This window comes from Trachurus trachurus (assembly GCF_905171665.1).
Source record: "Trachurus trachurus genome assembly, chromosome: 10".
Lineage (NCBI taxonomy): Eukaryota > Metazoa > Chordata > Actinopteri > Carangiformes > Carangidae > Trachurus > Trachurus trachurus.
Genome location: NC_139894.1, coordinates 23,595,196 through 23,667,284, shown reverse-complemented (window position 1 = coordinate 23,667,284; position 72,089 = coordinate 23,595,196). Strand labels below are relative to the sequence as shown.

Below are 72,089 nucleotides of genomic sequence, written 5' to 3'. Positions count from 1 at the left end.
CAAAGCCAAGCTCCAGAAATCTGTGATAACAACTACATATCCCACAATGCAACTAACAGCATTTCTTTTTAATATGCTCCGGATTGTGAAATTCCACAGCATTGAAACTCCACATCTCCAATTTGCAGTATAGACTATGTAATGAAATGCATGCCCAAGCAAGGATAACCCCTTGATAATATCACTATGAAACAATCAGGGTTATTCTTTCAAACTTGATAAAACTGACAAGTCCTTCAAAGGACACAGATAGTTTGTGCCTTCCAAAACTGTCACTGCTGAAATCACATCTGCTTTATAATCTGACGGCTATCTGGTTTAGATTTGGTTAGGTTTTGGCACTAAAACATAATTGGCTGTTAATAAGAAATAGGAAAGAAACAGCAGCTTGTCATGCCAAAGTCTTGGCAAATTTTGTAAACGCACCTGTTCGCTCTGATGTCCTCCCTCAGCCGAGTTCACGGCTCTTTAGCTCTTACACTACTTCATACTTTGCCATTACAATCTGCCACAGCTATCAGTGGGCTTTGCCACATGAACATGAACAAATCTAGTTTGGCGAACTTTCTGAAATTGCTTTTTCATTCAAATTCTAGTTCAAAACACTTTAGCTTCAGCTTGTGCAGAAGCAGCAATCCCACAGCAAGTTGCAGTGTCTAGATTTTCTTGGACTCCCCTTTCCACAGGTCGAGTGGGAGTCACTGTTAGTAAACTGATCTTTATCTGCAAAATTGGCCGACTTCCCCTTTGATATTCCAACTCACATCATGCATACACAATAAAGTTGAGTGTAATCAAATTATCACAAACTAACACGAGGACGGTTTATTTTTGCCCTGGGGCCTGACAGAGGGTTAATCTAGCCCAGACTTTGATGTAGTCTTTCTCAGTGTTTGGTGTTGTTGAGTAGACGCCTTTTTTTTTTTTTTTTTTTTTTTGATGTTTTGATTGTTACTGTTATCAACGAGTCAATGAAAACCTTTAAAGCTTATGCAGTTGTTGATGTTGTCTGTGGTGTATAGCTTAGTTCCTTAACTTATAATTAGCCAATTAATGAGTTTTATCTAAACTGTAAAGATTGAGACTGATGTTGTGCAGTGCAATTGTAAATTTTCAATCGTGTCCCAGTCAATGTCAGTGGAGCAATTGCAGCCTTTATTTTGATGGTCATGAATTTAACATGTCACACAAACTGTTGTCCAGGATCTATTCTCATTTGTGTTGAATTCATTCCTGCTTTTAATTCTTTTATTAACGACTGTAATGAATACAGATAAGATCCAGGCTTTAAAATCAGTCACTGGTGCAGAAGTATATTTGATTGCCTTCACCCACATCAAAACAAAAACACCTGTCTTTGCTATTTATGGTGTTTCTCACAACCTCTTAAGTTATTTATGAGTGCGGCAGGCTGCTCAGGGATGCCAAGTGAACCAGTAGAACGTTCTGAATGAAAATAATAAGTACTGTCATTTATGGCGTGGAAGTGTATTTCCTGCATGTTTGCCTGATGCGGTTTCGGGGATGATAGCAGAGACTCAATGTCTGTGAAGATTCTCAGTCATCCAGCTCATGGTTATTCAGGAAAAGATTAATCGAAGGCAACTTGACTTGGTTTTGTAGATACATGAAGATGTTTCACCTCAAATCCACGACCTGAACTGAACTACTGTAAGGAAGTCTCTTGGGTGAGCAGTGACACATCTTCAGGTATCTACATCAAAGTCCAGTTGTGTGGGATTCAACTTTTCCTAGAGTTTCACAGTCACAAACAATCTACCTTGGATCAGACATCAACCTCAACCTTGGTTTTTGTTTAATTCTTCTGTTAACAACTGCAGATTTAAGCTGCAGAGGAATTTGGAAGCTGAATTAAAGACCCTCTGAAATATCAGCATGTTGTCACAGCGGTTTTATGAATGACACTTTTTCTCACTGACATGAAGCCAGCATTCTTTATGATCCTTGGTGTAATTTGATTTAAAAGTTGTGGATACAGTTGAACAAAATTATCATGGCGGCAGAGGATGTAGCTTTACATTTGTTTTTCCTATTTAAGGACATTTCCATGAGTAAACCTTTGACAGAGCGGATGAGACTGACACAGTCAGTATGTGACTCGAATGTGCTGTCTTCCCTTTGAACATATAAATATAGAGCATTCCTGGAATACACAGAAAGAGTGTACTGAGATGTGTGAGTCACATTTCTGTTTTGACTCCCATGAACTGTAAAAATGCATAGCATACATACATATACATACACACAAGTTTAAAGAGGTGTAACTTAAAGCAGAAGTAAGTGATATATTTGTGTTAATATAAGTCTTAAATAGTTATATCTTCCGACAGCAATCACTTACATAGAGTGTTTGGACTGAAACACGGGTCTCTCAGTCCCTCTGCTCTGCTCTGAGCCGAAGAGAAAACATTTATCGTATCCTACAGTTTTTATCCAATGAGGAGAGAGAACGGCATGCAGGGCTGTGTGTGCAGCCAAGGGACGCCGTGAATGTGGCGACGTAGGGACGAGGACTGTTATGGTGCGTTCAAGGAAACTCGTTTTTTTCCGACCTGTGACGTCGTACCAGTTCGATCTGGTACATAGACTGTACAAAAAGACGTACTGGTACGATTTCACGGGTCGGAAGTTACGAGTGGCCGTTATAGTGACTTTCACCGGTAAAACAGGTTGGAAAAACACGAGTGGGTTGCCTGGAACGCTACAAAGTCGTAAGTTGTGACTTGAAGCTGTAATTTATGATTTCAAAAGCCTGCCTGGAACGCAGCATTAGCGAAAACGACCGGATCACTCACTTCTGCTTTAAAGGAGAAGTGCTGTTTTTTTTTGTTTTTTTTTACAACCTGGACCTTATTTCTGGCATAAAATACAGTCGTTTACTCACCCATACAACTTGGTGTCATTAGAAGTCCTTTAGATGATATTTAGATCCATTTGAGAGCTGCATATATCCATATAATGGGAGTGATCGGTGCACCAAAATGCAGTCTCTAAATAACACATTATCTGCCGCGGAAATCATTCATTTTTCACCAATATGTTGTTATGATTCACTAGTGCTGTTCCACAAAAACACCACCAGTTACCATCTATTCGCAGACGTGCAGCAGTTTGTTGTTCTCTGGCCAGCTGTTCCTCTCTTTGCCTCCACATCCTCCTTTCAAAGAGCTCCTCATCCGTATACTCTGGCTCAAAACGGTAAGGACGTCCACCAAGTCGTCGTTTACAACCTTTAACAAATATTCAGCCGTTGCACAAAACTGTCAGTAGCAGATTCCGGGTAAACAAGCCAACCGTTGAAAAAAGAAAAAAGGTGTTTTTTAAAAATTGCTTTATTAACAATACAGAACAATACTGTTTAGCCAGGGGTATTATAGTTATAAAAATGATATACACAAAGAGGCAGAGTGAATGAGCCGTGCTGCAGCTGTATGCGGCCCTCAGAGATGACATCATCCAGTTCAGAGATTAGTAGGTCAATCAGACCCCGGATGTTGATAACAGGCAACTCTGGACCCAAAGGGGAAAAGCACTAGCGAATCATAACAAAATATTGGTGAAATGAACAAATTTCTCTGCAGAAAATGCATTATTTAGAGGCTGCATTTTGGTGCCCCGATCACTCCCACTATATGGATATTGTTACGGTCACTTCCGTAGGTGATAAGGGGGGCTGCCATATTGTGTAATGTTTTGATTGGTTGCCTGGTTACCTGGCCGCTTAAGTCTGACGTGAGCGGAGGGAGCAGGGAATGCTGGGAAAACGCCAAAGTGAGAGCCGCGTGGAGACAAGGCTGCAGCCCCGCTGAGTAGTCAAGAGAAGTTGACGATGAGAAAGGACACGTTTCACCTCAAGATTGAATTATTGTTTTAGTTATTGTCTCGTCTAAACACAAATGAACTGACAAAGCCACAACCGCGTGACGTCGGACGGAAGTCGATACACGCAGGACGCTGGAGCTGGTGACCGGCACGGTGCCACTGGAGCTGGACGCCGGTCCGCCAGGAGAGCCGGGCGGACCCAGCTACAGGTGATGAACGGAAGCAACCGGTGAGTCGAACATTGTACCATATGGCAGCGAATCCCACCAGGCTCCAGGTTTTCAACAATAGAAATATGTGCGCCTGTGTCATCCCTGAAGCCTAGACTGGTTAGAGCCTTAACTGTAAAACTTAACTTGCCAGGGTGGCGCGTGGTCGCGACAATATACACCGCTCTCGAATAGATCTAAATATCATCCGAAGGGCTCCTAATGACACCAAATTTATATGGGTGATAAACGACCGTATTTCAAATCTTACATAAGTAAAGTTAAACTTAATGGTTAAATAAGAAAATTAATTACTGATTAAACTTCCTCTATATATCTAAAAGAAGCAGTAACTAAGAGAGGCCACAGAGGAGAAAGCCCATTTGATAAATGTATAGCTTCTTTTTTAATGGAAATTACTGTTATTCCTCAATAAAAGTGAAAAACAAGTCTTGTTCTTATTCAGTCTTCTTTTCAACATGGGACTTCCCCTCTGTCAACCTTTTAAAATGTGATTTTCGGCTCTCTGTTCAGAGTGAGATCTTGCAGCGTGTCTTGACAGTTCATTTTTAAAGGTAAAAGACTCGAATGTCATTTTACCCTTTTATTCGCATTCACTGATACAAGCAGCACCTGCTCTGCATCAAAGATACATTCCAGTCCTGATTCAATAAATGGTTGGACAGTAGTTCCTTTATGATCTGGGCAAAGACATAAATCACATGATTTTCTCCTCACTTCTCCTCTGCACTGACTTCTCTCTCCCATCTCAGTGAAGCAGATCCCTCTGAGTCCCAGCGGAGACAACATAAATCAAATTATGGATTCTTTACACTCATGTCTCAAGCCAGGAAAAAAGACGCTAAGCTTTTTTCCGCTATGTTCCAGGAAGACCCATCATCATGAGCTCATAAAAGATGCACACCTAACAAACTGTCCTCTCCTACTGAAACTTTAAAGAAAGATTGCTGCATGTAGAGTCAGCAGGGAGTTTCATAGACCTTCTCAGGTGCCAGAGTGGAGAGTTATGGCTGGTGAACCAAAACTAAGTGTAAAACTAAAATTCTGCAGTGACACACTCTGCAGAATTCAAATGTTTTAAATATATGAATATTACATGTTAATATTACACTTGATAATGTTTCCCAGGAGAAGTGAAAGTAGGGTGGCCTCCTCTAAAGTTTGAAGAGTTACACTGTATTGACTGCATTTCAGATCATTATTACAATAGAACTGGGACAAACTGCTCAAACACAACATTTTTATATTGCACACATACAGTGGTGTATTTTTCTTTTAGATTCTCTTTCTATTCTTATTTTATTTATTATTCCACTTTTCCTCTTTCGCTGATCATCTTTTGTGCTTCCGGTGTCAAATTTGAATTTCCTATAAAGGTAAATCTTATTTTATCCATCTTATCCCACATCCACAATCACCCAAATACCATCCACTGCAGCACTCGCTATTTCTGTGTTGCCAAAGATGATGTGCTTTGTTAGGTTGCGATGAGTTTTGTTAGTCCCACATGAACCAACAGAAGTGGATTAATCCACAGCTGAAATTAGTTCTGCAAAAATGCACATTTGATCTCCTGTTTGAGCAATATTGTGCTGAAAAACCAGAGTGCCCTGCTGTGTGTTTTTCTTGGGCAATTTCTGAGTGAAACTATATATTTGTAACCCATTTTAAAGATTTACTGCTTCAGTAGGAACAAATGGGCTATGGGCTGATTTCCACAGACAGGGCAAAGAAATCAGAAAGTGCTGAGAGAAAGAGCAACACAAAGTCAGTTTTAGTCTTTTCATGGGATTTTTTGAGAAACAGAGAAAGAAGCAACAGCCTCATCCTTTAGGCAAAGCCACACTGTTAATGTGATCACTTATCATCTACCTTGACTGAAGCAATGCTCTTTCCCTTCTCCTCCCACCCTGGCTGCTCACGGAGAAAGTCAGAAAGCATAAGAGTGAAGTCCACAGGGGACGACTCCATTCACCAGAAGAATGAACACCAAAAACACATCTGCCACTTTTACATTTCAGTCAGACAAGTCAAGTAGAAGGGTGGATTTGAGCTCAAGATAAGGACACAACAACCCCTCAAAAACAAATAAGACTTTTCTTCTGTCTTCTGCTGTCAATCGAATGGTTTATAAAAATATTATCGGTATTTTCATTCAAATAGAAACTATTTACAGTAACTGATCAAAGACGAAAGAAAACTTGCCATGATTTCACATCTAAACTCCACCTTGATCAGCAAAATGCTGCTCCTCATTGGTATTAACAATCTATAAAGATGAAGCTGATGACATTAAGTAGCAAGTTTCCATTTTTAAATCAATGTGGCGACTGGTTAGCTATGTGGTGAAGAAGACATAATATCATGTGACAGTAGTTGGCAAGGATAAAATGAATCAATAGATGATGTGTGCTGCAGTTCAGGCAAAAGCGGAAAGGATGTCCCCTGAAATACTCTGGACTGACTCTTGCTTCGTCAGTATCTGGCAGCAAGTGTGATATTACATCTTGGACACGAAGCTTCTCATCAATTATCCAATCACATCGCTCCGAACAGAGTAAATGAGTTCACTCAGATATTAGTAGTGTAATACTGGTTATTAGTCTCAGCGTTTACTATAGATAAAACAACTCCTTCTGTCTAACTTGATCCACTTTAATGTCAGCTTCCACAGTAGGGCAGCTAGACACTGACAATCATCATATGCCACACTGCAGTCTTACATCATATGACTTTATTGATATTGACCATTACATATATAGGAGACATGAGTAATGCAGTTTTAAATCTAAAAAAAGTAACATTACATGTGTACTGTCTCTGTTCTGTATTTAGAGAACCTTAATTATTTCAATTATCTCTCAATTGTCCCTGAGGAAATGTACAAAAGAAATCAAGCTTAGAGTATGGACAGTTTCTCTACTCCCATTGATGGGGACATGTCCCTATCCATATTCAAACCAACACCCTTGAGTAGAGTAGATTGTTATGTGAATGTAGAATATATTATATACATGACATGATAATACAGCTCTAGCTTTTTCCTTCAGGGCAAGACAGACAGCCTGCAAGTGGATCCTGGGTTTTTGAAGTGCTCTATGAACAGCAGCAAGTGTCAGCTTTCAGGTGAACAGCACAGCAGCAAAAGAGTGAGGAGCAAATACAGCACCATGATTAAAGGCGTAGTTATCTAAGGTGCAGCGAGACAAGTGTGCCATGAAAGTGTCAGCAGACTTCAACCTGGCACCTGAACAAACATACAGGGCTGTGATTTCTGTTGCTGCAGACACCAGGTAAAAATAAAGAAGACATGCAAGAGGCATCACAGGGCATTAGCGGATCAACAATTCATGTATGAAAACCATAACGCCTGTGGAGCATGAACTTATGACACTCACAGAGCACATACTGAAAAATGTAATAAACCAATACAGTATACTAACACGTGGAAGCAAGCTTGTGCTAGGATGCTGGAAAGGATTAAAAAAAAAACATTGCTGGTGTTGTGTACACAAGAAACCATGTTAAATGAGATTTAACAACATGGATAACACATTCAGATGTACTCTCAGAATCTACTAATTAATGTCATGAAACACCAATCTAGCTGAAAATGTTCCGTACATCCAGATGTTTGACGTTGCTATTTATAAAGGAGCTCCGTTTTTACACACAGGGATATTAAGTGTTTGCTGCTTCCTTCATTTTCAATGGGAAAACAACAAAATTGTCCATTATAGCTGGTGAGGAGTGTTGTCAAATCAATAGACAATTTTGACAATCATGTCCACATTAAATGTGCAACCAGTTACCTCCTGTTTACATTGATTACTTATTTCTAGTTGGCTGCTGCTTTATGGTTTTGTTGTTGCAAAACTGCATGACTGAAAGACATTCGAGGGTTTATATCACTCCCTTACCACGGCTAACAGCAACACATAGTGTGCTCGGTCAAATGACTGCTTTATACTCCATGTGGTTATATACCAACACAAAGACATAATATGTCAGCACGTCCACTGTTTGCACGGCTATAGGGGGATAAAATGGAATCGGCAGAAAGGGCTTTTAACCTCCTCACGTTGCCACAGACAAACACATCCACCATGTCTGTGAAGGTCATCTGCATCCTCCTCGCCTTCACGACAATGAGACAGTGTCTTGTTTGAGTCATCCACTGCGATGCGTGCCTCTAAGAAGTTTTCAAGTGGCTGAAGTAGCGGTTTGTGTCGATAAGGAGAAAATATGAAGAGAAATCTCCATCTGTGTGGACATAGGCTTAAACCCTTGATTACATACGGTTGGCCACTAATTGGATTTCTCCTCTACACCAATGTCGATAAAAATAACTCTGATATCTGAGATGTTTGTCTTTATCAGAGCTTCACGCACAAATATGTTTTCTCGTAACTCCCCAGAATCTGAAAAGCCACATTCCAGCTATCTTTTAGAGCATCCCAGAGACTGTCTTGTGATGCTGCTTGAATTTTTCCTTCACAAATGCTCCCAAAGATGTTCAGTGGGGGTGAGGTCTTGTGACTAGCTGATGGAAGGCCATGCAAGTGAACACTTGTTGCTATTTCTTGGACTTTAAATAGGACCGGAAGAGCGCTGATGCATGTTTACGGTGAATGTTTTGCCTGAAACAAGTTCCCGGCGATGCTTTTTTTTTTTTTTAAGTCGGGGGATTTTACTGCATGCCTCTGCAGGACAGAGAGAGGCACACACGCTTTGATCATGTGGAGATGATCCTTCGCGAGTCACTGATTCAATACAAACAGTATTTGACTGTAGCCGATAAACACTGTTGCACTGACATGATATGTGGATGTTTCCTCATACAACAATAACACTTCAGTTCAAATCTTGTTTCACGTGTAAACAAAGACATTCTTCCCAGGAGTTAAATTTTGGTCTGTTTGATCTGTTTGGTTTTGTTTTCATTGCGTCATCACTGATTTGGAAAGTACTGCATGAAATATGGCACTAAGAGGACAACAGTGTTTTTTCATTGGCTGGCTTTGCTTCTTTTTATACTTTGGATGTGGATGTTGCTCCAGCTTATGAAGACGTCACAATGACTTTATTCTTAAGTTATTAGCTCTTCGTGTCTGTCTTTGGGTATAAACAGGCTTGATAAGTTAAAAAGCATGGCCATAAAAAAAAAAAAATTCCAATGCTTTTTTTAGCGCCCCAGAGAACAACTTCAACTCCAACTTATTCAATTCTCTTGACAGTGTTACAACAAACAGTATAGTTGCAATGGAAATCCCCAATTCAATTAAAGTACCATGAGTTGTAACAATAAAGTGGATCAAGTGAATTAGATTAGAGAACTTTATTCATTCTCACAGTCAAAACTACTTTTGTCACTTGTAGACAGTGATGAGCAGCAAAACACGGCAGACATATCCCAGCAGACAATACGGAAAAACACACAGCTGCTACAGTCGAACTACAGTAACACATTTTCCAGGAAGATTGAGGTACTTAAACTACATGCCTAGATTTGGATTAGGGTCACTTCAGGGTTAAAAATAAGTGGCTACTTCCTCGACATTCAATGAGCTTTGTTGTCATGGTTACATTAATAATGATGTTAACTTGGTTTAAGATTCCTGGATGAGACAAACAACTTAAGTGCTTGTTTCTAGGGAATTGTATCCCACTCTGTGTTAAAGTCCTCTGTTTTATTAACCCATCCATGCTCCCACCTCCTCTATATTTGGGTTTTGGAGCTTCTCCACACTTCTCCCTCTGGTTCTGGCGTAATTACTATGTCTGCTAGTTGTTGCTTGACAATAAAATGTAACTTTGGGTTGTAATAAACTGCTGCACAAATGGCCCATGGGCTCATTTTTACGGGTCTCTAAAAACTAGACCAACAAGTCAAAATCTAGTTTATGCCTGAACAGCATGTGGTCAGTGTGAGAAAGTGAAGAAACAGTTGGAAACTGTTGTGGAACCAATGTAAACAAGATAGGTCATCCTATCCTATCATCTCCCTCTGTGTGTGCTCACATACAATCAATCTTCATAATGAAAATGTAAACTTTATCACATTTTTCTATTTCTGTCAGACCATGGAACAAGTATCAAAATAGTGACTGAAACGAGACCTGTGAAGACTACGCTTCTTGTTTTAAGCCATAAAATGCTGCTCTCTTGCTAATTCCTGATTTTACAAGTGATACATCATCTCCCCAAATCACCAAACACACAAGTTAAAGGTACAAAAAGAACAACCTCATATTTCTGATATGAGAAAACCTATAGCTATTGGAAATTGACAGACATATAAGTTAAAGGAGAACTATGCACGTCTGGTTGCTTTTTCGCCGTTTTGCTAGCCTTCCCCCCGTCCATTTGCATTTGTTTTCAATGAAGCCGAAAGCAATCCACGGAGCAGTAGATTACGTTTTTTACCATATACATGTTAGGATATGTGAATTTGTGTGGTCTTATCTGTCGTAAACAAGAGATTACGGGTTAGGGGGCGTGTTTGTGTCGTGGTGATACCTTGAAGAGAGCTGGGACACTGGGTCGGAGGCACCGATCTTGCAAGGTTGGTTCTCGGCCAAGAGACACTAGGTGGAAGGCAGAGTGCCTTGATTCTCCCTCATAACAAGTTACCAGTCATTTATTAGGGTCCGGGCAGCGCAGCTGACAGGACACTATTGTATTCCTAGGAATTCTTCTTCTTCTTCTTCTTCTTCTTCTTCTTTCTTTCTTTCTTCTTCCAAGGAAGTCATACTTCCCATGGGCGAAAACTCACCAAACTTTGCACAAAGGTTCAGTCCCATGCCAGATTCACTCAACTCCAAGGACATGTGCCCCCCCCTCCTAGGGGGGGCACAATAAGCGTTTAAATTTAAAAACCTTAAAAATTCCTACCAAACCAACGGTAGATGCTACAGTGTTGAAACTTCACCACAATGTAGCCTCAATACTGCTGAAACTTTTGTCCACTTAAACTTATTACAAATTATGAAGTCCATCACTCTGTTTTTTTCAATAACTGTAAAACTTTTAAAATGTATCTCCTCCCACAATTTTTGCTCAATTGACACCAAACTTGCTACAGAGCATCTCCAGACCGTCCTCCACAAAACTTGTTTCTCGGATTTTTGATTAAGCAAAAATTGAGCCTACAGTGCATGAAAACGTTTGACTGCAAACAGTACTGTAAACATATACCATCAAATTCTTGATAAATACATTTTCAATCTTCCTGAAAAAAAATGACAATATTCTGGAGTCATGGTTGATGAAGTTTGGCAAATATCAGAATTTTAACTCAAAAACTGAATTTTCTAGAACATTTTGAATTCTGCTCTCATGGGAACAACTGCAATCAATGTGAGAGTGGAATTTATAAACATCATATTTTCTCTTATGAAGCAAAACACTTATCATTAAAAACAAATCACCAACATTTCCATGCTGTCAAGATGCAATTTATGTATTATCAGATTTTTGTTTAGATGACTGAATTATTGACATTTTGACCATTTCATCACAACAGCTGCCCGGGCACTGACTCACCTGAGTGGATAAATGAAGCTACACAGCAGGTCTCACTACCAGCCAATTAGCTCAGTGAGTTAGGAGCTGGTTCTTGGTGTCAGAGATTGTGAGTTCGAGACCCAGCAAGGGTGATGATGATGATGATGATGATGATGGATCAAAATGTCACATGTCCTTAAGCTGATTTGCTGTCTAAATGCAATTTATGTATTAACAGATTTTTGTTTAGATAACAGAATTTCTGACTTTCTGAAATCTGCCTTGACAACAGCTGCCTGGGCACTGACTCCCTGAGTGGATAAATGAAGCTACACAGCAGGTCTCACTACCAGCCAATTAGCTCAGCGAGTTAGGAGCTGGTTCTTGGTGTCAGAGGTTGTGAGTTCGAGACCCAGCAAGGGTGATGGTGGTGATGATGACAGATCAAAATGTCAGTTGACCTCAATATGAAACACAAGACAATTGTCCTAATGGTGGCTCACAGCAAGCCTCTAAATTAAAAAAAAAAACAAATAGCTTGGACTGGTCCATGCGCGAAGGCTCCTAACATCTTAGACTCATAGTAGATGTTTGACAAATATCATTATTTTACCTCAAAAACTGATTTTTCTTTTTACTGTGGTTTCAAATCTGCCTACACGACAGTGAATGGCTTACTCAATTTGTGAAGCCACTGTTGGTCTGCCACTTGTCAATTAGCTCAGTGCGATAGACAATGGTCTTTGGTTCCCGAGGTTGTGGGTTCAATCCTCAACTGATGCAAATTGAACATTATAAGGTCAACTGTCCTGTCTTCCTATTCTCCTGTTTGTTGCTCAGAATTGCCTAAATTTGCCCAAAAGTAGCCCGGACCCGACCCATCGCTGCGCAGCAGCTATAATTTAACCATTACAATTTGTCCAAAGCTTTTTAATTGAGGTAAAAATGTAGCATAGTCAAGGTAAAAATCTTGTATAGTTCCTCTTTAAAGATGTGGCTCTACTCACTGAAAACTGATCACTCAGAAAGGAAGTTAGAAGCAACAGAAGAGTATCTTTCTTATTTTGTCTCTCACATAGTGTACAGCTTTAGTTCCACAACAGTTTTTCATTCCTGTAAAAAATGACTTTTATTTACCTTAACCGGCTATAATTGGTCATTGCTGAATTTTAGTACTAAACCTCGCTTTGAGCTGCTCCCATTTGTTGTGTTAATGTTACTGAAATATGTGTTCATGTATTTTCAACTCTTCCTGCAACTGCAAGGGCCATCTAACATTTCAGTGGAGAGAAACCTTTTATTTCTTAACAGGGCCTTTCTTCCTGTGCTGCTGTAAGCATACTTTCTCATTTCCAGAGGCTGGCATTTCTGTTGTTTACATGCAATTCAGATTTGCTAGTTTGTTGGGCTTAGCAGTTACTTCTCTCTCTCTCTCCCTCCCTATCTCTCCAGCTCTCTCTGCCTGGTGTGTCATATATTTAGTTATTCCTCTGGCTCCTTGAGTAATTTTAGTAACCCTAACTTTAGTCACCTCCTTTTTAAAAATGGAATGAACCATTAATAATCAATAACTCTGCATTCACACAGTGTTTGGCAAAACAGACCAGATCTGAACGTAACACTCTTGTCCTGTGGGGATGATGACTAATTGTCAAGTTGGGATGACAAAGGAACTTGAATCACTCAGAAACAGAAATGATGGTGGAACAACATTCAAAAAAGTAACAGAGGCGCATAGACTTGCTGCACAAAGCAGTTTCTGTCCGTCTGTCTATTTTCATCTTTAAGACAGGAGATAAACATGTTTAGGACTAATAACAGGCTCACAGCTGACGTGTGACCATGAAGTCATAAAATATCTTAAAGTAAAAATATTCTCAGAGGAAATGTGTGATCTTGTAGTACATCACTTTGGGATTAGCAGAGGAACTGACAGAGCTGCTGGTATGTGGTTAATTGAATGCATCAATGATCCACACTGGCAGCCATTTGTACATTCAAGTAGGCTCATAAACTTGAAAGCTTAAGTCCTGCCCTCTGCTCATTTAGGCATAATGACTGGTCTGTATTGATGAACACCTTCCTCCAGGCCTTGCCTAAAATTAATCTACTGTTACAAAGCAAAGCCTGTATATCCAGTTTTCATGAGCTCTGACATCAAGTAAAAAGAGGTCTTTGTTGAGAGAATGTTTTGTGTAATTCCTGCATGACTTAAGGATCGATAAAGTGTACTGTGGTCTCATGAAGGCTTGTCGAAGAGGCATGCTCACTTGTTTAGTCCTCTCTCTCTGTGTCTTCCAAACACACACTGAGTGAGCCAAAGTCAGCAGCAAGCAGCTCGGCAGTGTTTCCAACCAAGGTCAAGTGAACAAGGCTATTAGAAATATCATGGCCCAACAATATAAACAAAGAGTAAGTGTTACATGGTAGTATCGTATGTGTCTCTCCAGGAAGCTGTATGTTAATCACTTCTGGAATTTACTCTATGACCCTTAGTTTCCTGCTTGTTGCTTCAGAGCAACATTTCTTTTCTTTTTTTGGAGCATTGTTTTTATACGTTTATACACAACACAGTGTAAAGAACTTCAAGTTCACTCAACTTAGAAAACGAAGATCCCCTGGCCCCTGCTGCTATAAAAATGTTAGTAAGATGAACTTTGGTTAAATAGTTGTTTGGGGATGAAGCAGCAAAGCTCTCCGTTGTGTTTGTACATTTTCTTCTTCTGTTGCCATGGGAGTCTGTGAGCCCCTTGAACCATATTGTGTTTTCACACAGTGATTTTTACTCACTGAGTTCTATTAAAAGTTTTTGAAAGTGTTTGTCCATCAGAACCGATCAAAGGTGGAACGTCATTATATCTCAGCTTTTTTTTTCATCAATGTAAAGAAAACTAGGTTGATGGACTTTGGACACCATCAGAAGAAGGCTCAGGGAATTTGGTACCATTTGACCACTAGGGGGCGCTTTAATAAGAAAAATGGCAGTTCGCCTTATTAATGTTACATTTGTCCAAAGTTTTTGCTAGTCCTCGGACGAACTTTGCTAATAACCAACGTTATCGATTGAATTTTAAAAAATGTTCACATGCTCACATTCAATTGAAAATGGTGAGGCTGCTTAAGGATGTGAGATCAAGTCTTATTGTCTTATGTCATATCAAACTTGGTGCGTGGTCTTAGAAAATAATTTGGAAGAAACCCATAATCATTAGGCTACTGCTGCAATCAGTAAAAAAAAAGAAAAAACCTTTTCAGGACAAGGCAACTCATCATGTGATCTGAAATAAAGAAGCTATTTTGGATTTCATTGGACAGCATAATTTTTTGCTGCTCCTTGGACAAACTTTTTCCAATCTTTGCCAAAGTTGGTACACATGGTCTTCAGGCCAACACTCATTAAAGTTATTACATTTGCATTAAAACATTCAGCTATATAACAATCAATTAAAAGTGGTGGCAAGAGTCAAACAAGGATATCCCAGCCAATCCTTAATCACCTGACACAAAAGTTTCTGTGAGTGCTCACGGCAATGCCCTTCAATGTAATGACATCATGTTTCTATGACAACTCTGGCCTGCTGGTCTGCTTGACCTAAATGTTGCTGGTTGCAGCTATATTTCAACATGTTATGAAGTTACAAAATGTAAAACAAACTGAGCCAAGTTAACTGAATTTGAGAAAAAATTGGCTTAGTCACATGCGCAGTCATTACAAGCAGGTTTGCTTTCCTTGTACATTTTCTCACTGCGAAAGAATCAATATAGGCTGATACTAATAACTGTGACTGATGTCTATTTGCATTAAACACACAGAAAGTTTACATCTATTTGTCTGTTTGACCACATACAGATGTTGAGGGTAACTGTGGGTTGTAGCAGCATACATAACAACGTGCAAAATACAGACCTGCATCTCACACAAGCTAAGTGGTTGATCTAGCTTCTGTTAGGAGGTTTCAAACAAAGAGTAGGAGAAATGTGAGCAGACTGCATATGACAGCAGAGTGACTCCCGAGCACATAAGCCTACTGTATGTGTAGCCTGAAGATACATAATATTTCCGAGCAAATGTAACAGGAACATGCTTGAAAAATGCCAGAATCGACACTAGAGTAGCGAATTACACTGGAGTAGTGTTGTGAAGGATGTTTTCAACTCAAATTCCCCCAAACTGAAATCTATTGTAACTGAAGTGAGTTGGAGTTGCAGTTCTCCGAGCCCTCATCCAGCTACTAAATTACATTTAATGGTGCTACATAGCTATCTCACAGACCTTGGACATTTCAGTCACCGATCTGCTCATAAATCTTCTGTCTCTTTGACATGTGTCAGACACATGTATCAGCACACATAATGAATACTGCCTAGGAGGACTGTACTAGTCTCCTACTTCTCTTACTACCTTTACTACACTTAGTGCTGCATTTGGGGAGAAGATTTCCTACAATGCAGATTTGTGTTTTCATTATTGTTCCAGTCCATCTTATGAGCAGATAACTGACTGAATTGTCCAGAATCTTTGGAAAAGCTATACAAGTTCTTTATAATACAGCTATTACTCTCAATTAATGCACAGTACAAAAACAAACTTTAATCATGCTCGCTGTAACATGTATATTCAGTGAAGGTTGGACAGAAGATAGATCAATAAAATATGAATTTATTATTTTCTTTCTTGCTTTAATGTTGGTTGTCTATCCATAACTTAAATAAACACAACAAACAACTAATAGCTACAAATACTACCCACAATAAACAGTCTTTGGCAATCATTTGTCTCAAATCCTGAGGGTGTTGGAAGAATCAGCCTCAATTTGTCATTGTGAATCAAGGACTCACCAGAATATCTCCACCTGTTTTAAACACATTAGCTAACATGCATTTATTGACGTCTCTGAATCTAGTTACTTTCCCTGATTAAGTGATTCTCAGTGTCAATGAGCAGTGACGTGATGAGGGCCTTCCAGTCATCGAGCGGCTCTGTGTGGCATGGTAAAATGACTGAGATTGACTATTGATCAGGTGCTTGTGTACAGCCCTCAGGCACCTCAATATAATCACTTCCACACTTGTTCTGTCTCCTTCTGAGCGTGGCTGATGGAGTGATGACAGAGGATGCGACCACACAGTGCGGGGTATGATTTGTCATAATTCAATGTGCACCAATGCACATGTGCAGACTCGCAGAAAGCAGTGATGACAGTGAGAACAGGTTACAGGCCTCTATCTAGATGCATCATAACATAATTGTTTTGATCATCTATATTAAGGAAGGTGTGAGATGTAGATTTAATAGTGGGAAAATGCTTGAGTGTACTGAAATTGATATGAGTTAGAATTGGTTCCATCCAGTGAATCCAGTCTTTTTTTCTGCAGCAGAAGTTTAATTGAACTGTGTCAGCAGTGTTAAAAAAAGTGGTGCTCTGGCTGAAAAAGAGAGTGTCTGAGAGGCATATTGATTAGCTGCTCCTGGAGGAAAGGATCCTCCTCATCACACTTCCCGGCAACACCTCCCACAGGGCATTCATCTTAATGTGATATGACAACCCTCAGCCATATCAAAACTAACTCTCGACATCGATTTCAGCATTCAATGTCAGCGCTGAAAAACACTTTTCCGCTTTCATACGCACAGCTAGACGCAGAGGTGTTTGTCTTGCTGAGATGGACTCTTGCTGCGTCCTTACGCAGTGCGTCCACGTCAAGGCCTACTGCCAAGAAATGCAAGGCTGTCAAGGTTTCTTTGTTTTCGTTTGTATTTTATATTCTATCAAAGTGCCTGACCACCACAAAAGTCATGAGTCAGGTTCAAGGAAAGGCTTTTCACAATGAAAAGGTCATGTTCTGTTTCTCCTCAGCTGAAGACTTGAGGCCCTAGTTTCGTGGTGCGGCGCAAGGTGGCGCAGTGTAGCGCAGTACAAGTTTCGACCAGCACAGCATGCCACACGGTCAGTTTCATGCCAAAAAGCTGCGCCGAAAGCCCGCCAGCTCCAACCTTGTCTACTCTCGGCGCAAGGCGAAGCACAGCCGGTGCAGTGGTAGTTTGTGCACACGTCACCAAGACCTCACAGGGTTTCCACAGTTCCAGGCACATTTAAATGCCATAAATACAACAAACACTATTTAATGCAACTAATGGAATCAGCACGTGAATTTATATCTATACAGATTGTCCCGTCACATCTGACGTCAGATCAAAGGCGGCTGGCATGTGTAATGGAAACACAGCCTGACTGAATTAACACAGCTGAAACTGTGAAAAATTGAAAAACAAAAAAAAAACTATCATCTCTCTCAGCCACCCACAAACAGCCTCGGCATCAGATAGTGAGTATACAGCCTACTCAGCATCTCTCATCTCAGAAAATAAAAATAAAAAAGAGATAGAGAGAGAGACTCTCGGCGATGCGTTCTTTACGCACAGCTGCTTCTGATTTCATCCCTGTTACGCATGGTGTTTGTTTATGTTGTGATCAGTGTACTACACTTCTCATCTTTGTTACATGGGGTTTAAATACGGGTTACAGAATATGAGTGTCTTTATTAGTGGAAAAGGTGTGTGTATGTTTATTTCTTTCGGTTCTCAGTGCATCAGATGAAACCTAATTAACGATATTAGTAAAGGGGAGCATACATCAGTCCGACTGCCCAAAAGTCCGACGGCTCATTTCTCCGACTACCCATTCTACAGTGTTAAGGTTAGGTTTAGAGTAAGGTTAAGGGTTAGGCCTTAAGTCGGACAAGTGGGAGGTCGGACTAATGGATGCAAAAATAAAGAAATGTATGGTCGGAGAAATGGTTAGTCGGATAGACGTCATGCGACCATTAGTAAACTCCTAATTTGGTCACTCTGAGCTCGGACGTCAAGGACCAAAACTCTCTTGGGAAGCTGATGGTATGTGTGTGTTGGTTCAGCTGTGTTGAATATATGCTGCTGTGCTTGTAGGTGTCTGGAGGTGTGTTATTTTTATGGTGTTTTTGTGACTGCCGGCACCTGAAATGTCCAATTTTAGAGAAGGATTTTAAAATTGGTGATAAAACATGCCTGTTTTGGATGTCACTAATTAGATTTCAACAGAGTTTAACAAGTTCATGCACACGCAGACAGTTTTCTCAGTCTGCAGAGAAACGTTTAATGCTTCAACTGAAAATGCAAACATTTGTCAAGGCATATGATTTGTCAGCACTGTGTGTGTTTGTGTTCTGACTGTCTTTGTATTATATGTCTTGCATGTTTTCCCATGTTTTGTGGGTTTATAGTATAAATAAATACACTTCGGAGGATTTACAGATCTTAAGGTTTCATTTGTCAGCTTTACTATATCATCAACTACTAAACTCATTATTCAGAAAATGTACTGTAAAGATCAGAAGAAATATAATAGATAAAAGATCAGAAGATGAAAAGAATGTAATCATAAACATGCAATACTGGAGACTGGTACGTGGGTGGGCTGTGAAATTCTTCCATATAAAAATGTAAAATACACATATGTCAATGTCATATGGCAAACCATACCTCATTTTGCAAACATCCAAAGAAACAGTGGCAGTTCAACCTTGACATGAGTTGAAAATTGCTTAAAAGCTTCTGTAATTGGACCTTGTTTTGCAGTTTTTTCAATGACACTTAAACTACAGTATACCTCTGGTTATTTTCTTCAGTGATGTGCAATGTCAAGATCAGTGCTGTTGTTGTCTGGTTGAGTGGTTGTGTGTTCACGTTCACGTGAGTGTCTCTCTGCAGTGCTGCATGTGTTTCTTCATCCTCTTCTCCTCTACTACAAAGGTCCCTTTCAACAAAGCTGCCACAGTGTTTGGGCGTCCATCCCACACACACACACACACACACACACACACACACACACACACACACACACACACACACACACACACACACACACACACACACACACACACACACACACACACACACGAGTGACTTAGTTTATGTAGCTCCTAGCTACAGTAGCTATCAGTCCATGACTTCACTAAAACAAGCTCAAAAGGAGTGTGGTTAAATTCCCTTGTGGTAACACATATTAAGGTGGGGGATAAACAATTATGCAGCCCTAAAGAGGGTGAGGAGGAAGTCAGAGGTATTGAAAACTTGTTTCTCACTAATATGATTAACAAAGACTTGTTGGCAGCTGCATGTATTATGGAAGCTTGCCTTGATGATATATAGAGAAATTATGTGATTATGAGCATACGGTTATGTAGATAGGATTCCATATTTCATGCCAAATAAAGCTTAAACTCTTTGGTACATGAAGTGAGCGAGGACTTCACTTTTAGCTGTTTTTAGAGTGCCATTAGCTGATCCCTTCATGCTGGAGTTGGACATGATTAATGCTCTAGAAACATGGCCATTAACTTGTTAATTAGAACAATTCGAGGGCCTTTAGGAAGCTTTATTCTGTAAATTCTTCAGTATTTCTGACCTCATGTAAGAAGTTTTTTTTTTTTTTGCAGTGCTCAGAGGGGACATTTTAATTTGTGTATTCAGGGATAATAACAGCACTGACTCTCAGAAAAACCTAGAGCTCTGAATGAAGGATGAGGTCTGTGTTTGTACACACCAGGCAGTCTGTTACAACTTCCTCCAGCTCCAACATCACATGCTTTTGGGGATGCACCAAACAGATTTCCCCCCTCCAATATCATTATGACGCTTTGCATGGCAATATTATGTATAGGTTGCACTCAGAATTGAACTGGGAACATTTGCCGAAAAAAGCAGAAATATAGATTTTTCTATTAACATTGATGAAAAAAAACAAACTTAATTTAATTTGGATTGGATTTGGCTTGCATGTGACCTGCTTACTGGAATTAATGTCAATTCAGTTACTTTGAAAGCACTAGATGAGAAGATTGATGCCAATCACATCTTTGCTTGGTAAATACAAAGCAAACAGACATTACAGGGTTAGGTTAGCTTAGCTTAGCTTAGCATATAAGTGGCATCAGGGAGAAAAATGATCTGCCTCGGTCCAAAGTTAAAACAGAATTAGTCGTCCACTGCCACACTGAGGCTAACATCAGCATGCTAACACACTCATGTTAATATGACACAGAGTCAAGCTGAGGTTCACAGAGAGGTTTTTTTTCCCCCTGCAAGGATCTGCTCATTAAGTAGTGGACTGATGGTGGTGGCCGGCACCAAGGGTGTTTCAGTTCATGTCGAGGGAATCATGATTATCTGAAATATTCAATCCAATCCATCCCGCAGCTGTTGAGATATGTCAGTCTAGGGCGGCTAAAGCTGCCGACCAACCAGCTAACAGCTCACCATCCTGGCTTAAAATCCACCAAGCAGCACAGTCTCTGTAGCACCCTAATGAGCATAGTTCCCAAAATGTCAATCTTTCCTCTTAATGACTACACATTCACTTACCCAGCTTCTCTGCAGGCAAACCTTAACTATAAGTAGTACATGTCCAATTACAACCATTCCCCTCGCCTTAACCTTTGCCTAATGAAAACATAAACCAGTTTACACTGTAATAAATGTATCTGCAGTGAAACCAATTTGCCAACACCAATCTATCCCCAGTTAGGCACAACATTTGATTAAATGTAAAAATGTGTCCCTATAAGTGGCCTAAGTCTCTCTCTCTCTCTCTCTCTCTCTCTCTCTCACACACACACACACACACACACACACACACACACACACACACACACACACACACACACACACACACACACACACACACACACACACACACACAGTGCTCCCTTGTCCAGCACCTTGAAAGCACTATAAATATATATAGCCGCAGATAAATATTCCGGCTAAAAATGGGTGACATGCAATTAGCTCTTGTGTGATTCTGTCTTTAAAGCAGAGCCACTTGGGTGAAATATGGTTGGCCTGAGAAACTCCCTCCTTTAACTTAACCCTGTGGCATGCTTCTGTGACTGAGGTGCCAGCAGATTAAGAGCAATGCCGTGAGATTTGTGCTTCAGCCATAATCCCTCTTGCCATTAATTAAATTGGGCTCTGATTCAATAACTGTTTTTCAGGTAATTGCAGAAACTCATTCAATTACACCATCAACCAATCAGGCCTGTTGGACCACAGCAAACTCCACAATGGTCAGACATCATGACATAATTTGATGTCTGCGTCTGTGTTGTCTATTGCTTACAAACTCGCAGATCATGTGGGGACAAAACTGGAGGATTAAAAGATAAAAATCTTAGGCTACCGTTCTTTTCACCCAAACTAGATAAGGAGACAAATAAGATGCTGTTCTTCTCATTAAAAAACAAACAGGAAAGAGCACACCACTTCGAAGATTGAGTGTATCAAGTGTTTTTCCCCCCAATACTTCAAAGATTTATATTTCTAGCAACTGCAGTGCTTGTCAATAACTCCTTGGTGCCCCTCCATCTCTGGCCCGCCGCTCTGAAAGACTGCCTTTAACACACCACAAGAAGAGGCGAGGAGCTGAGTACTGTCATGTGATGTCTTTTTCTCCAAGTTAGTTGACGCAGATGTGACGTCACCTTCTACTGAATGGGTGCCTTTGACAGTTCACTCCACAGAACACATCAATAAAATCAATTGCTGTCCATGCCAGCGAGACTAACAGGCCTATCTGGAGGCTGACATGGTTCTTCCCCTCGTGGAGAACCACAGGGACTTTTTCCCACTGAGTCCTAATGTGTTAGTGTTCCTTGATGACTGATGCTTGTTCAGATCAGTTAGTGTGTCTGTCGTGGGGTTTCTTCCAGAGTTGTGGGTTTTTCCTATGCTTGCTGAGACGCCATAACCATATTTGTGTTATGATTTGTCTGATTAATTTGTGTTTTGTTGATAAAGAGAATAGGAGGGCTTCAGTTGTTGCACATGCGATTATTTCCAGCAGGGGTTGTGTTTATATTGCACAAACTTTAATTCACCATGCTCAGATTGAATGTGCCGAACAGAATTTAAAAATAAAATGCAGCGTTTAGAAAGTGAAAGTAATAATTGTTTCACTTAACTTGGCTTTTCCCGCTTAAAATCAGTAAATGCAGTTTAAGCGCAGGCTGATGCACCACCAGGAAGAAGAGGCTTTTCAGCCATGAGCACCAAAGAGCAGCCAGTCGACTCCTTTAAAATTGTCAACAGTGGCCCCACCGTGCTCTTTAATTGGCTAATTACAAACTGTGTGGATCGAACTGAGCTGCTCAGCCAAGGATTACAACAACTCTGTGAAACCCTGAGCACAAACCTATGGGGTCTTTGACTATTGACTAAGCATCAGGCACCGCAGTGCTGCAGGGATGTAGCTGGGGCCTAAACCTATTCTCCGCTGACATTTGCTTGATCATATCTACAGTGAAGTGAAGTGTGGGAATTCTCTCTAATAAATTCTGCGGAGGAGAGAAGCAGAGTTTATGAATGTTGAAAGGCGACAGGGCTTAAGCTATCCTTGGCAGAGCAACACAAAGTCTGCAGCCCAGCAAAACCCCACAATCATAAATTGAACAAAACAGCCAGAGAAAGTGTTGTAATTCCACTGGACAGCAAAGTAAAGTCACTTTCTATTTTGCTGACAATATAGTTTTTTCCCCTCGAAAGTTTAGGTGTATATTAGTGGCTGGTAGAAAATTAAATTAGAATTATAATTAGATGTATACATTAAACTGTTGGCGAATCTTTAGAGAATTACAAAAACTGTTATTTAATGTTACGCTCATTACTGAGGCCGTAGAGTAACTACTTTGGTTCAAATATGAATAATTTAAAAAAAACTTGTATATATAAATGTGAAGCACCTCGTTAATGAGTGGTGGTAACCAATTTATACTCATTGTGCTGCAGATTCTTCACTAGGTCGGTGGTCCATAAGATCGGCTGCAAATCTGTGATATCTAACACCAGCTGTACTAACAGATTGTTGATCATAAGGGCACACATTGAATTTTGAAGTTGTTTGAAATAAATGTGTAATTTATAACATGCCCTAACAAATCTCGTTATAAACTTATAAGAACAACTTTCTACCACCTAGCCTGTAGATTGCAACTAAGGGGGCCAACACTTGATATAAGGAAACTGAGCTTAATTTATCAAATCTATAACTCCACTCACATGAAACAAACAATGTACAGTTGTTGCACTCATGAGTGCCTGAGGAGGTCATCCAGACATGGTTTCACGTGGTTTGGTGGCCATGAAGCAATAAGTATGACCTATATCTCAGCTGCATCTGCTTTCAGTTCATTCATATTTTAAATTCTCTCAGCAGACAGAAATGTGTAACAGCATCTCATGTGAACAAGGTGGAGATCAGACAGAGGATAATGTTTTAGCATTTAGTTCTGAAGAAGCAGCCTTGCAGGAGGTGACTGCTTCCTGGTCGACTTTAAAGAATAAGAGTCAAGCAGCTAAACCAGAAATAAGAAATCTGTATTTATACTGAGAGCACATACAGTGCGTTGTATGGGTCACGCATGTGTAGTGTTTGTATAAAACATGCAGTATACAGTAATATTACTATATAGCCTATTTAATTTTATATACATGTTTTACATGTATAAATGCTCAATTAAAGGGCACTGGATTATTATTATCATATAAAAAGACATGAACCAAGAGGGAAAGATGAGACTGAGAAGTTCAACAAAAATTATATAAATAAATAAATGTTACATGAGATGAAGCATGGTAAATAGTCCTCCACTAAGTAGCTGAATAAGATGTAAATAAATACAAAATTAGATGCATGTAGGCTGAAAAACAAATCTATGTAGAGCAAACATAAATATTTATTTCATTTTATCATACCCACAAAGTATAAACATGAATGATATTAATTAAACAACATATAAATAAATAAAATGTTAAGCCTCCAAAAGACACTGTCACTCACCCTCCTCCCTCTGGCCACTGGATGGATTTTTACCTTCACTTCCTTACCTCACTGGAACAGACCACCTGCACAGGTAAGTGTGAGGGTGAGCTACAAAAACAGGCCCTTCATGCATACATTTGTGACTGCGGGCAATCATAATCAGACAACAGATTAATCATAAGGGCACAGGCATATACTAGTTTCACCTCTTCCTACATCTTAACAATGTCCAGGCCTTCACCACTGATGTAAATGTGTTTCCACTCTTCCTAATTGACGGGCAGACCCACAACCAACAAGCCAGAGTGGACTGTCCCTTCTACACTTACTGACATGTCAAAACCAACACACATGTGGGACAAAAAAAACAAAATTGGTTTTATGACTAAATGCAACAACTATTCAATCAAATGCAACAATATGAGCCAATTAAAAATTCATAAAAACAGATTGTAAACCTGTAAACAAAGACAAACCATGTAGCACAAACACTGTATTCAATTATCATCTTGGAGATGGAGATAATGATAATTTTGACGTTATATCTATATGACAAACAAACAGGGCCAAGTGAAACAATATGATACGTCTTTACTTTGTGTGTGTAATGTAAATATTTATGTTTATTCTACATAATTACATAGATTTGTTTTTCAGCCTAAATCAATCGAATTCTGGCTTTTATTTACATCTTCTTTGGCTATTTAATGGAGCACTATTCATCATGTAACAATTGGACTGGGTTATGATCAGAGTTTGACGTGGTGTGGATCGGAAATTGTCTGGAGGAAAAAAGGGAAAACAAAACATGATACAGACTTTACTGTAGATACTCTTTATGCTAGTACATTACACATGAATCTCTGTAAAGCAAAATGCTCCTGACCCCAAACCAGAACATAATATCATGTGATAAAATTATGTTTTAACTACTATTGCATGCCCCAAAGAGAAGACACTTTTCTTATTGCACGCAAATCTGTCTCTAACTTTCCGTCTCATAGACCAACAACACGTGCGCATGGATTCAGGCTGCTGGAACTCCAACCATCATTCAACTGAACTACACAAAGAGCGAAATCCAAGTAGCGAATGTTTTCAAATAGAGTTCAGGAGGCCAGATGCATTACCATGTTTGGTGTGGACACGAGGCGGCAGACTGTAGAAAAACCACAGTGGTAGACACCATAAAGAGCATGAAGCCTTGCAGATATATGATACAATCTGGTGATTAAATTTTTAAACTTCACTCATGAAGGAAATGGAGCGTCTATCTAGCTGTGTTATCGCTGAACTGGTTCCCTTAAATAATATTAAATGGTCTGTTTTTGTATGACAAACTACTGTGCAGATGTAAGGAAGCTCTCATGCTTCCTGTGCAGATAAAAATACAAGGCCAATCACATCATATTGGACAGATAATGCTCATGGTAGGAGCCACTTAAAATTTAATCAGAAAGGAGGATTTTCTGTTGTAGCAGCTGTCCTTGCTGCCATGACGCTGTGTGCATTATGTAAAAAGGCATGGTGCTAAATATAAGAGTTTTCAGGGCTTTACAAATAATCATTTTGTTGATGTTCCCTGTGTCCAGTGAGATGTTTTTTTTTTTCTTTTTCAGTGTCAAGGAAACAGCTCCACTTTGTGCATCCTGCAGGAATGGAGGGTTTTATCTTTGAGATGCACGATAAAAGAAAACGTCAATAACCTCTGAAGTTGATGGATTAATTTTGTTGAAGAGTTATTCACTTTGATCTCAACATCTAAAGACAGAGCTGTAATAGCAGGTACCTGAATGGATCTGCAGGCCCATAGCTCATACTGTAGCTCCATCTCTAAAGCCGGCAAAGGCATAAATATAATCCACCCACTCTTAATTTACCTCAGACATGTGTCTATGTCTACATTTTTAGCTGTTTTTGTATTGCATACTTAATATGATGGTGAGCTTAGGTCACAGCAGCAATGTGTTAGTGTCTGAATTCACAGTCACTGTTTGTCTCCCTCTATTGGCTGACTCACCCATCATATGATAGATTAAAACATTTCCTAATCACTGAAAAAAAAAACCTAAAAAACAACATTCCACTGTAAGTAGGGCAATTACTGCGGCACTCATGTTCAAATTTTAGTCACCGTCAGACAGTGCATTACTGCTTGACCTTTCTCTTGAGTTCAGCACTGGAATAAGTAAGAAAGGCTCAACATCACAGTCAGTGTGACAACACAACAGTCTGCAAAATAATCGCCAACCACACATCTGTAACACAATTTCTCCTTAAAAGGTATACAGTAGCATATAATGGAAATACTCAACTACCCACAGATTGTAATGTAGCACTTCTTCCATTAACCATCAAATGCTTAAAGAAAACAATGCTTCGTTATCTTAAATCCTTTAATATATGAAAGAGGCATATTTTCACATAATATACAGTGTAACAGACCATGTCCCACAGTTTTCATTTACATTTCTTTACAAGGCTGCCTGTCAGAGTTGATAGGTCTGATCTGAAACAATGGATCAACAGTAAAGTTTTGTTTATTGAGATAGAACTGAGAACAGAAAAAATATAGGTAAATCTGAGAGAAATGTTTTTGTTGCCCATCTGAACAAAATATATTTATAGATGTAGTTAAAATATCATTAATTGCTGTAAATGTATATTCTTTAGCTGTGGACAAATGCTTTAAAAGCCCTGCAAGGCAAAAGAGATCCGTTTTCTGAATCTGATCAAATTTTTTTTTATTTCCCATGTTTGTTGCTCAAGAACAGGTGAGGAAAAAAAAAGGTTGTCAGAATAATCTTTCTTGAGTTCCTTATTTTTTTTCTTTTTTTGGAATAAAAGGTTTTACCAGGTGAAAAAAAAGTTTTACCACCATTTTTCATTTTTGAAAACAGGAGGAAAAAAACTGTCAAGAGCCTTGTGTTTGTTGATGTTCATTCATATTCATTTCAGCAAAAAAAAAAAAAGCAGTGCTAACACTCAGGTATGACTAAGACTAAAATCATTTATGTGTCTGACTAATTGATTTATAATGTTTCAACACCCCTAACTCAAGCTATACATTGCGTTAGCAAGAGATGTCTTTGGTTTGGCTAGACATGTATTTTGACTGTGTCCTGCCATTTGCATGAGCTATACTGATGTTAGCTGAGAGCCCACTGGCGTGAAAAAACATATTGTTGATGGTAAACCAACAGCTACAACCTTGGTTAACTTGATTGTATGGCTATCATTGGCTTTCTTTGATATTGTCATAGAACCGGCATCACCTCGACTTTTTCAGGGAAAAAAAGGAAGCTAGAAAGTTTAATCTAGTGAGACTCCCACAACCTCTTCTTGAGTCATAAACAGAGGAGAGAAAGGAGTTTCGATCAATAGGATCACTAGAATTCTTTTTTCCCCACTCCTGCCTCTTGGGGATTTCATAAAGAACGCATCAACAACTTGTCTTGATCAAATGTCATGAGCTGGGATGGAAATGTCAGTACCAACCACTGAGATATGATATTACTGTTAATATGCTCACCAACAAGACAGTTACGCTTCTTCTTTGTGCTGTTGTGACCAGCATCTGCACAAGACGAGGTATGATTTGTGAATGTCTGATGTGCTGCTCACCTTTATAAGAAATATCAATAGAAACGCCTCGAGACATTAGCAGACTTCAAAGCTTCAAAAGGATCATAGGACAGATTATCAGAGTCCCAGGGACAGACAATTTGTATAACATGGATAAAGGAAAAATCATTCATTAGTGCATAATGTATCTGAAGACGTTTTACATTGATGAGATTACCAAAACTTACAAATGAAGATTTTCGATGATATTTCAAAAATTATCATTTACAGCTGCTTAAAAGACATTAAAAACCAAACCATTCTTTAACTGGTTGCTTCTGGTGATTAAAATGCTTTTAATTGCATATAAAATGTCCACACAGGTCTGCACACACGCCAGAAAGAGAAAAAAATGGAATGCTAATTTACTTTCATGCTCACTAAAAACAAAATGTAAAAATGTAAAAATGAGGAGAACATCTAAAACATAAGGACAACTCTTTATTCACATTCCTATACTTAATTTGTGTTGTGCATTGTGCTGCATAAGGGTAAGGTTGATTTCTAACCGAGCGTGGAGCGGTAGGTCCATGCTGATACAGACTTATACATTCATAGTATGCATTAGGCTCCTCCTCAGGAATGATTTAACTGCCCAGAGGGATAGCAGAGAAATTAAGAGGGTGTTTCATGATGCAAGGCCGTTACGATAAAGGACAAAGCATAATTAGCATTACCCCCCCCCCCCTGACATTAAAGGAACACAAAACCAGAACTACCCAAAGCTGTTAAAACAAACATACTGCAGTGAGTCACCTTTGTTGAATCTGCATATTAAAGTCCTGCCATGCCCCTACTACAGAGTATTATGGCATTATAGTCCTCATTACCAAGGTGACTGTCTGATTATTGGCCAATCCATCCAGACACGACAGTGTCTGCAGAGAGAGAGCGGGAGTGCTTTTTGTTTAAGAGCTGCAGCTTCGTACTGCAGCAGAACTGACACCCGTGGCCTCCATCTGCCTTCAGCCAGATCCTCAGCATCACTCAAAAAGGCAGCAGCCACTATTTTATCATGTACAACATGGAATCTCCTTGCATGCATAAGCAGAGGTTTGTTTTCGTGAGGGGAAGGGATGGTTAAGACCCTGAGCAAACACTTCTAATTATGGTGATTTAAAAAAAAAGAATGAAATAAAAAAAACAACAGATGAGCACCCTTCAAAGGTTTGTTGAACTATTTGTCATCACATGTTAACCGTTGCATCCGTTTCTCCCCTCTCCAAAATTTAGCCATCAAGGGGGAAAGATAAACACATCCCGGTTTTCTAGAGTGGTGTGGGACAGACTGACTTACAACAGTCAGTGAAATCAAAGGAGCCCACACACATTCAGAATAACAGGATGAGGGGAAAAAACAGACATCTAATGGCCGCACAGCAGGCGTGCTTCTGGATGAACTCTGATATATATTCTACATACAAGACTCAGTGAAGCAGGAAAAGTTTTTGCTGTACTGTTCCCAGAATATTAATGCTACTCATCTTCCAGCTTGTGCATTGCAATTCAAAACATTTTTTTGGGTGTGTGTGTGTATGGATCTGTGTGTGTGTGTGTGTGTGTGTGTGTAAACCCTGCCTGTGCTGTGTATGTAAATGACATTGCTGCAACAGGAAACAACTGCAATGATTAAATGTTTTGAATAATGTGTAAAATGGAGTGAACTCTCTTCGAACTGCATTCTGTGAGGATCACAGACAAGATGAGAAGCTTGGAGGACAACTTGAAGAGTTCCGATTTAGTTTTTTTTCTTATAATGAACAACAAAAGGGCAACACAGGCCGAGTGGAGAGTGTAAACTTGAGACATAAGAAATAATCAGAATATCTCCTCAGCCTGGAAACAATAACAACATGGCAGATTGTTCAAATGCCATGATGTGAGACTTGGTTACTGCACTACATATCAATTCATCTAGTCAAAGTTAAAGCAGCATTCATGTTATATTGAGACCGTAGCTATCAAAATGGCATGTATTAACTATTAACTATGAAAAAACAGTCACCAAAGAAAAAAAAAAGAAAACGAAAAAAAAGACAACATTGAATTATAGATAAAAGCGATGCTATAACATTTGTAGTTTTTGTTTGATTTCTCCGTTCAACTGGCACTTCCCAGATAATGGGACATAAATTCACATTTTGGCCATCTAGAAACACTTTTTGTTATTGTTGACATTCCTAATAAAATCTGAATTGTAGCCAGATAAAACATTGGCAGTCAGTTTGTGGCTGGCTTATTTGGTTTCCATTAGGACTGCTAACAATATCAACAAGGAGGACATATTTCGTTGTTGAATGATGGGTCAGAGGTAAAACAGGTGCCTGTTGAAGTCGAAAAAAATGAAACAAGGAGATAAATTCATGTCTATGAAAGGACAGGAGGAAATAAAAGGAGGAGTAAAGGACATCTTTAAGAAAACACAAAGAATTTTCATAATGCAGAGAACAAAATATAAGTGTAAGACAAATATGGTAACATAGGTCAAGTAAAAAGGCCCCAAACCAGCAATCCCATGTGCTTGAGGGATGCTCAGAGATAAAAGACAAACTATCATTAAACCCTTTTCCCGCTTTAGCATAGACCTACAATCCTACCCACGCCAGGCCATTCTATATATAATACAATCCAATATTCTTCAGTAAATCAACAGATAATACAATTACTGCAGGGCAAACAGGGCGACTTTCGAGGAAATGTCAGTGTTTTTCTGGATTAGTTAAACAGGCATGGATATTTATCCAAGTTCAACAGACATGGAGAAAAAATAGATATGCTTTTAACCAGTGACAGAAAACATATATTTTCAGCCAGGCCCTGAGGTTCTGTGGGGCAGGGTGCAGAGAACGCCATGTAAAGAACAGGAAGGAGACAAAAATATCGCTGGAAATTAATGGCACTTTCTTTACATTTTGAGTTATATTTCAAATCTCCTGAAATGGTTTGAAGTTGCAGACACGACCGGCCAGTGTTCAAAGTCTTTTCAGTGGTCATAAAAGGACACAATGGAGGAAAAAGACACGCAGAGGAATCCATGTGTTTGTTGGCCGGCCGGCCAGCCACCACCCACCCCCAACAGCAGGAAGTGGGGACGAGCATGTTAAAAACAGGCAGTTTTTTTTAGAGATCTTCAACCCCTCACTGAGTGGGACAGAGGCTATGTGACAAAGTATCGCTTGACCTAAAAGATGTCTCATCGTCGTCCCTTGTCCTTTGTGTGTGTTTGGCTGTCTCCTACTTTCATCCATGACCCCCATTCTCCCAGCTGACAGGTGTCCTTGTGCAACTCTGCCCTATAAATACACTTGTCTAAAGAACAAAATCAGAGGAAACAGAAAACAAGAACCTAACTCGGAAGTAGGCTGGGCAATCCTCTGTATATTTGGGTTAAAATCTCAGCTGAGTGGTAAACAAAATGTTGACTGTTTGGTTTGCGTGGGATATTTTCTCCTCCCACTTGGATGTCACTGAAAAACAGGGAAGTAAACTCTTCGTGTCTGCAAGTGTGAGAGAGTGTGTGCTGCTTAGTTCAGTGGTAAAGTGTACTGTGTTGAATGTTCATGGCTCTCCGTCCTCAGCCGGATGGGACCGTTTGTGTGCTGTGTTGACCTGGTGTGGCTGGGAGGGGCAGGACCCCCCGCCCCCCACCACACTTCACCTCTCATGTCACCAGTTGGCTTTGACAGCTTTGACATCACTGACCAGGTTTTGGGCGAGGCAGATACCGAAAATCTGAAGAGAAAGCCAAGCAGGACATTAGACCAACTGATGATTACATAAAGTGAGGTCAGAATACGACATATTATGGGAAGGGGGGAAAAAAAGAAAAAAGGCAGACTGCTGTATTGCAGGGGTGTGACTGATGTTGCATGTTCTCACAACTAGATGGCAGTGATGACACAAAATCACAAACCATCCACCTCATTTGTGTTTGTAAATTGTAAATTTAAGTAAATATCTACTAATGCACTACATTTCCTCATGTAAAGGTTTTCAAGTAAAATAACATTCAAACGAGGACTTCTTACCTGTAAAAGTGCAATACCAACAAAGATTCCAGCTACAATGATCAGGTTATCCTGAAGCCACCTCTCAAACTGTCCGACACAGCCCTTGGTATGGATATATTTCTGACGATCCAATTCCTTGCCGAAATAAAAAACACAGAATAGATTAGAGGTACAGTAGTATGAGTTTAGTAACAGTTTAAATGTTGGTGAATATATGCCTTTTTTTTTCTAATTGGGCAGCTCACAGAAAGGACACTTTCCTTTCCTTTTTGCCTAATCTAAACAAACATCTGAACTATGACGTGTGACTAATGCCTGACAAAACAACACATAACATTTTGCCCGCTGACTCGTTCACTGCTGAGGAGGGCATGAGCAGTGAGTGATAGTCGAGTCACTCTTGGCTCACAACATGTCAGTGTCTGGAAATAATGGGGGACATCAAGGCAGTGTTTTCAGTTTCTCTGTGGACCCTGTCTGGCCTGAACAAACAGACAGAAGCTGTTTCCTGTTACCGGACAGATGGCTGTTTGCGTTGTCAGATTTAGTCGATGATGTATTTGGTCCATTCAGAGATGGAAATAAAAAGGTGTAATTTAGAGCCGCAAAGACACTGAAAAGAGGGGGATAAGAACGGGTGTGAACAAGGCTGTATACAATGCTCTCTTTGTTACTCTTCAAGACAAGTCAACCAGGCAAACCCTTTGTTCTCTTGCAAAACCTGAAAGCTATCTTTTAACCAATGGGAAGTGAAGGAAGCCCCTTGGCAGCCAATAAAAAAGCAGGACACACAATGTTGTTCTGGCTGTGAACTTCCTCAGAAGCTATTTCAGCCCGGTGCCTTTGTTGTACTGCTGTCTTCCTCATATCTCCCGCTCGTCTTCTTTCTCTGCCTGCACTCCATAAAAGAGCTGCACAGGAACTTAGTGCACATCACGTTTCAACAAAATGTCAACGACCGGGACGTTAACACGAGAGCACAAAGAAAGAGAAAATTCATACCAATGCAGTGGCAGGTGGCTCACTGTATTGCAGTGTGCCTAGCAACAGAAATCTTTCTGACTGCAGTGCAGCGAGTTGTAACCACCACACCCACACACACAGGAAAAGGGAACGAACTGGCATAACCCACTGAGTTGCCAATTACAGAGTGTAGTAAGGCTGCTCTCTAGGCTATAACTGGAGCATAATTATCCCCGTTAGAAGAACAATCTGTTATTAAGGCAAGAAGCATGCAGAGGGGCCTGTGTGCTATTTAACCCCTAACATTCTCCGTGTCTGCTGTCTTACTTTGTATGTTCGAAAAACAATTTCCGCATGGAGAACGTAAAGTTAAGATGCTGTAAAATCTAAATTTGATTGGTTCCATTCAAAAGATGTTTATTTCAAATATTAAAACATTGGATATGGAACTGGGTTATGATAAATTTGGTGACTGAGGCAAAGAATCAAGCTCAATACAAATGCATCCAACTGCCACTGCGTCCTCCTGAGCAACTGCTTAGATCGTTTCAGTCAAACAGGCTCACAGCTTGTCAATCAACTCGCCCTCAGGAGTAATTTCACTCCAAGGCCTTGCATCAATTTAACCAGAAAGGCTGGCGCTGGCTGCCAATCATGCTTCCTGATGCGACTGACTGTCACTGATTGTCACTGACTGTAGCGAGAAGGAGAAGGTCCTGTTTAACTGCTATAACTACTATCATTTTATTAGACTTTTAGATCTAGATTTATTTGTGGCACAACATACATTTTCAGAAACCTACACCCTGAAAGTAGAAGTTTGAGTGAAGTAAAATAAATAGAGGATTAGGTACACAGAGATCTAAAGGATCAGAATTATTAAAATTAGGATTATTGATACTAACCACTTTCGATCGAACATCATACCCACATTGTGTGTTGATGACATCCTCCTGTAAAAACATAATATGGAAAAATGTGAGGTCCCAGGTGAGATTTTAGAAGAGTTAATAAAAAGATTAGAATACTGTGTCAAGAGATGGATTATTTTTTATCAACATCTTTACTAATTTCAGCCACAATCAAAGTACAATCTACAACAAAAAACTCAAATACTAATAAAAGTTCAAATTGCATTACTCTGAGGAAATTAATTAAAATCCTGATAACTAATTATGCACAATTCATCAAAGTGTTAATAATCATTGTTGAGTGACTCACTGCAGGGTCTTTGATACAACAGGAGAAGGGCACTCCGCAGCGCTCCCTGCTGGGGTTCAGGTCAGTGCAGTTGAAGTAGATGTTAAGGTTCCAGTCGTCGGGCCCGTGAGCTCCACAGCATGACCACTGGGACGGCGGCAACGACAGGAGATTAAACAGCCACCAACTGGCTAATGGACAAAATTATTTTCTCTGATCTGATCTTGAAAAAGTCAGCTGGGGCGGGTAGTGACTACAGAGAGTGAGGCTCAAATGGCGAGACAACAGCGGATCTAATCGCCTTTACATTACAACACGACAGAGCCCAGTATTTGCACATGGGATCCAATTACCTAAACTGTTATAATCATGTAATTGGATAATGATTTGAAGGAAATACAATCACATTAATCATGAGAATCACTGCATGGCTGCAGCAGCTGACTCCCTCTCCCCTCTGCCCCAAGACTAAGCAGATTCAACATTGTTTTATAAACACATATAAACAACATTTCTGAAGAGGGCAGTGACCTCTAACCGCCAAAAAGATGAGATGATTAACTCTGTTAAACTAACTTTTTCACTGTCAGTGACTCAGAAGTCAGTCAGTAGTTGTGGACTCACATATTCCTGGGCGAAGTCGATGAGATTTTGCAAGTCTATGTCATCGCGGTAGGCCTTGACATTATTGTTGATGAAAAAGTTAAGCTGGTCTTTGATCCAGTCCTTAAAGACAAAGGCAAGGATCCCTGCAGTCAGCTCCAAGAAGAAGATCAAACCCAGGAACACAGAAAACTGGAAAGCACAGGACACACACACACAGACGGAAAACAATAAATCTGTCACTTCAATCGGGGGAATCTGGGTGTGCTTAAGAAAAATCCTGCATTGTGAAAGATCAGAACAACATTTTTTTTTTCTCTGGCGTTTCTTGTAGAGGAATTAAAAGGACAATTGCTGTGACGTAATATCCCTGTTCAGGTCTGGCTGTAAGACATGCCCTGATTTGCTGAATGTGAGTGTGGCAACAAGCCCACAGCGCCAGAGGTACCATTATATCATCCCTTTACAGTAAATGTAGGAGGAGACAGGGCTAATGATAAATGCACAAAAGCCACATTAGCTGCTCACTCTGACGCCTGACTTACTGCTGCTAATGGACATCGGCTGGAGTTAATAGCGACTCGGAAATGCAGCCAGGAACAAGGCAAGTTTGTCTCCGTCAGTCACATGTTATTATCAATACAGCTGAACTGAAACAAGCCTCCCAAAGAGGTGGTGTCGCAGCTTTGGGCTCCGAGATAACTCTCTGTTGTTGTTTTTTTTCAAATCAAAAGCAAATAGGTGCCAGGAACGAAAACATTGCTTTACAAAGAGGAAACATTTCATTGCCTATGAGGAATGTATCTGTGTTTCTGATCAGTACTCTGGGATGAAACGGGAGTTCGTTTAACTCATCTTTGTGCCACGCAAACCGCCCGTAGCATTTGGATCTGGTGAGTCAAAGTGACACCTGCTACAGTGACGGCCTCTGGTGTGAACTGCAGATCTGAGGCGTGTGATGTGGTTAAAACGATGTCTGTGCTCGGAAGATCGGCAGCAGGCTTACAAATTTAAGTAGGGTGGTGTTCTCTCTGAGCGCTCCAATACAGCCTGCAAAGCCCAGGATGAACATGACCCCTCCAACAACGATGAAGAGCCACACGGGGTCGAACCCTCCTAGATCTGTAATGGATGACAGATTGGACAGCACGCCCTGCGGGATAGGAAGAAGGACAAAAGAGAATAGTTAAAATTCGGACTTTAATACTTCCAAAATCAATCCTCAATGTCTCCTTTACAAGTCCTCATCAAAATCTCTCACTATACAAAAACACAGTTAACCTTGAAAAGAGTTATGTGTAGTCAAAGAGAAACAGTGAGAATTTCACTGATGACAGCTGAGAGGCCACTGGGGTTGCACTCTTCAGAGATGCAGCAGAAAACTCTATTAAAAGGCAATACTGTTATTTGATTAAAACGATATATATATCAAATGTGCCTCTGTTTTTTCCCCCATCAATTCATCTACAACACAATTTCACTCTCTGGCAGATCTCTGCCCTGCCTACAAAGCAAGTAAGTTTTATCAGGAGAAACAGAGTTCAGGGTCTCCTGAAAAAGTTCACAAACAGACATCTGTCCTTCCTCTCTGCATATCCTGTCTCCACAGCCCTGCGGCCACAGTGTGTCCAACATGTTTTCCTGTCAGTCTCTGGTCAGCATCATTACACTGACAATTCTTTTTTTTTTTTTTTAATCTGAACTAACAGCCCATTTCTTAAGTATGTGCAACACCTGAGTCAATAGTGGGTAGCATAATGCAAGTTGCAATGTCTGTGGTATGTATATAATAAACGTCTCTCTTCATGCATTGCTTCCTCGCCATATTTCTCACCCAAAGGAAACCCACAAGGTCATAACATTTTCTGTTCTCACCTGCTCTCAGTTCTGACATCCTGTTTGCTTGTCACAAACACTGAAATCTCGTACTACTTTAGTTAAGCGCCCTCTGCATTCAGATAAGGGACAACTACAGTATAGGACAATACTACATTCTTGCATTTTTATGGCACTGGTGGTGCAGAATAAACTGCCTTCATTTGAATTTAAGCATGAGGCCCTGAAACAATAATGTAGTCTGGCTGCATGCAGTGGTCTCGAAACTAATCAGCTTAGTCACTGAGACCCAAATTCACCATTATGCCTTTCCAGTACCAGCTATTCATCATTCGGCAAAACCCCTTTAAATTATTCACTCTGTTCCACAAAGGTACTCCAGTGCAAGGCCTATTTGCACAGAGTTCATGAGCAGACGTTACTAATCGGTACATGCTTCCAGACTGGTGCAGCATTTACTGAACCGACTGGTGCAATCTCTGGCTAATTAATGAGCAAATTAACTGTAAACTCATCGGAAGAAGTTTTGAATGTTGCTATGATACATTGCACATCAGAGGGTGATGGCAGCCGCTGACACTTGTAGCCCATACACTGTGGAAAATAAGCACCAACCGGTTACCAAACAAATCTGGAAGCCCAGTTCATTTTGTGACTATCATACAACACAAGACATTAAATCCCTAATGGCTGTGAGTCAAATGAGTTTGTAATTTCGGCTGTACCCATTTCTAGCTCCTGTTCAACTATTGGAAAAACATTAGCTGCTCACAGGCTCAACAAATCTTGAGAATTTACACGTCACACTAGAGCTGCAGCAACATAGTTCATTTCCTAAGGTGGTTGAGAAGTTTTTTACCAGGACTATTATCAGGTAATAAGAATTTAAGTGCTATGAAGTGTTACAGGAATAGTGCTTTTATTTTTTCCACACCACTCCTCTCAAAGCTCGTTTCCACCCGAAATCTCTACTGTGAATTAGACTCACAGCTTATTCCAGCCAGAAAATGGGAAGAATTTGAGCTTTGCTGTTGAGACAGTCATGTTGTACTTCACCAGTGTGTATTTGAGTATGTGTGTGTGTGTGTGTGTGTGTGTGTGTGTGTGTGTGTTTATACGTACCTTCTCCGCCCATGCCCACAAGCCTATGCCCAGGAATGCAGCTCCTAGTAACTGTAAAACAAAGCACAGAGGAGGATTTGTTGTTAGATTAAAATCACTGGGACCCGTCAGTTATACTCACCCAAGAATCTAAAAATGCTAATTTAAATCTTGAATATTTCTCCAATGCATAAAATATCTGAAAGTGAATGAGCAACAACTAAAACTGAAAAGTAGAAACATTCTCACTGACAAATCACAAATCAGTTTGTTGCCTTTTGGTGTTTTAACACTCAAGTTTGCTGTTCTAAAAAACTCTCCTTGCAACACTGTATGGGTGTGGTTTGATCACCAGCAACTTACAGAGGTGCCTCCATGGCAACACATGTAAACAACCTAACAACTGTCTTCAGGCTCTGATTTTTTTCTTCTTCTTTTTGTCAAATTCTGATCAAACACAGTAAACCATGATGTAAGTAACTCTTTTTTTCCCGACCCAGCCTTTCCCACACCAAGCATGTGAAAGAAGCACAGTCTATGCTCTTCAACTCCTCTAAAACCGGCAGATAATAGTGTGTCCACGTAGAACACCCATCACTTGGAAAAAATAATCTAACAGAGAAAATTGGCTTTTGGAGCCTTTAAACAAAAGTGAATTCTCAGAGGATGTCTTTTAACTTGCCACGGACAGAGTGAATCATTACACCTGCGGGTTATTGCAGGTTAGAGTCATTGCACTGGGCTGCTTAAGGCTGGAGGATGTGATATCCTGAGAGTTAGGAAAAATCCCTCTGGTATTAGCCTCCCGTCAAAGGGATGGATGAACCTAAGACTCACAGCTTACAACATGCCAAAGAAAAAAAAAACTTCAGAAAGTACAGGGTAGCTGCCTGAGATGACCACAGTCCTGGGCCATCCTGTATAAATATCCAAAATGACACAAAAAGCAATAATAAAGCTTCAAGATTTTACTAGGCAGCCTACATGTCAGTAAAAAACAGCAGTTTCTTTGCTGCCACAAAATGTCATTCCTAACACATTTATGAAGGTAATGAACTTAACTCAGACACACTACAATGGCAGAGTCTGAAATATAATAGCTGAATTTAATTTGGGTAAATCATCTTGTTGGGAAGCTGATTAAATCAAGAAAAGCAAGTGAAATGATGTAACCTATCAATGCACACATAACCAACAGGACCACGACCAACAATGTGACGGTATGCCGAGAAACAACAAGAGCAGAACTGTGAGTTGGCCTGGTAGTTACGTAAGCGGTTGTAGTGAAGGGCGTGGTGGCTTCAGCTGTAAAATGACACGCAGGAAGAGTCAAGGTAAGCGGGTGGAGATCAGTTAGAAGAGATTGGATTGACAGGAGTGGAATTAAATTTACACTGTAAATAATCCACACAGAAAAAATAGAGCACAGAAAACGTGACAGAGAAAACAAGTATCATCAAAGACTTGGCAGAGCAAATGTTAAAAAAACGTATACAGTATTGTTGCCAGTTTTTGGTAATTTGTTGTCATTATTTTGTGTGACACTGATCTATTCATTTGACCAGTTCTATCAAGTTTGGCTTCATTCAGACAGTTAACACAGTTTAAATGAAAAATGAACATTAGAACAGCCATAAATGAGGGTTAAAGGGACCCATGGTCCAACGCACCGTGACACCGAGCGGTTAGCAGACTTCATCTTTCGAGGGGGGGTCTAACTCGGTGTCACGGTGCGTTGGACCATGGGTTAAACTTAAATATCCCTTTAATGCAACCCTATTGTATCAGACTATTAGCATATTCAAACAAACTGAAAACTAAGCATCTAAGTGATCACAGGATGGTTACATCAAAACCTAAATGAAAACCACAACATGCTGTATCCGTTTCCTAAAGCCCATTTGGATGAGCTAACCTTGATAATAGCAAATATTTTCCCATATTTGGATTTTAAATAGGGGAAAAACAATTCTACAAACTTTATGGTGGTGTGTTGTTTTGTGTTTTGTTGCTCCACAATGACCACACTGCCACATCCTCCAAAACCTAAACTAAGTAATCTAGTTAAAGAGTTCCCTCTCCTATTCTCAAAACAATGAAAAATGCCCTGTGACTGCACCAGGACTTGGGCAGAAAAATGATATTTCCAGAAATTTCGGTATGGCAATATCCAAATCACAAGGAACTGCCATGGTGTCAGGCCACACAATTTATAAGTGATGCATTGTGGTCCTACACAGACACACAGACTCTCCAGATGCAGGAGAACAAGGTTGGTGGTTTGGTGCAGGCCTCAACAAAAGTCAAATCATCATCATCTTTATCACAGATCATATTTATTCAGCGCAAACACTTCAGTTCCTATTAAAAGCATGACACATAACAATAGCAATTTGTTTTCATTTATTGCATTTTCCTTAAACGTTATTCAGTCCTTACCAGAGCTTTGGCAATGTAGAACTGTACTGTATCCAGCTTTATTAAGCACCAAGCATGAGTCCAACTTTAAGATGAGAAATACACTTTTTCTACATGGAACTGAATAAAGCTTTCCTAATCCCCGTGGGTCGACAGAGCACCTGTATGTGTTATAAAAAAGGTTGTGACATTTTGCCTGAAACTCACAAAGGAGTGTGTGTCCTTGAAGTAACCTAAAGGCAAAACTGAACCTGTACCTTATTTCCAAATCAGACAACCAAGCATCAATGTGGGATTAACTTCAAATGGCACTAGGAAGATGCCCTCAATCTGTTTGACTTTTGAGCACTCGAGTCAGGGTATCACTCAATGTAACAATATGTGCTAACTGCATTATTATGACCAATCCAAAAAATCTGAAATGACATGCTAAAACGAAAACAATGTGCTGCCTGGGTCAAAGAGGATTTGATGATTTATCTGTAGCTTTGGCTGTATGCCACAATGATCGCTCTTTTTTTCTGTTACATTTCTTCGTATTTTCTGAGGGTAAGTCGATGTTGAAATTCTGAAGGCACTTGTTTTTCTACAGCTGTGGGTATCAAAGAAACTGTAGATGTCTGGAGACGTGATTCTTTCAGGCTTGACAAGTGCAGTATAATAAAACTAAGCTCTGGTCTGACATTGAGATAGAGGTGGAACAAGGTAGACACAGTAAACAACAACACATGGAATGGCAGCATCAAATATAGGTCCATTAATTTTGCATTTGAGATGGCCGCTCAACTGGGACATGTTATAGCCAATCAAAAGCCCAGTACACAAATAGAGCCACAGAGCATGGACGAAACACATCAAATTTGTCTCAAAGACATTTCTGATGACATCAGCAGAAAAAACATTTTTGGGATTAAGGATCGTACAGTCCATAGTGGTCAATGTCACGTATCCTCCTTTTTATCATGCAGGATTTCATGAAAATTAAAAGGCACGTGAACCAATTACAGCATGCCCTGATGATGGTCAAGTGTAATTTGCTATAAACTCTCTAATCCAAAATGCTTAATTATAAGAAAATGTTGTTGTCATGTTGGTATTTGTAGAATAAAACACTGCCAGAAAAGTGCTTTTGTAGGATGGCCAGTTCTGTTATTGCTTTGTACATGTACGTGTACAAGTTGCATTTCGCCCCCTGCCACAGCTGAGGGTGACCTTGGAGGCAGCTTTCACAGCCTGCCATTTTGGCTTACTATCTCTTTTTCAGTGTGTGAATATTTCTCATTAATTCTATTTAGAAAATACACAATAGCTGAGAATTTTCAACGAGGCCACAACACATAGCAAAACTAAAATAGGAATCACACCTTAAAACTATGTATTTACTCGTATCTATACTGATACTAGTATGGTAAAATGCATCTTATAGTATTATATGAGGTACCCCGTGAGTATGCAAGCCAATGCATCAAATGCCACATTTCTTGCAAATAAACTTTAGTTTCACACCCAGATATAACAGCAGTTTTACTAAAAAACAATTGTCAGCCGATGGAGTTAGCAGCCCCCACCCTCGTCATGGATCTATTTGTCCTCGTCCCTACGTCACCACATTCAGGCGCATCCCTTGGCTGCACACACAGCCCTTCATGCCGTTCTCTCTCCTCATTGGATAAAACTTGTAGGATACGAGAAAAGTTTTCTCCTCGGCTCAGAGCAGAGTGACTGACAGACCCGTGTTTCGGTCCAAACACTCTATGTAAGTGATTGCTGTCGGAAGATATAACTATTTAAGACTTATATTAACACAAAAATATCGCTTACTTCTGCTTTAAGCAAATTCAACATACTATACAACAATTAAATGTCCGTCCTGTTTGATCTCCCCGTGAAGAGACAAGTTGCACTACCATGTGTGTTAGTTTTTAGATTTAACATGCAAGCCTATTCTCATAAACTGTACAACAAGTATCGCCTATCTGCACACACAGCTTCCTTGATGGGACAATAAGGTCTGGATTTGTATGAATTAGAGTGAATGAGTACACTGAAACTGAACTGAGCATGCCTTTGTGTGTAGTGCCTGCGTGACTTTTAACTCACTTTTCCTACAGTGTAATGTGGGAGCCAAATTAAGGTCAGTTGGTGACAATGAAACACACTACCCATGTACTGAACTTTATCACTGCCACCTTGAGATAAAAAGAGTTCCTCAGACAATCAGTGCTTTTTAACAAATAGTTGATAAGAGTGAAATTGTTTTTACTCGCAGTAATGATAAGCTTCAAGCTTAAAGGAGACATATTATGCCCCCTTTCCACAAATTAAAATAGTTCCCAGTTGTCTTAAGCCAGGAACACACCAGCCCGACCGTTGGAGACAGTCGGGGAGAGTCGGACGACATCGGGTACGCGTCTGTTTGATGTGTTCAGCTCTGTCGGGAACGCACGGAAGCTGTCGGGTCTCGCCTGGCCAGATTAGACATGCACAGAGAGCGTCGGACGTCGGGAGAGTACTCTGATTGGCTGTGTACTAGCTATGGCTATCCTGATTGGCGGTGCCCTAGCGAATCAGCGGTGTGTGTGGGAGGGATGGAAGTGAGTAAGTAAAGAAACGGTGCGGTCTCTCCTTACTTTTTCCCTGCTGCGTCTTCGGACAATAACAAGCTTGAGAACAGACAACGCAACCATCAGCTCAGCCGGAGCAAAAACTAATAACAAGCTAACGCTGTGTGCACTTTGTTTTTAACCTCCATGGTTTCTTCTATGGTATCTCCGTTATGGCATTTCCTGTTTTCATGTTTCGGATTACTGGCACGAGACTAGTGCCGCCCGCTGTTCGGGAGACTTACTGCATCTCGTGCAAGCGCAGAACGCTGTGTAGTCGGCAGTAGTCGAGGCAGTGTGTTTCACTGTTTCCTTTCTCCCGACTGTGTCCGACGAGGGCGACGTAGTCATCGGATAAAGGCCGCGTGGGGGCCTTTAAACACATGTGTGTGACATGCTTTGGACAAAATACACTAGGCACCGAACCTTGGCTGCCATGTTGCATCGCCATTTTTTATGTTCCGTGGCAGCGTGACCGTAGGTAACCACGGAAACTCACCGAAGCTGTCGGCTCGGGGAGAAAGTTTTCGAGTTAGTTAAAACTGTCACCACTGTGTAGTGTGAGGAAGGACGGAGGCACTGATGTTGCATTCAAGTGCAGTCAGGCACCTGAATGACGCTGTCGGCAAACCAACCGGATGTCATTTTACTCGACGAGAGAAAGACGGTAAAACGTGGGTCAGGTAAACAAAACGACATCACCATGACAACATATTGTCACGCCTGTATTGTTTTGCCTCGTGCTGGCCGACCACTTGTTTACATAGACGCTTGTTTATCCTGCTACATGCAGCGTCTGTTGTCTATCCGATTTCACGTGAATGCAACATCAAGAATACGTTCCGATATGCAAGATGGGGCTAATTCCTATATATTATACCTTTAAGAGCCTTCAAAAAGTTATATTTTCAAAATATGTCCCCTTTAAGACCAGCCGTTATCGGAAGTGGAGTAGTCACGTTAAAATTTTATCTTGCGCATTTACCCCACGTGGTTAAATATATTTCTACTCTCACAGAAAACGAGACCCCTCTCTCAACGGCTCACTCTGGCTGCCTGTTGTGTCAGTGAAGGGCAGAGAAGCAGGCCTGTTTTTACAAACACACAAACACACCGATTAAAGCTCATAAAGAAGCTGGAGAGAGCTAAACGATCCAAAGTGTGGCTCTACTTCACAAAAGTGAATGCAGACACGGCACCGCAAAAGTATGTAACAACAAAAAATCTTCCAAAATAAAGACATACATGTTCTTAATTTATCTGCTCTTTTCTTCCTCCAAAGTATTGATAATAGCACTGTTGAAATACCGGACTGATAAGCAGTATCGATAAAAGTAGTAGTACTGTTAAAATCTTAATGATACCATCCCTAAATTTTACACACGTTCTACATGCACGTCTATGTACACAAAGAACTTAGATCTTCTAAGCAACTTACCAATAAAGCCAAGAACAGTGCAGGACTGTGTTCTTGTTTGTTTTTGCTTCTTCTGTTTGGGACAAGGCTTTTTAAAAGCCTCTCTTGTTTCTTTAAATCTCACCTGCTCTGGTAAGTTATTTGTATCCGTTTTACTAAGCATTTTTTATCCCTCTATCTGATGCGCCTATATCACTGTATTTTCATGTTTAATCACAAAGCAAATAAACAAAGCGTGAACAAGATGTTCTTACATCTACCTCGTTATTCAAATCAGGCTGTTGTTTTTCTGTCCAGTGCTGCTCTAGCATGTGTCCCAGAGCAAGGGGTTCCTCAACACATGGTCAGAGAGATTACCGCATCAACACTTAGGCCAGTTGATCCCAAAACCTCAACTAACTAGCAGACAACCCAGGCTTCATGCTCCCTGGATAAACACAGACATACTAGGTCCATACCGTGTGCAAGTGTGTCATGCACACAGTATGGATTTAGTCAAGTGTGACTGCTGTTTCAGTGATTCCCCACAACGCTGAATATTTAATGTGCCCAACTGTGTGAACGCAACAATACTTGATGATGCAATAACAGTGACACTGCCAGCCTGACAAACAAATGTGAAGCTAGTGTGACTCCAAAACAAGACAACACTTCCATGTATTTTGCCTTCACACTTCATCACACTCAATACTGCAAAAATCAATATAGTATCTATTGAGGGGATTAATTACAGCAGCAATTCAAGGGTTTGAAGTCAGATTCAGTCCCAAAATGTATCTGACAGGAATGGACTATATACTTGAGTCTAAGGCTGTAACAAAGTGAGTAGAGCCAACTGAGTCAGACTGCAGTTGACACAGAGTATCAGAACAGAAATCAGAACAAATAAGAAAAGAAAAATCCCTTTGTGAATGGACTTCATGTTCACATTTGATTTTATCTGTGTGAGGCGGTAAATACTACTACTGAAAATAAACACATACACTTTTATCTTATCCCTTAGACATGAAAATAGAAAATAGCTGTTATTTAAGTGTCAAGCCATAGATACATACACTCACTGAGCGCTAAGAACACCTGTGGACCTGCTGATTCATGTAATTATCCAATCAGCTATGATGCGGTAGAAGTGCACTATATGCAGATACCATGCAGGTCTGGAGCTTCAGTTAATTTTCACATCAAACATCAGAATGGGGAAAGAAAATATGATCTATGACGTGTCATAATTGTCGGTGCCAGACAGGCTGTTGTGAGTATTTCTGGAACTACTGATTTCCCGGAATTTACACACAAAATGGTCTCTAGTTTTCTCTGAATGGTGTGAAAACAAAAAAACATGCAATGAGTGGCAGTTCTGTGGATGGAAAGGCTTTGTTGAGAAAAATGGTTGACAGGAAAGCTTTGGTAACTCACATAACCTCTCTTTACAACTGTGGTGCAGAAAAACATCTCAGAATGCACATTATGTCAAACTTTGCGGTGAATGGGCAACAACAGCAAAAGGCCGCGTCGGCCTGTCGGCCAGGAACAGAAGTCTGAGGCTGCAGGGGGCGCAGGTTTTTCCTAATGGGACAGTTGAAACTTGACTGATATGATGAATCTGGATTTTGGCTGAGGCACAACTGGACCCAGTCTGCCTTGTGTCAACAGTCCAGGCTACTGGTGGTGTAACGATGTGGGGAATGGTTTCTTGGCGCACTTCAGACCCCTTCCATCAATCATCGTTTGAATGTCACAGCCTTTCTGAGTGTTGTTGCTGTCCATCCCTTTATGGCTGCTATTTACCTTCTTCTAATGGCTGCCTCCAGCATGATAATGCACCATGTCACAAAGCAAGAGTCATCTCAAACCGGTTTCATGAATGAGTACCGTGTATTTCAATGGCCTCCCCCGTCACCATATCTGAACCAGTAGAACACCTTTGTGCTGTGGCAGAGCAAGAGACTGGCAGCATAAAAGTGCAGCTGATAAATCTGCTGAAATGATGTGATGTAATCAAGTCAACTAAGGCCACAATCTCAAAGGAATGTTTCCGACATCTTGTGGAATCCATGCCATGAAAAATGCAGGCTGCAGTGTGAGTGAAGCGATGCCACACCCTGTTCTCGTACTGCATTCCCACCAAAGTCCTCAGTGAATGTACATCAGCCGTGTTCAGGAGGTTCATCAGGCTAAACACAATACAAATAACTTAAAAAAAAAAAAAATCCATCAACGTGCTGATTATTTTCTTGATTAGAACAATTCATAATTTTAAGACACTGCCCAAAGAAACTGTGAGAATGCCAATTATAAAGTGGTCCTATATATTTAGAAGATGAATAGATTTTATCTGGTCCTCAATCAATCCAGAAACTGAAAATATTCAGATTACTTTAGCAATTGTACAAAAAAAAAAAACATCAAATGCTCACACTCATAAAGGGGGAACTAGTAACTGAATTTGCCTGAAAAAAATAATGAAAAAAGACTAATTGGTTGACTGATTTATTAATTAATCAGCTTATTATTTCAGCTCTAGCTTACACACAAGCAAATGCATTTCATGCTTTTCTTCAGTGCAATAAAATAGGCACATTGCGCACAGTGCATGAAGACATGAATTAAAGAACAAAAAGTGGCTGCATTTACACTTGCTTCTCTACTGCTGTCCACCTGTGATGCGATTGCCCAACGCACGTTTCAGTGCCAAATGTGACAAGACACTTAGAGCTGTAGCTGGCTAATAACACACAGGCTGCATCCAACCAACTCAGCAACTTGGTTACAGCTTAACAAGCTCTTAATTACAGCATGTAGAGCTTCCAAACATTTCAGCAGCTCAGGCAGAAAATGTGATTAATTAAGTGGATGTGAGGAATGTGTCTATTCTAAGGACAAGGGAAGGTGTGTTTTCTTGGGTGAGAATGTCTGGCTGTCAACAGCGAGCTGAAGTGGTGGAAGAATTCACACAGAAGAAAAACACTGGGTTTTATTGCCCTCTTTTTTCACAATATTTAGGGTCGTACACACATTCTGTCTCAATTTAGGCAGCATTTTCAAGCCTGACAAGATCACTATGGGAAAGACAAATGGTTTGATTTGTAGAGAATAAACCCCATTCCTCTGTATTTCGGCAATGCTATAGCTTGTCTGTCAAATCCAGTTTCACAGAACACAGACAAGAGGCGAACATCTTCTTGTGATTATTAACGGAAACAGCCAGCGAGCTGGAACTTGTTCCACAGTTTCACCGAAAGCTTAGACACGAGGCTGTTAGCTTGGCCTGAGTGTCAAATAGTCCCAAAGAACACAATATGAGTCAGACACAACACTACGGCCCTATGACTCAATGTTTCCTGGTTGATTGCTCAGTCAAATTGGATTGCAGAGAAGTTTTTATTGTGAGGAAGATTGCAAAATATATCTGGGCATTTTTTTCTGTAAAAAAATAAAAAACAACACAAGCAGAACAGAAAACTGGCTGTTGGCATATTTGGCAGTTCCTTTTACCTTATGGTATGGTGCTATATGCTCCTACGTTATGAAGAGAAGGAATGAGAAGGTGGTAATGAAAGGAGGGTGAATAGGAAGAGTCACTCGCATGTGGATCCCATGTGCCTAATGAGTGCGGAGAACAAGCATACGAGGGGAGAAAACACAGAATCACACCCGGTTCTCCCCTCAAGTCTTTGTTCTCACCATCCCTCTTTGTACGTTTGTGGGTGTGTGAGTGCAGAGAAACAATGCTGTCCCACGGTGCCCAGGCACTATAGTTGTGGTGGGAGTGAAAAGGGTGCTTGAAAAGGAGGAGGGCTGGGTGGTATTCAGGTCCATGTGGCTTAAACAGTGTGTGAAAAGACCTTCTGGAGGCACAGACAGGCCATCGCTGTGAATGACCAGCCGCACAGAGGCAATGCAGACGGGTTAGGAGAGGAGGGAGAGCTGGGTGGGGGAGACTGAACAGAGGAACTTTTCAGACTCAGGGGGAAACAAGGATGGAGGGGAGGGGAGGGGGGGCATTGTAAGGGAGACGTGGGCTCATTGCCACTGGCCTAACAATACAGATGTCTCATGTTATTTCTCAAAGTCAACTCTCAATGATATTACTGCTCACTACCAGGTCAAAGTAGAGAGGAACCAACATCTGCCATGGTTTTTAATTAACCACCCTGATCAATGATCAAACAATCGTTCTTCTGTAAACATTAGTCAGCCAGTAAAGTTTATATAGAGGTTTTATTTACTTACTGTTCACTTCATTTTAATTTTAGTTTAACAAGATAAGGGATAGTCTCTTGACACCAGCAGTGAAGAATTAAAAAAAACTTGATGAAAGTCGTGGTCTGCTTAAGGATATTAAATATCATATTTCAGGTCATGGTTAACAACTTTCAAGCTAATTTTAGAGACTTTATTTTAAATTTTAGAGAGCACATCTAACAACTGTCCAGCGACAAAATTCAATCAGTGACTCCTTCTACGTCAGTCAAGCTAATCTGATATCCCAGATACCACACATAAACAATTACCCAAACCAACAACAACAACACCTGTCAGGAAGAAAACTAGTTTAATACGCATTTAGTTAACTCAGCCAACACATATAATGACAACAAAAGTTAGACCTGAGGGATCATGTAAGTTCAACTTGCCAACATCAACGGTGCTCAAGTTGTTTCAAAGTTAGCCACATTTCTACACAAAAACCAGAGGCGAAGTGAAAAAACAAACAAACTGTATTTACTTACCCAGAATATAATATTGAATCCAAATAAGAAGTATTTGACACAGCAGCTGACCTCGGCTCCTTTTACATGATGGTGTTTTCTACTCATTCTTCCACGGACGGTGGCGGCTAACGAGTGAGCTAACTGCTAACTACTACTACTACTACGACTGCCACTTGGAAAGATTAGCCTTTAGCCGAAGCTGCTGCAGTTGTTGTTGAACAAGTGAAGCCGAGGTTGGCTGGCTCCATCAGCTAAACGACGCCAAGTTTGTTTCGTCGGACAGCAGCACTGAGTAAAAAAACAAACATATGCGGCTAATTATCTTTTCCCTGGCTTTAACCATCAGCTTGCTAGGCCAGCTAGCTCGCAACTTATCTGGTTAGCATTAGCTGCTAACAACAACAACAAATCCAGGGGTAGGACTTTAAGGCACAGGCATTCATCTGCAGTTCAGTCGATATTCAAGTTGCCTGGTGTTGATTTCCCTCGCCAAACCGGGAGATTAAGGGGTAGAGCTGAAGGTAGGTGAGGGGGGAGGCTTTCAGCTAAACGTATCCTCCATTATCTCAGTTGCTGCACCGTCGCTTGAAATCTTCATCCTTGTTGTTTTGTGCTGCTAGGCTATGTAAAACAAGCCCCTGCTGTCAAACGAGGAAACCACTGCGCTGCCTTTCGCCCTTTTCACCTCAAGAGCGGCATCTTGCGTTTCAGTGAGGGTCTTCATCGACTCCACTATACTAATTTTACTCTCCTAAACTGGGCACAGGGAGGGTAGGTATATTTACGGTAGGTAAAAGATGCACAGTAGCCTACAGGAGCCCCAATGGTTCACAATTAAATTCAAACAGTAGCCTACCTAAAGTTAACCTATTTTAATTATTCTAATTTATATTCAACAACACAAAACGAGAAGAGGCGTAAATGAGAAACCGCTCAGTTCGGTGCTTATGTCTCTCTCAAGCCTGCTCACTGGATGACACCTTATTTGCAGTTTTCTTGCAAGTCTTTCACTTTTGGAGTTGAATGGTGTGATATCTAACACATATTTCCCATTTCCCAACACAGCAGCTGTGTTATAATCTTGTTAATTGTAATCATAGGATGTGATAGGCTAAGTGTGTATCCAGGTTAGGACTGATGCCACACCATATTGTGACTGAAAATAAAGGTCACCACAAGTAGATGATTAATACAGGCACTGGACAGAGAGGGTTTAGTTTTTTTCTTCTTCTTTTATTTCTTATTTCTTTTCATTCCAACACACTGGCCTCTGCCAGTCAAAACTGGCAGTATCATTAATGACTCCTCTGTTAACTAAAAGTAATGCCACCATCATTCATTACTGTAATTACTGTAACTGCACCTGTGCTTTTCCTCCTACGACATGTTAAAATGTCTGCAGTGAACGTGGTCTATTAGGAATGACATTTGTTCTTAATTTAATAGTTTTCAACAATTGGAGACAAATAGAGAGTGCCTCATTTTAATAATATGAGAAATAATTGGAAAGAAAATAGAGACCATGATGTAATACATAAAATGTTTATTTTGGGGAAACTGTTGCATGCAGAGAAACAGTTTAAACCAGCGTTGCTTCATTTGAACTTCTATCCAGAGTCCTACAGATGGCAGTCTATGAACCCTTGATAAATGGGACTGGTCTCTTTTATCATCTTTTACCATTCCCCCAGTCTCTCTCCCTACTTTCCTGCCTATATCGCTATCCTATCAAAGAAAAGCAAATAATAGCCCAAAACATACTTAAAAAACAAACAAACATAATAACTAATTTGACTGTATGGACCCTCTTGTAGAATGAATAGTTGTGCACCCAGCGACCAGCTCCCCAATGTTTAAAGGGGAACTAAACCCCTCAGTTTTGGATGACGTGCTCTAAGCTTGAAATTTTTGGATGGTAAGGTTTTTACATTTTTACTTGTTTTATTGCTGCTTTCAGTTCAGGTGATTTATGAAGTAAAACAATGAGACAACAAACTACAGATTATTATAAATGGTGTGTCATCACTTTTTATTTTGCTTTCATTTTCTGAAATCATACAGTTATGAAATACAACATGGGTTGTAATGAAAACATGCAGGAGAGACAGAGTAATAATAATGAAAAACCCCTCAAAACTCTAATGATTCATCTCTGTGTTTGGATACTGGCAGTATTTGGTCTGTCCAGAGGTGAAGCAGGTTGAAACCAATCCAGGACAGTGAGAGGCTTAATCCTGCTGAAGGAGCCAGGTCACCATGTAGCAGGTGTCCCTGTCACTCCAGAGACAAACTGAATATTCAGCTGATCCTTTTGGCCTGCATGCCAGGGAATGAAGGGATGATCTGTTGTGTGTGCTGGTGCAGGACTGGGCAAGATGAGAATGGTGTGAAATGGCGTTTAGTCTTCCCACAGTTGAAACAGAGAGCTAACTGTGGTCTGACGGCAGCAGTTTGGTTTACAGCTTGCCACCATCATACCAACATATTGTCGTACAGGAATGTTCTGATTTTTACAGCAGGGTTTTTATTTCTGGCTTTGTGAATGACACATGTTTGAGCCAATCAAGTTTTAAACAATGTGAACTTAGCTGCTGAAATGGAATGAAAGAAGTGCAAATCTTGTATAAAAAGAAACTTCAGAAGATAAAGATACTGTACAGTTAGACTTTCATATGTATTTAAAATACATATCTTTCTACAAATCCTTTCCTCAAGACTCAGATAATAATTCACAACATACAGCATTACTCTAACCCTTTTCTCATGGAATTTCAACAATAACATATTGTTGTACCTTCTCCACTTGTGTAACATACAACTTTGCTTTTAAACCTCACGCAAACAGGCACTTCGCAGACCAAGTACAGGCACAAAGGATGATTAGGTTGCTCATAAAGACATGGAAATGAAACCAACAAGCAACAAAATTAGGCATACATACATCATACTCCAATATTATTACAATCAATATGCCATCAATTTTGCTAAGCACTAACATTTTGTTCCTAAAATTGTTCTTCATCAATTTTTGAAAATCAGCTGTAAAAAAACATTGATTTCTTTTTTCCTGAAACATGGAAACAGTGCGTCTATGCCCCATCTGACCCTTACATAACTCTCTACACTCAACGCTGCCCGCTCTTTTCCTGTCATTCTTTGACATCTATTTATCTGTAAACCTTACATTAATTTCAGCAAATGCAGTACATAAAGCGACAGACTGTATATACATTGTGTTAAACTGATTATTGCACTGTGATAATTAAGCATATTAATTGTTTTCCATCGATTAAAATGGATAATAAACTGTGGTGAATACTTTTACCATGTATGATAAATATGAATATCATGCCCCACCTGCCACAGTATTTTTGTCTAGGAAAGAATAATGGAAACTCATTTACCCTATAGAATTGTCTAGATCAATATTCATTATTAATGTTGTGAATTATGAATTCACTGTGTAGTTAAATTTGATCCATTATTAATACAGAACAAGGAGAAAGCCTCAACCAAAGTCCTGTATAGTCCAACAAGATATGTATTTACACAATGTTCACTTTGTGTGTCCCTTCTATGCCCTTAAAACTTAAAGTCCCTCTCTTTAACTTTCATAAGACCAGCAAATATAAAGATAATTATTCGATAACATTCAAAACTGATACCCCTTTACTTTAACAAAATTTTACTGTAATCATAGATACAGTGAAGGTATGTTTGTTCTAAAGATGTAAGAAGTATTCATTTGGAGTGAAGTCAAATATCTTTGGCTATTTTGAGTCTTTGCACCTATTGGTATGTAAGAAGCGACGCGTACAAGCTACAGCAACTGTGTTATATCAAAAGCTTGTTCTTGTCAGTCTGCACTATGAATGTGAGTCATATAAAATATTGATACTACCTTGATACAATATTAACCATTGTCCAGGATGGACACTCAATGTTGCAGAAAGGTAACTAATATTAATCTGAAGAAACTTCATCAGACAATATTTTACCAGTTGATCCAATGGCAGAGGAGTTTATGAAAACTGCAATTTTAATGGACATTCATTCATACTCTCTCTCACAGGTCAGTGGAGACAGTGCTTCTCTTCACCCTCAGACTTCCACCCCAGCCACGGGGACAGGTGTTATAGGAGTGCAGGCCAGGTGACCGGAGGCCTGAGTCCTCAGACTCAACAGAGGCATCAGAGTCTGTGAGGGAGCGAGTGTTGTAAAGCCTCACAGGGGAACAGATCCTCTGTGTTGGGGTGAGAGGGGGGCTGGTGAAGGTAGGGGACTGTGCCCCCGATGCCCGCAACTGGAAGGGGCTTATGGGTGGTTTGTGACAGTCGTAGCCAGAATTTCCCAGAGGTGAGATGGGGAGGCTGTGACTGCTCAGTGCACCAGGGGAGGGGCTGTTTTTACGTTTGGCCGCATTGATGATGTTCTTTGCCAGGAGGCGATGGTTGGCCTTTGAGTCTAAGTTATTAACATTGGGAGACATGCACAGACTGTCTTTGGCTGGGGTTATAGGGGAGGTGACAGAAGATGTGTACAGAGGCTTAGTAGTGGAGAACGATAAACTGGTCTGGGAGAGGGCAGGAGACTGGGAACGTGACCCCCAAGGAGGAGAGACAGGATATGTCACTGTAGGTGTTTGGGAGGGTCTGGATGTGGATGAGTAGACAGCAGTGGAGGTATTCTGGCTGACCATTGGGGACTGGCATCTTGATCCCCAAGGAGAAGTAGTTTTAGAAGTTTGGGGAGGTCTTGATGCAGAGACAGAAGAAACAGTGGAAGAATGGGCATTTTGGCTCACCATTGGGGACTGGCATCTTGACCCCCAAGGAGGACAGGGTGGGGATGTGGCTGTTGCGTTTTGGGAGGGTCTAAATGCAGAAGAGGAGATGACAGTGGAAGCACTCTGGCTTACCATTGGGGATTGACATCTTGAACCCCAAGGAGGTGAGCGTGGAGAGGTGGCTGTAGACGTTTGGAAGGGTCTGGATGCTGGAGTGGAGGTAACAGTGGAAAACTGGATATTCTGATTGGCCATTGGAGATTGGCATCTTGTACCCCTTGGAGAGGAGACAGGGGAAGTGACTGAGCGGAAGGAGGTGGTGCTGGAGAGACGATTAGTTTGGAGACTGGGAGCACAGGTTCCAGTGGTTGGACCCTCTGGGCTGCTGAAACGTCTAGAGAAACTGGGTGTCCCAGTTGTCATAGAGGTCTCACTACGGGTGCCAATGGGGTCCTTTGGTGCCTGTTGGCAATGACAAATAATGTTTTTAGATTCTTGAAAACACATACAGTATACAATTATAATACACAAACATGCACAGTAAGAGGCTGTAGTGTCTGGACATTATGTCCTTAAATGCTACAGTTTTGACTGACCATGACAAGGTGCTTATGTTTATTCTCTGAATTGGTTCATAAAAGACTCATCCTCCCTGTGAAATTTGACAAACTTTTAACTGAAGTCTGAGTCCAAATGGTAGTCAGGTCATCTAAGTGTATTCCCTTCTGCTGTATGTGTTTCTTCAATAAGCCAGGCCACCAGTATGCATAGGCCCAGTCTTTAGTGTCTCTATCAAGTTACTGTCATATGGCCTCCCCAAGGTGTTTAACCTTTACAGGGATATGAAGTTACTCAACTGCAGCAAGGGTGGCATTCCATGCTATGCACATACTAATGAAGAACTAACTATCTCTGCTCAAGATAATAGTATAAAGATAGATAAAGTTTTGGTCCTTTGAGATGAATGTTAATGGCCATATTTCAAATGTTAAGGGCATCTGTGGAAGACAGAAGGCCCATGTCAAGGGTCATATCATTTGTAGAGTGTCTAAGCCCCTGAGGATGAAACAAGACCGAGGGTCAGGTCTTGACACAAACACAAATAACTCAGATTCTCAGGAAGGCGTAAGATATCTTCCAGTGTCCCGCAGAAATAATTATTTTTGAACTTTAAATGTCACATATGTGTTTAAAAGAAAGCTGCGACCTTTTGTAAATTATCAGTGTACTTAACGGAGGCAGTGGGTTTATTTGCATATTCAAGTGTTTGCAGTAATTGCAAGAAAGGCAGGAAAGTGAAAGAGCAAACACTTATCAGTGAAATTAAATGGATGAAAGAAGTCAGTGAAGTTGGGAAATTAGAAAAAGGAGAAAGAGGTCATAGTAGAGTATTAGCATAAAGCTTTAATCAGAGAAGGAAAGTTTCACTTTAACACAGAAAAAACAATCATAACAGAGAAGATAACAGCAGAGAAGAGCAGTAAATCAAGGTTTATGAAAAGTAACATGCATTAACTGTGTTGTCTAAATCAGCAGTGACTGATGGCGCCCTCTGAGAAAATACTTCTGGAATTACTGTTTACGTCACAGAAACAATACATGTAGATGCATGATGCAAATTACTATACAGCCTGCCAATTTAAAACATCAAGGAATCCAAATAGACACCCACATTAGCAACAGTAATTAGGTAGAAAATGCAAGAAGGCAGAGTATATTATTGTGAAGACATAAAGACATAAAAGGACCTCTGTTGCTGTAACTCTCGTGTCAGTGAGCAGCATTAAATTTCAAATCATAGATCATAAAGCAGATGCCAGACCATCTGTTTAAGTGTTTTGTGAAGCAGCATCACCCTGGTGCCCACAGAACTGGGAGACAAAGCGGAAAAAGTGTGAGGTTGTTTCTCATCATATTTTAAGATGCAGTGAAAATGGAAGTTTTTGAGAGCAGATGTGCGTTGCGGCTTTGGCTATGGCAACTTATCTGATTACGTCAAGGCACATTTTTGTTGCGACTAAGTATTTTTTTCACTTTCTGAGTGTTTCCTCATGTGGAACGTAAACAAGTTCATCTGAAGATTCAGTGCACAATAATAATTCCTTCATTTACATAATTAAAGAGGATGTAAATTACATCTGCATTTACAATACTTGTAGCATAAGTATCTTGTGATATGGGGTACTCTTTTTTTTTATATATTTCAGAATCTAAACATTTCACATGCAAAAATATTCCATATTATGTATCTACAGTAGGAGAGAAGAGACACAGGAAGGCACACGTTTAGTAAAAAGTGCAGTAAATTTTAAATCTTAAACCCTCTAAAACTACTTTGTGTGTAATCTCTTTCAAAAGAGCCAATCCCTCTGATGTAAACACATCTTCTAAAAATAAAACAGAGAGGGTCTCCACACCTGTGGTGCAATCCCTGCCTTCTTGGCAGAAAATGTAGGCCTCGGTGCCTGGACACCTGACCGGGGAGAGGACACTCGCTCAGGAGAAAAGGCAGGCATGGGAGAGTTGATCCTCTGCTGCCCAGAGGCTGGATTTGACAGATATTCCCCTCCTGCTGTGGGGCTGAGAGGCACCTGAGGAGACATCCGCTGGGTACTGAAGTGAGAGGGAGCGTGGTTAGGGAGGGAAGTCTGTCTGGTGAATGTTTGGGTGACCAGGTTCTTGGCCTTTGGGGCTCCTCTGGGTAGTGTACTAATGGGGTCCTTGACTGGGTTAAAGGTGAAGAGGGATGAATCAAGTTGGTATGGCCGGTGCCTCGATAGGTCCATCTCTATCTTGGAGCATCCATTTTCTAAAGGAGTCGGCTCTGGAATTGGCTGTGGTGCTGGAGCTGTCTGCCTCGGTTTTTGCTTAACTGTTTGTTGGGCTTTTAGGTTTTGTGACAACTGAGCGCTTATATCAGAGTTTTTAGCGATGGCCTTGACCCTACCAGGCATGTTGGATGGGTAAACCCAAGATGGAGGGAGAGACATTGTGGGAGAAGGAGACCTGATTTGTCCTGCTTTCTGATTCTCAACAACATATTTCTCCATCCTGGATTGACGCTTGGCAAACAGTTCAGCCCCCTTTCCTGAAACATTGGAGAGGGCCTGTTCTGGCCTGTGCTCTGCCCTTGGTCGGGTCCTGGAGCTCTTAAGACAGGAGGCCCATTCTGGAGCTTTAGCCGGCTCTGCCCTGGTCTCTTCCTCGGCAAGGAAGTTGGATGCCTCAGCCCCCAGAGCCAGTAACTCCTCCTCAGATGTTGGCTCAGGCACAGATCTGTGTCCATGTTTCTTCCTTTCATCCACCCCTTGCACCAGAGAGAGCAGCTCAGGGTTCGGAGCTACCCCTGGCTTCTCTTTGAATGTGAACATTGATTTCCTACTTGCCCTCCTGGCAGCGGCAGCCCCCTCCTCAAGGATTCCCGTTTTGGATGGCTTCCTATCACCGGTGGGCTGAGGAACAAAGGCGGATGGCTTTGGGGCCGTGGGAGGGCCATAATGAGGCATTGGTGGGTACTGAGATACAGAGGAAGCAGGGAACTGGGATGGCGGAGGGGAGGTAGGCAGTATCACAGGAGACATCGGAGGTGGGCTGGAGTGGTAGGCCTGTGGGGGTTGGTTTGTGAAGGCTGGTAGTGGAGGTGTAGGGTACGATGGAGGCGGAGGTGGAGGTGAGAAGGCCCCAGGTTGGGGAGCGGTGAAAGCAGGGAGAGGAGGCGTAGTGTAAGAAGGAGGAGAGGGGATGTCCATGACAGGACTGGATGCCTCTGGAGACTGCACTGTCGGTGGGGAGAAAAATGGCCTGGCAGTTCGATTGATGATGGAACTTGTCTGCTTGGACGTGGACACAGAGACCCTCTCAGGTCCAGAGGCCCTGTGGCAGCCATTAAGAAGCTGTCCCTGGGGAGCTGGCTCTGTGTGGCCCCCATTTAGCTCAATCTCCTCCTCATCATGTCCCATCATGACTGGATCAGTGCTATCACCTCCAGAGGAAATCTCATCCTTGACTTTGTCCTCATGGATTTTATCTCTTGCCTCTTCTTCGTCCTCCTGCTCTTCCTTGACAGGGAGGAAATGTCTCTCTTGGATAACACTGTCCTCCATGTCCTCTTCTTTGTGGGAATATTTACCTGGCTCTTCCATGATATCAACTACCGCAGGTACCCTCACAAGTGGTGGTGGTGAGAAGAGTGGCCTGGTAGAGCTGTTCTTTAAGTTGAGATTTCTGTCTTTCTCCTCACTGCTCCTCTCTGCCCATGTTGGCCTGTTAGACAAGGAGTTAGTTTTCACATTCTCCACTCTGTCCTCTTCTGACCCCTCTCCGTGGCTTTTGAGCGTAAAGGCGTTGACTCTCTGCTTGCGGCGGTTGAAGAGCTGCACGCCTCTGGAGCTGGAGTTGGATGGGATGGTGAGCTGAGCCGCGATGATCTGACTCCTGACTCGAGCCTCTTTGAGCTCCTTCTCAGATAAACTGGCGCTCCGGGTCAGATCTGGAGTGAGACAGATGGAGAGAGAGTGGACAGTCTGATCAATAAGAGAAACAAGGGATTTTGTTTTTTCTCCTCCCATACCAGAGATGTTTGATTGATGATCAAAGGGACCCTGACTTTGGGAGACTTACATCTTCTATTCAAACAAATAACTCTCCCTCAACATCTAATTAAAGCTCACCACATTGCTTTTATGTACCAATAGAGAGAACCAGCAAGGACAAATTTTTAACAAGTCTGGGATTGAATATTCCCTTTAAAACCCACATAATTGTTTCTGCACCATATGGTTTTTATTGTTCTTTGCAGTACTTTTGATTCTAACCAATCAAGCGAGAAAAATACAGCTTTGAGGACATTTGACTGAGCAGAGTGCAGCTGAAGACAAAGAACTAACAGACGTCGGCAGAAAAACATTTCATACAAACAGTTAAATAAAAAGACATTTAAAAGCTTGGTGGCTCAAGTTAATAAAAAGATCTGGGTCATTGTCTGCCATAGTAGTCTACCAAAAAAAGAAAAAGATCAGTGCCTTACAGTGCAGTTTTGCTGACTGCTTTGAAATTAAGAGCTAAAATATGTCCATGTTAAAACTGACAGTTTGTTTTCTGAGCTTAAGAGCTCCATTCCAGGCAGTGGAGCTATTTCCTCTGCCATCTGCAGTAGTCCCTCCCAGAGCATTCCTCCACCGCTGAGAAAACTCCCTGCCTGAGCGGCCAACATGCCTTTGGTTTCTCTCTCTAGTTAATTTGTGCAATACTGCAGCTCAAACCCTTAATAGACCATTTTAACAATCTACAGCTTCCAAAAATGACATCTTTCGACTGCTGTCTATATACATACTATACAATCAAGTGTTCCCATCTTAAATATAGCGACTGCATCACTGCAGAGGAAAATTAAAGCTGCACCTATTTTTAAAACAATAAAAACCTGCAGTCACAGACATTTTAAACCAAATGAACTTACTGTGGCTTATTCATTTAATTCATCTAACCGACGAGTGGAAGATATTCAACATCCCTTGAGTAGGTTTCTCAGACAGCTGGCATAGTCATGACTCTTTCCTCATTTAATAAGGTGATGGATCCAGACAGCTACATTATTTGATGTAATCATGTGCCAATCACAATAATTATGCTTAAATCAATCACTTGTAAAGCTGTCCCGTATAACTCACTCTGCATGCACTTTTTCCTGGCACAGAGTATAAAGCTAACATGATCAGTTCCCCAGTAAAAGGCATATTATGCATCTGTCATTGATTTTACAGACATTTTTGAGTCTGCCCTCACAGTAATTTGATTAACTCTTTGTGGGGTTTCTTTTACATATACTATCTAAAGTTCAAGGGCATATGTTTATTATATAATATTTACCCTATTGTTTTAATAAGTAATGAGGGATTGTGGGGCCTCTTTAGATTTTAAACATTTGCAATGCATTTACAAGCACAAAATTACACCCTTTGACAATGAGTGTTGTGTCTGTAGGGAAATGCATCAGTGTAATTTTCCACTATACTATCAATCAACCTGATGCTGACAGATGAAAGCCAGAAAGTGACATTAAAAGAGGCAGATGCATCAAGCACATTACATATTTTGTGGCAGCAATTTGAGAGGGATCAAAGCATTATTACACAGCATTTTAAGCAAGCACAGTGCTATTGACACAAGCATAAATCACTTCAGAGACGTGAACCAACCCTGTCATGCTATTCAGGTTTTTTTTTTTTATATCAAGGTTGTCAATATAGGTGAAAACGCCTCCACACGTCCATATAACAGCTGTTATTTGCCATTTACTGTTTATAATTCACTCTATGTGAACATACAAGGGATATGAAAGGTTGTCCCTGTATATGTCTACCTCTAGTGGGAGCCAGACTGGTTATCAAGTAACATACAGGTGCAAATCCCCTTAGTGATTAGTAGCATGACCAAAATACTGAGACTTTTATGACTGTTGAGAATTTTATCTTGTTTTTCCCTCTAAGTTTTCAAGTTAATTGATTTTAAATCAAAATAAGCCTTAGTTATGATCTGATTAAACACCAGCAGTAACTTAGCTGTGCCATGGTGATGTTAATGAAAAAACATTAAATGGAATTAAATCTTCTCTTCTCTAAAAACTCTCTTATAGAGTTAAATTTGTGGTATTTCTAAGCTCAAGAGCAAATTACAGATCAAGGATGAAGGATGAAAAAAACAAAAAAGAAGTAGTTTCCTCACAACTTCCTAAGCTGTGAGAGAGAGAGAGAAAAAAAAATCCGTAGGTTTTTGAGCAGTAGCTGATGTCTTCTGTTGGAAAAACATCATACTGCTACTAACAAGTAATGTTTTTTCACAAAACAGGCAAGCATGAATAACTCCTTACTTTTAATTCCAGACTATAATAACAAGTTAATAAAGTTAACTGAAAGTTCAGTTTATCTTGCAGGATCCACAGTGCCTCATCTCTTACCTTTTTCATGTCAAAATTCAGAGCTCTGCTGTTTTGTTGTACTTCCAGAGGAGTTTTCAATTTAACTGCGTCTGATAGCTTCACACCCCCTTTCTGTAGCGAGACATGGGATCGGGTTTCTTATTCTCCAGCTCCAGCTCACAGACAGACAGACACACAGGCAAGCAGGCAGGCAGGCGGGCGGGCTGGGAGGAAAGGAGGGGGGGGGGGTTCTGTAGCTGGAGGCTGTACTGTCTGTCATCCAGCCTCCAGGTCTATTGCACTTCAGATCTGTGCTACCACCACCTCCACAGGGTTTCCACTAATTATAAAAAGCCAGTTGTGCCTGAGAGAGAAGAGTCCAGTGCTTCTGTTGAGAGAGTATCGATGTAGCACACAGTGTACACTTTGTTTTGACAGTTCTGGAGAGGTGTCCAATCAATGGCAAGTCATGAGCTTCTTATCTCTGTCTAATGTCCTGTGATGGCAGGGAGGTGTCTGACCCTTGTTGCAGTCTTTGAAGTGGAAACTGGACCTAGAGATACTGCAGCTTATGTGTGTATGGATTAGACCACTGGGACACCAGAGCTCCAGCAGCCCTCCTCCAGCTGACCTCCCCTGCCCTCTGTGTCTGTCTGGATATCACCATGTGCCTTAACTGTGCACTCTCTCCCAATCGAATGTCTGCCTTCTTTGAACCCCCTGGGCCCTGAGCTACAACCTGCAAGGGCAGGATAGGAATTTCCTGCCCTCCAACAGAGTCAAAACTCAGCCTTCAGCAATGATGCAAGAGCCTCCACATCACATTGTCCACTCCCCCCCCACCCCCCTGCTTTCCCCCTAACTTTCTCTACCTCATCCTTCTGCCCTCCGTCCCCTGCGTGGGTGTGAGCAGACGGGAAAACTCCCCCACAGCGGGAGGATTTAAGTCAGGGGGCCAACCCTGCATTTGTGTATCAAAGGTCAGATTACCCTGTCGGATGTTATCTTTCTCTGGGCGATGGCTGTGGGGTGAGCGGGATGACAGCACCAGCCCCCGTGGGTGATGTGTGAAGCGGTATGGAAAGACAAGGATTAACCGAGGTCCTGGGATCTTACCAGACTGGATTTGACCTCAACTCCTGGTGGATCCCATGGGGGAAATACAACCCCAGGCCAGGGGTTGAAACCAAGCTCTGCTGCTCGTATTGTTACTTTTGTGCATTATGGAAGGTCTCTGCAGAGGTGTACTCAACTTTAATCAGTGCCTTTCTGTTGTTTTTGGTGATGTGTGTTCCATTTAAGGAAACTAATTAGTGAGTAATGAGTGATGGGAACAGTGTTGGAAGCACAGAGGCTATAGATGTTTATCAGGGCCTTGACTACATAACAGTTATTTGATGGCCGTGACCTTTCTGTTTTCCTTCCCTGCAGCACAATGTCCTTTGACTCTCTTTGAATACTGCATCTGACAAACCTGTCAGAGTCCAGAGGTAATTATCCCTCCAGTTGACCATTGTTTTGTAGTTTGTTAATATTGATATTGAACAACATGATGTTGTGGTGCTGTTAGGGAATGTTAATTCCTCTGTGTTTTCTCTCTCTGGGAGTTGACAGCTGCGAAAGGTCTAAAGAAGTTTCAAAACAGCTTTTCACACTTGTGAGCCCATTGTTGTTGGTGGCTATGTTAAAGACTGCCCTTAAGCAGCGATGCATGATTGCATTTCCATTGCTATGAGGACAGCATGTATTTTTACAGCATGGAAACAGATGTTTCATTGAGCATTTCACTGTGTCAGGTTGCACTGATGAGGCAGGGTTGCCTGTTTTCTCTATTTTCTGTCTAGTCCACTCAGCTGTGGGTTTTCTTATATGGTCATACAACAGTTCAAGCCATACTGTAGCATTAGGGCTGCACTTCAAATAAGCCACTGGAGATGTATTTACAGCTACATTAGGAAGCAGCAGAGTAACACAATGCTTTTACCCCAAATAAGGAGAAAAAACACCAGATAAACAAACACTTACTTGTTTTCCGGCTCATCTGTTCTTTGTTTACTCCTGTCTTCCCCCATGATGCATTGCATTCTGTCCCAGGAGTATGCGTATCTTGCGCTGCCTGGAGAGGTTTTCTCAATCCTCCTGGACTCCAGCTCACCCCTCTCCTGACAGACATATGTCCCTTCTCCATATCCATCGCTACCCACGGTTAAATGCTTCTGCTGCAGCGTAAACAAAAGTCCTCAGCAGGGGGAACTGTGACTGTTTCGCTACAGTCAGCTCAAACGTCTCTCCTGATAAGACGAAACCTCTGTCCAGTTGGAAAGAGTTATTCCTTACTGGCAGGAAAATAAAACAAAAACACACACACAAAAAACGGAACAAAATAAGTAGCTCAGCTTTCCAGGTCGGGACTTCCGGTCATGGCTCTACTTTCAGCAATAATCCTTCCAAATGTTGTTCCGTAGTCAGCTGAAACTTGATGGAAGAAGTGCGCTCTTACTTTGGACTGCATTAAGTATTGTTCTCTATCTAAGAGCACCTCCCAGGAGGATCAGCTCCAGTGTGCCTTGGATGAGTTCCCATGGACAACTGCCACACAAAAAAGTTGCACAAGTTTGTTGTGCTCCGCTAAAAGTCTGGCAAAGAAAGATGAGAAACAGCCCAGTCTTCTCTATTTGCATCTCTCTAATACTCCTTTTTTTCTCTCCCAGACTTCGCTCTTCCTCCTCTGCTATTTTGGTCACCAAAACATGCTTTTCGTCTGCATCCCAATCTCCTGCCTGCAGATTATTTTTCTCTCGAAGAAAAGGATCTGCCCTTTATCTCAGGGATCATAACTCTACAGTGACGCGAAGGGGAACTGTGTATATGGCGACTTCCTGCTGTTAGGTGCATGTGAGGAATAACATTTCACTCTGGAAAGGTCATTCCAGAGGCTGGTTTGTATTCAGAGCTCCAAAGCATTCATTTCAGTTGGAGTTGCTTTGTTCAAGTGTCCTGTGTTATTTCTCGTACATTAAACGCAAATGCAAACTCTGAAAGCAACACCATCAATTCCCTTGTCTTTCTTTATTTACAAAACCATGGTTGATGAGGAAGAAAGTCTCTTTCTTTTGACAATTGTTATAAATGATACTGAAATGCATCAGCAACTAAGGATTGGTCTTAAATCTGGTAGTTCTGTGGTCAGCAGCTCCTTCGTTCAGAATTTATTATGGTTTGTTTTGCTCCTTGTAAAAAAGACGTGAAGTCTGTGTTTTGATTATTCAGTCAGTCCTCAAGATAATCTGTTTTGGTGAACCAAAGGGAAGAATTGATTGTGGTGAAAAAAGGTAAACTAGAGTTCATCTAATCCATCATCTCCATGTCCATTTGCTGTCCAGAACCACCTGTAGAAAAAAAGAGAAATGAGCAGGTTTAATTCAGTTGCGGAAATGTCAAAACCATCAATATTCTTCAGTTATGTTATTTAAATGTGACATTTGTACAGACAAAAGCTGGATGTCACATCTACCCACAGCTTTGGCAATCAGCTGGTACAAGAGTCCCACTTTCTGTCATCACCCCTTGTGTAATGGCACCACTTTCTGACCGCTGGGACTTTAAGTTTGTGTTTTAAGTGCCCGACCTAGTAGCGACAGTGAGTGCACAGTTTTAACAAATTGCAATGAGTGGCTGTTATTTGGGGGGAAAAAGTGGTCTGAAGAGCATTTTAATATACTCAGCGCGGACCATTTTATACTTTTAATGAACACTGGTTTACCTCCAAAAACCACAAATCTCAATTTAAGTCCATTTTTGGGACAATGAAAGTCCAGTTCTCTGTTTTTAAAGATGGAGGCCAGCTCTCTCACTTTGAACTTTAGTCAGGCTAAAAGGGTGGAGAAGGAAATGAGGACATGCCTTAATAAAAGTCTGAACATGATAAAACTCAGTGATGTCTCCATAGAGGGCAGGAAGGTCACAATATATTAAAGCTCAAACGCTGAACATCTGTAAAACCTGCCAAGAAAAATTAGCTTTATCACGGTGTCTGGGGCCTTTGATGTGACAGTACACTCAGAAAGTGAGTGTGGATTAGATATTTCCATGCAGAGACAAACAAAGATTTGGATGTCCTTCAGTGACATCCATCGCATTCTTCACGCTTATCCTAGAAATGGTTTCATTGGATCAGCGGCGTCATGTTCTCACTTCAAAGCTAATGAGATCCACTGGAAAGGTTTGTAATGATAAACCAGTGTTTTCTTGTCCTTGTCCTTGATCAGACTTGCCTTTCCTTGAAGTTGATCACAGTTGCATTTGTTTCTGTTTCGTGAGTTTCCTTTCTAACACTGTGGAGCGGAGGTCCTGTGCAGATAACCACACACACACACACACACACACACACACACACACACACACACACACACACACACACACACACACACACACACACACACACACACACACACACACACACACACACACATAATCATTATTTTTAAATGTCCTCTCACACATTCCTCAGAGGCAAAGCTTTCACGCTCACATTCATCTTTTCTTAAGCTGTGTAAGCACTGTGAACATATCTGTGTCTCTTGAAGACTGTGTTTTGTGGAGATGCTCTCCGACATGACAGCTGAGTCATGACAGTCTGTAGGAGGAGTGCTCATTGGCCCCTGAACACAATCAACCCAAACAAAACACTGCTCCACCTCCCTGTAGAAAAAACAAAACAAAAATTCTCCACAGTTTAGCTTACAAGTGTGATCGGGGCAAGTGAGAAGAGATGAAGGCTGGTATTGTTTAAACACTAAGACAACAGCCCTTTGATTCCCCCAGATGTGTGACCCATGTTGAAATCAACTCTGATCTCATCTGGAAACTGACATTGTCTTTTTAGATTTGTTTTCACCTTGAACCCCTATGGGTTTCACAGCGTTTTCTCTGTTCAAAATTGTCTCTGCTGCTCCAAGATTTCAAGTTTATTGTAATCAATGAGAGCAGAGGCGAACACATGTCGAGGCTGTGCTGTGGAACACTGTGCCATATTGACTAAAATATAGTTTAATCATTGTCTTTGATCCAGGGGGGCTGAAAATATTTATGAACTGCCAGACAAAGAACAGATGTAGAACACTCGAAATTGATATCAGCAGTGATACATAATCAATCTGGCTGGGAAAAAATAAAACAACGCCAACATGTGGACTCTTGAAATCCTCATCTGCCACAATCTGTTGTTTTTTTCTTTTCCCTCATCCCCCGTTTGTTAATTTCCAGATTGGGTGTTATGTTTCATCCAAGCTGTTTTGTGATATCTACCCTGCTCCAACTGATCCTATCTCCCTTGCCATACCTAAGACCTTAAGTCATCTCTCCTCTTTCCGCCCTCTACCCCTCAATTACCTTCAAGTTCAAAAAGTATTTTACGGTGCCCACCTGTCCCAGTCGGCTCCCAACCCCCGCACACTTTTCCTGTGCCACCTATTGACCTCCATGATTACAGCCAAGGGTATCATTTACAGTCTGGCCCGTAGGCCACTTCAGTGTTTAATCACAGAGTTCCTGTACACCGTCAGCCTAAGATGGATTCGTAGGTCTCTGCAGCATGTCTCGCAGGGTGATGATGCACAAAAGAAATGGCTCTGGCTGCCGTGCAAGCTGTAATCATCAATTTGTCCCTTGTGGCTCTTGTCTTGTGCGTTTACTACACATCTGGATCAATAGACAACGTGTAGAAAGCTTGTCTGTCACCTAATAATTCATACACTTGCATGCATTTTCACCTCAGGTATGGCATCTGTACATCATCAGTCGCTCTGGGCGCATATGTGCGGAGGTACGTGAGATGTGTTGATGTCAGGTGAGTGAGCATTCCATTCCACTTTACAGTGTATCAGTTACCAAGCTTATAATGAGGCATCTGGTCAGGACATTGACTAGCAAGCTTTTATGATGGGATCCCTTCAGGGCAAAGCTGCTATGTGTCTGCCACATCCTGTCTTTACCTGGCCCCTTTACAGTTTGACACGCAAAAATCATTCAGCTGTAAACTGTAAAGGCTCCAGCAGGGCCTTTTGCTCTCTCTCTCTCTCTCTCTCTTGCTCAGACAAAGAGCCATTCAAGCGCCTTGCAACAGCACTACAAAATAATTTTGAGCTGTGCTCCAAAAATTGGCATTCCTGGTTCATAATTCCTCAGGAGGCTGTGATAGTCAACATGCCCCAGCTTGTGCAACCTGGTGACTGACATCTGAAACAGTGCACGGCACAGACGCCAATGAAAGTCACAAGTGTCTCTTTCTTTCTCCTTGTTTCTCTTTTCGTCTTTTAGGAATCCTGCGAGTGCATTCATAAATCATGCAGAGGAAGATTCTTGTTATGAAGTGTCTGCTTCATGTGCTGCTCATCCTTCTCTTACACTCACAGGTGGAGAACTTCAGGAGGCAAAGATAAATACTTCAAGTAGGTGTGTATGATCTGGTGCCAAAAGGGAGGACCCTTCTAAAACAATCAAGAGTCGTAATCTGAAAACTGTTAGACATGAAAGGAGGGAAGTACAAGCACATTTTAAAAATGTAGAACGGTAGTAAGTAAGATCAGTGCTGTAGGAATTATTTGCAGAATGTTATTGCCCTTGTTTTTGCAGTTATTGTTTATACATCAAAGCATTGACAAAACAGTTTTCTGTAGTTTCAAAGTATCTTCACTTACAGCAAAACTAAAGGGGTATAATTTGCAATGATACACAAAGTAGCGTATGGCTGAACAAAACCTAGCGTTGCCCCCCTGTAAAGCAGTTAATGGGCCTCACCTGTTGTGTTAACAGGAAGCAATTACTTATATATGTAAGTCAATACAGTCTCCAGCCAGGTCTTTAATTGGATTCACCCTCTAAAGTTACACAGTGCAGTTCAAGTCTATAACCTGGCACCACAGCAGGCTCCAAGCAGTCAGGACAATAGCCTTGGATATCAGTGACCACAGAGCTAATACAGGCAGCCAACCCCCTGTGCGAGCCTGCAGCCTGCACCGAGGGAAAACAACAGCAGCCACAGATGTTTGTCATCTACTCAAACAAAGAATTTCAAAGTTTCCCTCCTCTCCTGCACCAGTTCACCCACCCACCCACCCTCTCTACTTTCTCTCTCTGTGCTCCAAACAAAGATAATGTCTTACCCTGTAAAGATAAATATAATGGGCTGCAGGTGACAAAGTCTGCAGCGATCACACTTTCACAGCGACAGATAAAATTCCAGGATTTAGTACTCCTTCCTGTTTGGTGTGTGCTGGTTGAGTCATGCTGCTCACCTGTATTCTAGTGGGTCTGGCTGTGTGAGGCAGCAAGAGTGCGTACTGCCCCTTTTCAGTTCCTACAGCTCCGCACACACACCTCCCCCTTTTACCTCTCCCTTCTCTCTCCCTCTCCGTCTCTCCGTCTCTCTCTCTCACACACACACAGTTGAAGCAGACGAAGGATAGGGGTGGGAGGAGGGGGTCAGTTGGAACACAGAAGGCTCTTTGTCTGGGATCTTTCATATGGTTTCCTTCAAGCTTGCATACTGAACACATTATGCTATGATATATTTTCATATTCAACACAGGGATGTTGAGGGACCCAAAGGGCCCTCAGCCCCCCCCCCCCCCCTTTTCTTTCTTCACCAATTTTCCCGCCATGCACACCGCGTAGACAAAATCCAAATAAAGAATGAAAACTATGCAAGAAAAATGTAATAATAAGTTCCTGCTAAATCCACAGAATCTACTGACGCACTCCCCGCATGTATTGGAATAATAAAACTCAACTAAAGAAAATGATTTCCTCTCAAGAATTGAGGGAGGAACCATGAGACATGAAGATGCTGCAGAGCTTTCCACCATCTGTGTGAGTTACTCAGGAGAGAGACTTATGGACATTCATACTTGATGTAACAGTACAGAGTCTCTGGCTTCTCTGCTGGGATGTTAATCCTAAAATTCACTAATATAACTCCATATCTCCAAAACACTGATTTACTCTAAAGATCCCACATGTGCCATAAAATGTAACATCTGGTCCACTGTATAGTGTCTGAGGCTTAAGGATTATTATATCTCTAGATTTACACATGTTTGGATACAATTCCATTTTAAATGTTTTGACCTGAATCGTCGGGGCTCACACAGAGTTGAGGAGCAGCAGTAAGCACTGCATTGGCTGGGACTACATGGTGGAGACATATGGTGGAAAATATGCTTATTGAATGTCTGCCAGCATTTAGGAGTAACATCCTGGTCACCCTTCAGCCATATACGCTAACTTTATTTAACGGTGCAATTATTCTGCCAGTGGTTCACCGCCATTTCAGACAGTAGGTCAAACAAAGTTTCCCTCCAAAAGGCAAACCTTCACTTCCAGAATCTGTTTGGATCGCGAGTGTGTTGAAAAGTGTATGAAGAAATCACTTGCGCATCTTTTGAAATTGTGAAGGTGTTGTTGGTTGTGAAATTGGTGTGACATGTTTGTCTGAACTTTTCATTTCACCACCTTTCCTCAGCTGATGGATGGCCACGCAGAGCTGCTATGACAATCCATCACACTGAGGCTACTCTCAGCCCGGCTTCTCCTCCTCCTTCCACATCCCCTTGCTCCTGCTCCCACTCTCTCTATTCTTTTATCATTCTCCTTCCCTTCCTCACACATCTGTCAGACCAGATCGATGTCTCTTTTCCTTATCTCTTTGTTTCATTTTTTATAGTCTCACTTCAGGTTACTTATTTCGATTTTCCACTTCGGTCTCCCTTTCTCCATCACCATTCCTGTGTGCTCCCTCTTTTGACCCAACCTCTCCTGACATGTTTATATGTGTAAGACCCCATGCAGCTGGGAGAGCAGCCATTAGCCGCTGTGTCTATCTTTCTTTCTTCTCCCTCTCTGCCTCTCCAGTGGCCTGCTTGGCTCTGCTCTTTTGGCGTGACTCTCTGAAGGGCAGCTGTGTGTGTGGGAGACCAGGGAACGGAGGGGAAATGTTAGCGCACATTCCTTCAGAAGAAGGGCTTTTTTTTCTTCCTAAAGTGATCTGGTTTGCATTCCCTCTCAAGTCGGATCCATCCACAGAAGTTATTAAAGAGCGTTTGCTACGGCCGAGGCCTGAATTGATTAGAATCATACACAGGCCCCTCTCTGCTTTCTTGCTCACCATACCATCCCTCAGCACATCCCTCTGGATGTAATGGGATACAGCCATGGGGCTGTTCAAAGGCACAGCTTCAGTATAAACACAGAGAAAGGCAGAGAGAGAGAGAATTCACCATGCTGGATGTTTTAATGGGTAGATGTTTTTCACTGATTATGACGAGCAACTCACGTCTCATGGTGTGTTTGACAGTACAACTCTATATCGATCGTACTCATTGTTGATCTGAGAGTGTGTGTGGGACTAATTTGGTGAAAGCACACTCATGTTTCAGCGCTGCCTCTGTTTATTTTCAGTCAACCAGACATCTGTATTTCTCATAAACTACCTCAGAGGGTGTTGTGGTCTGAAGCAGGGATGAATAAAGCCTGGTAAAATCTGGGTGTGTCCGCTTGTGGTTTGATGATGTATACTACTGTAAGGCCACATTTGAAAGAGACAGTCCAGTGGTCTAATTCCTTAACAGCATCAGTTTATATTGCCAGTATCAGACCATATGTGGGCTGATGATATAGAATGGCTTAATAGACAACTAATTTCAGGATTTAAGTACAGGCAGTCTTGGATGCCAGCCTGGCGCCTGCTAGTACATTAAAACTCACATAAGGTTTCTGAATCCAGTAAATATGCTAAATATACTATGTGGCACAAGTCCCACCACAACATTGTTTTGCGGTCTAAATTGCTTCTACAGACTGGGAGGGGCATCTGAGCTGCTATTGGACCCCGGAGTCCCCTTTTTTGTTGTTTGTGTGCATCTACGTGTGTGTGTTCATTTATGAGGTGTATTTGTGTACCAGACTTGGACCCGCACCACCATAAACATGGTGGGAGCCCCAGTGCATTAATGCACAGGCTGAGGCTGAGCCCAAACCTGATCACCTGGCTCTGTCTGTCTGTCTGTCTGGGTAGTGTATCGAGACGCACACACACAGCCAAGTCTGCTATTTACACATTAACAACAAAAAAGAGAGAAGAGAAACACAATCAGCTATAGCACTGTTGCTTTCATTAATATGTTCTTGGCAACAGTGCTCAGGGAATCAGAAATAGGCCTAATTGCAAATGAATCTCGGGGGCTTGCCCTGGACATGATCACTGCTTCCTCTGCTGCCAGCTGGTCTGGGTTGGATTTGTAATGTTTTAATGTAATACATCTCTGGAGTTATCCAGTTTAAAATCACACTCATCAGTGTTCACATGGCTGCAGCAGCCAAAACAAACAAACACCGGATGTTGCGAAAAAGAAATTTGGTTGGTTTGAGTTTATTAGTAGAAGAACAAACAGAACTTTTGATTCCTTGATTTCCAAGTATGGACAATGCACCACCAAACAGATCAAGTACAAGGTGAATGATCTGCTGAGAGAAGCTAAATAAATATCCGGACCCCCCACAGGTCTGTATCATAGATAGTGGCAACCATAACAAGAGGAACATGCTTTTCACATGTAGTCCAGGTTGTAATCTGTGCAGGACATTCCTCAATTCAAAGGAATGTCATGTGGCAATTTTACTACTTATTTGCTCTATTGTCAGGTTAAGTGTTAAAGAATTAAGGGAAGTGGGTGGGAGCTCAAGCTTTAAAAAACAGAACAGCCCACACACACTCACATACTGTAAGCCATGACTCAGCTGCAGACACTGTTTCTCATGCTGTACAGTATCTATCCTGCTTAATTTGTTTTATTACCCGAGTAATTAAAACTGAGCATTTAATGGCAGCGTTTTGTCAGATGTCTGTCAGATCAGCATATGCGCACGCTTACGGATCAAATGATGTGACATTCTTGTCTGATTCTGTTTGTTTCAGCCCATTTCCATCTCAAATGCCTTTCAGCTTTGTAGCTGGGCCTCTCTGCAGATGGGATGGGAACAAGGCAGGAATTATTCTCCGAACAAGAGGCTCACTCTTTGTTTGGATCAACGCTCTGCAGAATGTAATCAAAATTTACCGGGAGACAAAAACAAAATGCCAAACACTGATCTGGTTCACTGCCACACAGGCTAAAGACTTAATCTGTGTCACACAATGCAAGGTTCTGACAAAATATTTATTCATTTTACCTCCTGCAAATTACATTAGTGCCTTGGCCCAAAATATCTGATGTGGTCATTGTGAATGTGTAATGTAGTGAAATGTCAGGAAATCAGAGGCCCCAGTGTGTGTGTGTATGTATGAGTGCATGTATGTGTGTATGTGTGTGTGTGTGTGAGTATGTGAGAGAAAAAGTAGAGAAAGTAAGACAGGCTTACTGCTTTTTCATTATGCTCTTATTTCCAGCTCCAGAGCTGCACAAATTCA

At 41.1% G+C, this 72,089-nt stretch overlaps 2 protein-coding genes across 3 annotated transcripts; both read right to left on the bottom strand.

Annotated features, from left to right (window-relative positions):
• Nucleotides 1–29,601: 29,601 nt before the first annotated feature.
• Nucleotides 29,602–49,559, bottom strand: tspan17 (tetraspanin 17). Its single transcript, XM_083981304.1, has 8 exons — nucleotides 48,942–49,559; nucleotides 37,792–37,842; nucleotides 35,840–35,986; nucleotides 34,855–35,025; nucleotides 34,252–34,377; nucleotides 33,936–33,983; nucleotides 32,086–32,202; nucleotides 29,602–31,789 (listed from the first exon to the last, which is right to left on the bottom strand). Exons 1-8 carry the CDS (start codon nucleotides 49,026–49,028, stop codon nucleotides 31,724–31,726), a joined length of 813 nt encoding a protein of 270 aa, XP_083837430.1. The 5' UTR covers nucleotides 49,029–49,559; the 3' UTR covers nucleotides 29,602–31,723.
• Nucleotides 49,560–50,952: 1,393 nt separating this feature from the next.
• Nucleotides 50,953–67,913, bottom strand: synpo (synaptopodin). Of its 2 annotated transcripts, XM_083980846.1 has the most exons (4): nucleotides 67,789–67,913; nucleotides 62,651–64,014; nucleotides 56,127–58,198; nucleotides 50,953–54,171 (listed from the first exon to the last, which is right to left on the bottom strand). In XM_083980846.1, the coding sequence occupies exons 2-4, from the start codon at nucleotides 62,817–62,819 to the stop codon at nucleotides 52,990–52,992; spliced, it is 3,423 nt and encodes a 1,140-aa protein (XP_083836972.1). In that variant the 5' UTR covers nucleotides 62,820–64,014; nucleotides 67,789–67,913; the 3' UTR covers nucleotides 50,953–52,989. The 2 variants fall into 2 exon arrangements, with proteins under 2 accessions (XP_083836972.1, XP_083836973.1); XM_083980847.1 differs by lacking the exons at nucleotides 62,651–64,014; nucleotides 67,789–67,913 and adding an exon at nucleotides 60,665–60,840.
• Nucleotides 67,914–72,089: the final 4,176 nt, after the last annotated feature.

Bases quoted from the DNA above. Each gene is read 5' to 3' on its own strand.
- tspan17 (XM_083981304.1), bottom strand. From the start codon at position 49,028: ATGAGTAGAAAACACCATCATGTAAAAGGAGCCGAGGTCAGCTGCTGT. The intron at 34,378-34,854 runs GTGAGTCCACAA...CCGCCGTCCCAG, and splicing joins TCGACTTCGCCCAGGAATAT to TGGTCATGCTGTGGAGCTCA. The intron at 32,203-33,935 runs GTTAGTATCAAT...TATTTCGGCAAG, and splicing joins ATGATGTTCGATCGAAAGTG to GAATTGGATCGTCAGAAATA.
- synpo (XM_083980846.1), bottom strand. From the start codon at position 62,819: ATGGATATGGAGAAGGGACATATGTCTGTCAGGAGAGGGGTGAGCTGG. The intron at 58,199-62,650 runs GTAAGTGTTTGT...GTCTCACTCCAG, and splicing joins ACAGATGAGCCGGAAAACAA to ATCTGACCCGGAGCGCCAGT. The intron at 54,172-56,126 runs GTGTGGAGACCC...CATTGCCAACAG, and splicing joins AGGCAGGGATTGCACCACAG to GCACCAAAGGACCCCATTGG.